At 45.8% G+C, this 70,875-nt stretch overlaps 5 protein-coding genes across 8 annotated transcripts; 3 read left to right on the top strand and 2 right to left on the bottom strand.

Annotated features, from left to right (window-relative positions):
- The first annotated feature begins 1,941 nt into the window (after positions 1-1,941).
- LOC137923178 (collagenase-like) lies at positions 1,942-3,697 on the top strand. The gene is made up of 5 exons (XM_068766352.1): positions 1,942-2,366; positions 2,439-2,706; positions 2,783-2,881; positions 2,950-3,143; positions 3,553-3,697. Exons 1-5 carry the CDS (start codon positions 2,160-2,162, stop codon positions 3,655-3,657), a joined length of 873 nt encoding a protein of 290 aa, XP_068622453.1. The 5' UTR covers positions 1,942-2,159; the 3' UTR covers positions 3,658-3,697.
- A 1,896-nt stretch (positions 3,698-5,593) lies between these two features.
- Positions 5,594-8,831, bottom strand: LOC137923520 (uncharacterized). Its single transcript, XM_068766780.1, has 4 exons — positions 8,622-8,831; positions 7,289-7,670; positions 6,246-6,424; positions 5,594-5,902 (listed from the first exon to the last, which is right to left on the bottom strand). The coding sequence occupies exons 1-4, from the start codon at positions 8,829-8,831 to the stop codon at positions 5,594-5,596; spliced, it is 1,080 nt and encodes a 359-aa protein (XP_068622881.1).
- Positions 8,832-28,157: 19,326 nt separating this feature from the next.
- On the top strand, positions 28,158-36,088 carry hfp (Poly(U)-binding-splicing factor hfp). 4 transcript variants are annotated; one of them, XM_068766667.1, is made up of 8 exons: positions 28,158-28,329; positions 29,577-29,613; positions 30,094-30,150; positions 30,347-30,566; positions 33,209-33,412; positions 33,545-33,685; positions 33,846-34,386; positions 35,487-36,088. In XM_068766667.1, exons 1-8 carry the CDS (start codon positions 28,321-28,323, stop codon positions 35,979-35,981), a joined length of 1,704 nt encoding a protein of 567 aa, XP_068622768.1. In that variant the 5' UTR covers positions 28,158-28,320; the 3' UTR covers positions 35,982-36,088. The 4 variants fall into 4 exon arrangements, with proteins under 4 accessions (XP_068622768.1, XP_068622767.1, XP_068622769.1 ...); XM_068766666.1 differs by having other exon boundaries at positions 29,571-29,613; XM_068766668.1 differs by lacking the exons at positions 28,158-28,329; positions 29,577-29,613 and adding an exon at positions 29,815-29,891.
- Positions 36,089-36,749: 661 nt separating this feature from the next.
- LOC137923519 (cytochrome P450 6g1-like) lies at positions 36,750-38,493 on the bottom strand. The gene is made up of 2 exons (XM_068766779.1): positions 37,188-38,493; positions 36,750-36,925 (listed from the first exon to the last, which is right to left on the bottom strand). The coding sequence occupies exons 1-2, from the start codon at positions 38,491-38,493 to the stop codon at positions 36,750-36,752; spliced, it is 1,482 nt and encodes a 493-aa protein (XP_068622880.1).
- A 4,455-nt stretch (positions 38,494-42,948) lies between these two features.
- Positions 42,949-45,417, top strand: LOC137923419 (cytochrome P450 6a2-like). Its single transcript, XM_068766670.1, has 2 exons — positions 42,949-44,319; positions 44,619-45,417. The coding sequence occupies exons 1-2, from the start codon at positions 42,957-42,959 to the stop codon at positions 44,801-44,803; spliced, it is 1,548 nt and encodes a 515-aa protein (XP_068622771.1). The 5' UTR covers positions 42,949-42,956; the 3' UTR covers positions 44,804-45,417.
- The last annotated feature ends 25,458 nt before the right edge of the window (positions 45,418-70,875 follow it).

The following is a 70,875-nucleotide window of genomic DNA, read 5'->3' as shown; positions in this document are numbered from 1 at the left end:
AAAAACAGAATTTGCGGCGAGTGAGCATTGATTTAACTACTCTGATAATATAATTGGCTTTTGGAAACTAGTATTGGATTAATTCTTACAATGTAATAAGATTTGTATCCACATTTAAAGTCGTTGGAAGCTGATCCAAGCGCCAGATCCAGATGTGAGAGTGAGCCAGATCGCAGGCCTTTTATTGAACGGAAGCTATTGCAGCCCGCGTGCGGTGCCGGCGCTGCGGGAGTCGATGTGCCAGCTGGTTATGAGCTCGAAAACTCACTTGCGGATCAAATATCCATGACATTAGTGAATGAACCGTTACCATCCACAGCACTCGGGCCGAGTATCTGGCAACCAGGCGTGATTTTTGCCGACCTGTCGGATCCGAGTAGTGTTTATTATATCAAAATTATAATAACAACCACTTAGAGTCGTACATATTTTCAAACATTCATTTGTACTTAATCAAAATTCTTTATAAAAAAATTACCTCGGTCATTTTCTTATTTATTTTTATGGCACCATATGTCTTGATATAGTTTTGTATATATGCGAAGTTTTATTCTAACAAAGAAACTACTACAATTTTTTTTTTGTATTTTTATTATTACCATTATTATCATGGCCTCGTCATCACCATCACAATCATAATTATTGCACACGGGTCGGGCAGCCTCGTCTCCTCCGCGTGTGTGAAGTCGCGGAGGCTTTTGCGTATCGATTTATTATTTGCTATTTGATGTATTTGATGTTGTGCTGCTAGCCGGATTAGGCTTTGTACAGCTTCATCGAAATTGAGCCCGTGGAAACAGAGGTCCACGGACAAAAAATTTTACACTGGGGACCGTACCTCAGTTACGACGAAGACGTCTACACGCGGAAAACTACAACCGTATAGGTGTATAGTGTAATGCATGGGGAGTTGAGTATGTAGCACGAAGCGAGGACTACTCGGTGGTCGGGAGAGACACGGGCCTCTCCGGACCGCTCTCGCTTGAACGCGGGTTAGGCGGACGCGGCCGCCGTGTCATGTGTAGGTGAGTAGTGCATGACATGTGCATCGAGACCGCCAGGGCTCGACGTGAGGCGTGTGTCCTGGCGTTGATACGGGGGAGCGGATATTATTTAAATTCCGCTTTAAGAGCGGCGAAGAGCCGAGTGCTCCGCAATACGGAGAAAGCGCTCCGAGGGACCGGAGGCTTTTTCGTCGAGGTCTACATTGGTTTGGTATTGTGCAGCTTTGAGTTCCTCGACAGGCGAAGGGGACCCGGTAGGGGGTTTAGAGGGTTTCGGTTGCTCGTAAGCAACCGATGGGGCGGTAGTGAGGATGGCGGGCTTGCCTCTCGGGTAGAATGGCTTCGCCCAGGCTGAAGTGGCTGGGGGCGGAGGAGGGAGAAGAGATTTCGAAGCAGGCTTCGAAATATTCTCCGCGGGAGCTGAGGAGGCTGGTCGGACGGCGACTTTGGGAGGGCGGGAGGTCGAGGGGCGGCCTGTGCGGCGTCTTTTAGGCGCCTTAAGACAGCCCCTGTAGTTGGCGGGGTGACCTTCGGTGTTACAGAGGACGCACGCGGGTGGTGTCTCTGTGACCGCGGGACGGGGACAGTCTGCAGTCCCGTGATCCCCTGGGCATTTATTATTTGCAAGAACGCGGTTATTTATGTACTGCGCTACAGTTGCACACGCGACATGTCGATTTCTCCTAACGTAACTTCAACCCTTTGGGTCGATGGCGCGTGCACAACGCGTGTATATATATGTGCGTGTGTGTGTTTGCGTGTGCGTGCGTGCGTGTGTGTGTGTGCGTGTGCGGCGCGGACAGCGGCTGAGCGTTTCCAAGCCGGCGAGCCCGCGCGGCCGATTTCTTGTGACCTCTCTGCAAGCTCAGATGACAGTTGCATTTATGCACTCTCAGGTGCAGATTAACATTTTGATATTAATTGTTTATTAGCTGTTTATGTCTCCAAGTACGCACACGTGTGTGCACGCGCACAGTGGGCCGCACCGCGTCACCAAAGCCGATAAGTGCGAACGTGTCTTCAGCAGATTAACGATTTGTTTTTGTTAATCCTTTAATTATCGCGACGGTAAATCTCTTAAGCGGCGGCTGCGATTAGATAGCGCGCAATATAAGCGGCGGCGCGGCGGCGTGCGCCAATTGTGCCGAGCTGAAGATGTTTGCGACCTGGGTGTTTCTGGTGGCGGCGTGCGCGTGCAGCGCGGGGGAGGCGCTGACCCGCTCGCCGATGCAGCTGCATTACCACAGCAGCGAGGGGATCGGCGAGGCGGCGCGCATCCGGCGCGCGGAGGCGGCGCTGGACTTCGACGGATCGCGCGTGGCGGGCGGCTCCGCCATCTCGCTGGGCGCGCACCCCTATCTGGTGCGTATCGGGCGCTCAGACCCGCCGGTCGCGCCGCTTGCGATAGGTCGCTGAGTGTGCTGCTCGCTGCAGGTGGGGTTGCTGGTGGACTTGACGACGGGGCAGCAGTCGGTGTGCGGCGCGTCGCTGGTGAGCGCCACGCGGCTGGTGACGGCGGCGCACTGCTGGTGGGACGGGCGCCACCAGGGCCGCCAGGTCACGGCCGTGCTGGGCTCTGTGCGGCTGTTCTCCGGCGGCACGCGGCTCACGTCGCGCTCCGTGCAAATGCACGGCAGCTACAACACCAACAACCTCAACAATGACATCGCCATGATCACCATCTCGCGCGTGAACTTCAACAGTGAGCGCCTCTCTTGCGTATCGCGGGCGAGTGCAGCGCGCGCGGCGCAGCACTAAACGATTCCTCTCCATTCCAGACAACATCCGCGCGATCGCGCTGCCGACCGGCGGCATGCAGATCCTGTCGTTCGTGGGCTACATGGCGCGCGTGGTCGGCTTCGGCGTGACGACTGACTGTGAGTGCTGCGTAACTCCCGCCCCGGCTGCGTAACGAACCAGTATGACCGAGCGCGTTTGTCCGCAGCGGAGAGCATCACGACGTCGCAGGCGGCGCGCGGCGTCAACGTGGAGGTGATCCACAACGAGGCGTGCGCCACCGTGTACGGGTTCAACGTGGTGGCCTCCACGCTCTGCACGAGCGGGCAGGGCGCGCGCGGGCCCTGCGGCGGCGACTCCGGCGGCCCGCTGGCCATCACCCACAACGGACAGCGCGTGCTGGTGAGTGGCCCGTGCCGGTCGCCCCGTGCCCTCTGCCCCGTGCCGGTCGAAACGCATCGGGAACTAAATACGTTTTATCTTTTAAGTACTTTTAAGTACAATATGTTATCCGCGGATAAGGTTTGAATAAATAGTTCTGTTTTAGATAGTTATCGAACACAGAACTCATTACGTTGCGATAACGCGGATCAGCTTATCTAAATCTCGTGCTTCCACATAAGACAGCGAAGCGGTCGCTCCACGTGACCCTGCCTGCGGTCCGACAGAGTGAACAGTTGAGCTTTTAATTGTTTATATTTAACGTTTGTGCCGAAGTGTCCGCTAGAAATTTAGTTCCTAATCAAGTGCGGGCAAGTTGTCCCGCGCGCGCGTGTCGCTGCGAGCAGTTGTGTAAGGAGTGTTCTTGCAGATCGGCGTGGTGTCGTTCCACTCGGCGATGGGCTGCCGTGTGGGCTTCCCCGGCGGCTACGCGCGCGTCACGTCATTTGTGCCCTGGATCCAGGCGCGGCTGTGAGCGGCAGGCGGACACTTAATAATAAAATTATAAATTAAAACGGTGATTTTATTTTCCTTCAACAAAGAATGATACCAAAGGGCTTACTACGGACGTGGTTTATATACGTTTGTTACATTCATGTAATGTGCACGTTTACATACACCCGGACACGCCCACTTCTTTAATGAGAGATTACTTATTTACGAACTGTGGCGTCCACCCCAGCACGAGAGGAAGTACCCTTGACGACTGGTAGCCCTAAGATTAAGACAAGTGATCGATTCCCCGGAATATGACCACAATATCCTATATATCCCTTCCGGTCGCGCTTTGCTAATAAAAGTATTGAAAGAAAAATAGAAACATCATCAGAAATATAAAATGTATTGGTCGCGGGGCCGCTGCACTAGGACGACAACGTCCGAGCCGTCGCCGCAGCACCGGCAGCATCGTGCAGCGCCCATTGGTACCGTTGATGCGCGCCCCTCGCATATGTTACAATTACTCGAGTCATTCCAAGTCAGGTGGCTCGTGCTTCATAGACCTCACGTCATCGACTGCGCCGCTAGTATACCGCTAATATTGCGCGTATTCTCTTTCGGAGATCAATAACAGAGGGAACATTACCTAAAATCTAAAAGTCAGCATTCATCTCGCCTGTGGTATTGAAATTCAATAAATAAATTAAAAAACCCTATCGCTTCAATTTTTCACCGAGGGTAGGGCGCAATGGGCACAGGTTGATTCGACGTATACAAATTGTAAAAAGTTTTTAATCGTATTGACCACAGTTTTTTTCTACACAAATTATTGATAGCTGGAGTTTGCCTGCACAAGTAGTTTTCGTCTCATATAAAAACCGAACCCCGACACAACACAAGCAGAAACATTACATGAATGTTCTTCTGGACGGATCAATTTCGGAGCGCCAAAGGCTCTTTACTAATCGCTGGGTGGCACTCGAGCTGTGACTTTGACTCTTTTTTATTTTAGTTTCAGTTTCTTTTATAAATTTTTGCTTAATTTTATTATATTTCTATTTTCCTGTGGATGTTACTATAAGCAATCTGTGATAATTGTTTTTTGTATGTTACTTTATTGTGACTGTAGGCTTTTTGTAATAATAAATAAATAAGATCGGGAGGAGTCGCCGGACGCGGGCAGCGCAGCACTGGTCGGCGAGAGCGACTTTGTGCCGAGGCCCCGCAGTGAGCGTCTGTTGATAAACACGAGGACATTGCAATGTGACAACAGGCCGCGGCGCGCTGCACACTCGCAGTTCGGTTGTGTAATGTGACAACAGGCCGCGGCGCGCTGCACACTCGCAGTTCGGTTGTGTAATGTGACAACAGGCCGCGGCGCGCTGCACACTCGCAGTTCGGTTGTGTAATGTGACAACAGGCCGCGGCGCGCTGCACACTCGCAGTTCGGTTGTGTAATGTGACAACAGGCCGCGGCGCGCTGCACACTCGCAGTTCGGTTGTGTAATGTGACAACAGGCCGCGGCGCGCTGCACACTCGCAGTTCGGTTGTGTAATGTTCGGACTTAAATCATTTAAAGAATTTGATATGGATATGAAATTTTATTCGTTTTATACACGTGCACAGTGCGGCCACGCAGTCCCGCGCGCCGCTTGCGCGGGTTCAGTGCGTCAATATTTGAGTGCGCGCACACGTTACGCAAGAACAATAAGCAGCACGAGAGAGAGAACGTGCGCGTCGTTTGCTTCTACTCTCAGATCGCTTCAGGCCGATATCCTCAATCCTTCTCGCACGGTCAGCGATATCTCAGCAAGAACTTGTGCTCAAGCGGCTGAGTCGGAACCGCATGAGTGAGTTCCCGGTTCAGAGAAAAACGATTTACTGGTTGAAGTTTATTTACACGTTTGTTGTTATGTTAATTATTTACATAATGTACAGCACCAAATATACAGAACAGCCAACGACGCCGGCGTCACGCGGGCGGCAGCGTGCGCGCCCACAGCGCGAGTGCGGCGAGCGCGGGGAGCGCGGGGAGCGCGGGGTGCGCGCGTCTGGCCGGTGCGCAGCTCGCCTGCGCCGCCGCCTGGTCGCGCTGCATGGCCTCCCCGTCAGGCGCGTGGGCAGGCCGCGCCGTCACGCTCAGCGCGAAGGCGACGGAACTGCCGGCGGCGGCGCAGCGCCAGGCGCCCGCGTGCCGTCGCCGCAGCGCGCCCAGCGTCAGCCGCGAGCGCGCGCCGCCCGTCCACCGCTCCGCCGACAGCGACACGCCGCTCGGCGGGCTCTGCACGAACACGCCGCAAAATAGCCTCATCATATCAAAGTTACTGGCGGCGGCAGACTGTGACTGGGCACCAGGTCGGTCGGTCAGTCGTCCGCACGGTCTGCGATCCGTATAACGTGACGCCACCGACCATCGTTCAAATAACGGATTTATACAACCACGTGTCGTCCACCAGTTCAGTGAGGCCACGTGCAGCCTCAGGGAAAACTTGCGCCTACACGGACACAACGTAACAAGACAAACTTACAAAAAATATATAAATGACAGTAAAAAAGAACAAACCAAATCGTACGTCGAAGAGTACGTATACCTAAGAAAGATTTTATCATAAATTTCTATGTACCTGCGCATTCAAGGGCTGGCCGCCATGATACCAGCGAATGCGCAGCGGCGGCAGGGAGGAGTGCGGGTCGGAGGTCGACAGGTAGCGCGCCTCGCACGCCAGCGACGCGGAGCCGCCCACCGCGCCCGAGAGCGCGCGCGCGCCCAGCGCACGCAGCTCCACCTCGGGGGGGCGCGAGTCTGCACCGAACAGCTTACTTTTAGGTTTCGCGCGAGAAATCTTGTCACATGCATAAAAAAAACTGTGTTATGTGGAACTCCTACCCACTACAACCTTCTCAGTGGTCGCCCTCCGCGACGTGTGAGAGGCCGCGGCATCTTCATATTAAAGAAAAAAAAAGGTCATTCGCACTCTCCCTCGCTTTGTTTTTTTGGACGGTCTGTCTCGATTCATGCTATCCCTGAAACCCTCACAGCGTAGTTCGAGACCACATCGATACATCGTCCTCAGAGGCGCTGAAGCTAGTGGGAATGCAGGGTCCACATCCTTAACACCAGTAACTGCAAAGACTCCGTGGTACAAAGCGATCGAAATGCCCTTGGAAGCCTCAACGACTGTCAAGAGTGAAGCCGAAGTACTTTATACTCACACATTCGCATCCCACTGCGACAAAGCTTTGTCCTGGCGAAGCAGTTCAGGATAAGTGCTTAACATCCCGAAAAGGCTGGGGCTCCAGGGCACAGCGAGTGACAAGAACTGACTAGCGGACTCCGATTAATGGAGTAGCATTACATGAAGAACATGGTTTCTTACGATAGCATACGCTTGGACCAGTAACGTATCTTCGCCTCGGTCTGCGAAGTCTTATATTAAATTAATGAAATGAACACGAATTGACTAAATTTATAATTTCGCAGATCGAATTACCGAACTGTGGAGAAAATAAACCCTGCCAACTAAGCCGGTGAATCGGGGCCATTCCGTTTAGGAGCAAAAAAGTTCGTTCCGGAAGCCGCCGTGAAGTCGGGGCCGATTGGCAACGAAGGATCTTTGACCGCATTCGTTGGCACGGCTCACGTCGACGCATTAGCACAGCCACTCACCCGTCACGGACAGCTCGAAGAACAGGCTCATCTTGGGTTCCGTGTTGATCTGGCACTCGTAGCGGCCCGCGTCGCTCGTGCGCAGGCGCTCGATGTGCAGCGTGTGCACCGTCTCGTCGGCGCGCTGCTCCACGCTCTGTCCGCCCCCTCCGCCCTGCCGGTACTGCTCGTCGGGCGGCTCGTCGGGCTGCTCATAGGGCTGCTCCTCGGGCTGCTCATGGGGCTGGTCGTCGGGCTGCTCGTCCCACGGGTCTTCCGGCTCGCCGTCCGGGAGCTCGTCATCGGCCGCCTGCCCTGTGATGGCGGACACACGCGCGTCGGCCGTGAACACGGTGCCGGCGTGCGTCAGGATCTGCAGGTCGCTGGAGCGCACCCACGACACCTGCGGAGGCGCACCCACAGCAGTCACACACCACGGCTGCACTGCGTTTGCATTGACATAATGTTAAAAGGTCAAGTTCACAGTGAATTTTCGAATGCAACGCAACGGCTAGTTAGGAAGTTATTGATTGGTGAGAGGGCGTGGCAAGATCCGCGGATTATAAAAGAGCGCGAACGGGCTGTAGTTTTTAAAAAAAATTATAAATGCTGTCGTAAAATTTCTTCTATGATATACAAATTTGTGTATTTTATAAGTTTTTTATTTCTGTAATGATAAGACGCCAGGCTCAAAATGAAACCGGAACGAAAAAGTCGCGCAAAATTTTAGTAGAGTGTTTAAAAATAAAGAGGGCGCGCGGCCGCTCGCGTGCGTCGCGACACCGCGTGGTCCCCGCGCGCGGTCATTCCTCTTTCAATTCAATCTCTGCAGCATCGTTTCGATTCGTCATCATCACTACACGCTCACTGCCGGACATAGGTTTCTTTTAAATATTTCCAATAGAATCGATTAGAAGCAATATTTCAAATGCTGGTTGCGTTTGAAAAGTAACTGCTGTTTCGTTTACCTTAGGCCATAACCCGTAAGTTCCATTTTATGTTCAGGGAAGTCAATGTGGTCTTGTGTACGCAATAAACCATTGCAAAATGAAGACGAACTTCTCATCTCGCACATTATAAATATTTTTTTGCGACTTGGCTGGCATACATTAGTTTTAGATGAATTGTATGGCTTTTTTATGCAGGTGCATTTCCTACGTCTGTTTTTAAATTGTGTTTAAATTATCGTCAACTACCCGCATTAATTACTAGGAGGTTGCGGTCCTTGTGTCGCCTCGTACGTAAAATGGAAGAAACGTTCGGTTAGCACATTGAATGCAAGCGTGCGCGCGAGTCGAGCAGTGAAGGCTGCGAGAAGCTGCGGTGATCGAGGGAGCATGCGGGGCGTGGTTACCGCGCGATCGCCCAGGCGCAGCACCCGGCAGCGCAGAGCGGCGGAGCCGCCCGGCCGCGCGCGCGCCCACGTGCGCTGCCGCGCGAACTGCACGCCCGCGCCCGCGCCCTCGGCCGCAGCGCCCGCAGCGCCCGCAGCGCCTGCAACAGCACCGCCGTTAGCAGACCCGGCGCACGCAGACATCCCGCGGAGCTGCACGCGAACACTCATGGGAAATTATCGTTCGTATTTAGCGATACATGAATATTTACACAACACGATTACATTAGTAATAGTTCAGCGGCATCATTTCTCTCAGTTGTCGTAGCGCGGCCGAAATCTGCGCGCTCAAACAATTTCTCACGCGCCGGTTTTCAGCGCGCGCGGAATGTGCTCCCCGCCCCCGCCCCGCTCCCCGCCCCGCGGCGCGCACGTGCGCCCGCGTGACGCGCGGCGCGTGCCGGCAGTCGCGTCACCGAACCGAAATTATTTGCGATCGGAGAGTGAGTTTTTTTTATTCATTGACAAACGCTGTTGGCACGTTGGCATTCCCACTCGGGCCTTTAAGGGGCCGGAACCCCGTTTGTTATAAATATACTAAAGAACTCAATCGAAAGCTACGCACTAGCAGGCTATATATATATATATATATATATATATATATATATATATATATATATATATGTATATGTATATATATATATATTAGCTATATATATATAAAATAATATATACATGTATATATTTAATATATACTTATGTATATAAATTAGATATACGAATAAATAATAACATTATGTAAACTTGTTTAACTCAACCACGAGTTCGTACATCCGCGGGGTGCAACATCGGACACGCCTAAAAAAGGTTTGAGCAACAAAAGCAAACGTAGCTTCACTGTTAGACATCGTTTATTTTCATTTTCTGGTCTATTAATTAATATTCACTACTTTAAACCTTTTACACCTGTCACCAACCACCACGTATACATTTACTTTGAATTATTTTATATCGTAAGAGATTTACATGTTTATTTATTTATTTGAATGCAACTCGAGTTCTTCCATAGCTAAAACAAATAGAGTCGGTGCAACGCAATTTGTTCAAGGCGTATCACCGTACGTGCTTTATGGTGCAATGGTGCGGTTGTTGTATATAAAAGCAGTGTTTTTTTAATATTTTCCGGTTCCGTATGAAATGTTCGAGCGTCGTTTGGTTCATCGCTTCTGCCGTCAGTCCCCACGGCGCGGCCACGAAGAGGTTCAGCGAGTTGGTTGTGCACGCGAACGCGCGGTGTTCGTGTATGCTGGCCAACAATGTCTAAAGTTTTTGTAACATCAAGGTCCTTGGTGCAACGTTCTGATCCAAGTGTATTACGGCACACTTTGTTCAGCTTGCCGCCGGTGCCGCACTCGGGCTGAACCTGCTAGTGCCGCCACACCCCCTGCTGTGAGTTAACCCGAGTTCCACTATACTCTGCGGAAGCTGAGAGCCAACCTACTCGCTAATAAACCTTTCACCGCCGATGATCATTATCATTATTTCAAATGTCGGACGTCTTGCTCTTATCTCTTAGACAGGTCTGATGAGATGTCTTCGGATTTAGATCGTCTGTTGACCTTGTGGATTGAGCTTAAGGCTCTAGCGGCCGCCTGTTTTGTGGCGTGCCCACTGCCACTTGCCTATCTGGTGGGCTATATCAGTTACTTCCTTTCGGGTACAAATGTCCGCGGCCCCGAATCAATCTTGAAGAAATATTCCGAGTATAGTCCTCCCTAATGATCAACCTTCACAAACATATTCTACGTTCATTATGTTTTAATAGAAAAGGATAAATAAGTATACTTTCAGTAAGGTTCATTTCAGTTCGCGCGGCCCCCAGGTCTGCGATGGTGTACCGCCGCGTGTTGGCCGCGCGTTGTCCTCGGCCGGGACGAGCTGCATCATCACATCAAAATTCCAAAGACACGAACCAGCTCCAAATCGCGGCTCGACCCGTACTCTTCCACTTTTTAATAAACCTTCGGAACCCATCGTACTTTAGTTCTGTTCGTTAAGCTCTTGTATAATACAACCAAAGTCCTTCTGATATATAAAAACATTTTCTCTCATGTGTAGAAGGATTTCCTAATGTAAGTAAGCTTTAAGGACTAGAAAACCTCAAGCGTTGAGACATTCCTTTTCCTAAATTAAATAAAAGACTATCGTGTGAAGTAGGCCGCATGACTGTTCCGTACGGTACGCCATTACGGAATGCTTGTATTCGTCAAAGTTATATGAGCATCTATACACGCGCGGGAATTACATCGCGGAAAATTCCCGCAGTCGCGCGGCGTCAAGTCAAAGTGCTGATGCATTTTAGCCGCTGCTTGAAGTACTTTGTAAGTCAACAAAACAATTACATTGGCGTCGGTTGTGATTCGCGGGCTAGCAGGCAACTAACAAAATATGATGGTTGAAGTGGCAACTATACTTTTTCAAGCAAGTAGATAATGTAATCTTGTAAAAAATCTAAGAGGAAATGAGAACAGTGTGCGCGGCGTGGAGTGCGTGCCCGTGTTACGTGGCGAAATGCGCGGGAAAATAGCCGCGGCGGAGCTGCCGTCACACTACACGCACACAACATCTGCTCACACGTGTTGCTGCAGATAGGGCGCGACGACAGGCGACAAGCGACAGGCGACAGGCGACAGGCGACAGGCGACAGGTGGTCGTGTTTGGGGCAAGCGACTTCTTAAGACAACTCGATCATCTAAAAGAGGCTTATTTCAATTTAACTGAACGCTTATTCGACGCGATGAACGTTCTTGTTTCCGGCGCGATACTAAAGTGCTCAACAAAGATGAGGCGCGCGCCAGAGGAGCTATGCCCGCTGCGGTCAGTGGCTTGCGCCTTGCGCCAGCTCCTCGGAGAACTATAAGCGCTGTGTGCGGGAAGTGTAACAAAAGTAAACTTTTACAAACCGACAGCGCGCCGGCGACGCATTGCGACGCGGCGCGCGCGCTGACCAACGAAACCGTGAACCTCTACCACTTATCCACTCATTTTTCTTTTTTCCTTGCTTCAGAAAATCATTTAATGGATTCAGGCGTTACATTGCGGAAGTCCATCCTAAATAAGAAAGGACCAATATCTAGCCACCTCCGCACATGCAGTGGTTGTCGTGCATGAAAGTGCACCGCCCGCCAGCCCGCTCGTAAATGCGCATGCGACAGACAATGCAAACTACACAACCGCCACCGTAAATTCACTCAACACGTGTTTCACCCCTCCACGGGGCATCTTCAGGAGTTGTTACACAGATTAGTGCTAAACACCGAGTGAGTCACTCGGTGGCGGTTGTGTAGTTTGCATTGTCTGTCGCATGCGCATTTACGAGCGGGCTGGCGGGCGGTGCACTTTCATGCACGACAACCACTGCATGTGCGGAGGTGGCTAGATATTGGTCCTTTCTTATTCAGAAAATCATGTTATCCTTCCAATTCTTCCTCTAAAACTTAACTTTCACGTTCTTCTAACTTCAGGGTTTTGTGTCACCCACCACCTCAACGGCCATTCGGCGTGCATCATGGATTGCAAGAATGTGTAAGCGTGAGGTGAACAAATGAAGCTATTTTCGAAGATTTGCAAACACAAAATAGTCTTGACCGAGAAGTCATTCGATAACTTGAGTATTTTCGCGGCTGCAGCCTGCATGGTTTTGCAATAAACTCTGCCGATAGATCGTGATTAGGAGGTCACCAGAGATATCTTCATGTATATTCCCACCATGTATACATAAGACCAAGCGCCGGGTCTCGAACGCTCACCGCGAATACTCAAGGCAGGGCGTTCAGCCGCTTAGGCCCCGCTTTTTGGAACACTTCCGGCTGTTCGGTGCCAGTGCGCAGACTTTTAAGGGTCTTTTGGTTTTAATTTTTTCTTTACAGCAGAATTATTTAACCTTCCAATTTTTTTGGTTCTGGAAGCTGAAAAAGACGACCCAACGCAGATCTAAAAGTATTGTTTATTGCACGGGATAAAACACGTTGCACGCCCACGCGTCCTCGTCGTCCGCCAAAAATAACATTCGTTTCTCGGAAGCGCCGGAAGGGGCGCCCAGCTGGATGCACTGACTTCCTGAGGCGATCGCCGGCGCTTCTCCCCAAACATTCCAACTTCATTACGCTCCTTCACACGCACGTCATTGCCCGGTAACATTGCAGTCCCGTTACGCTACATTAGTTATTAGCCGTACGTGAATGCAGAACCCCGCACCTTATTTTCGTTTTTCGGTCCGCTATTATTTTGCTTCAGAAACAATGTTGTACTTTTCCGTAGTGTGCAGAAGTAGTTTGTATGACGCTGCAAACGATATCGTCGTGAGCATGGCCGCGCAGGGCGCCGGACCCAGATGGCGCGGGCGCACGGTTCTGGCCCGAAATCTATAAAAAACTTAATGGCTCGCGGGGTGTGGCGCTACTGCCGTGAGTCAGCGGGCCGCGCGCCGCTGGCCGCGCTTCCTGTGCGACTATTTGCGAACGCGCGTCACCGCACGGACGCGTCCGGTGCGTCCGGAAGGATGAGAGGAAAACTTCTCCCGACAGCGTTCTTTGCAAGGACGAGCACACGCCGCGTCACCGAGGGTTGTCGGGCTGATGACCTCCGACGTAACGGAATTTCATTTAAAGTGTTTAAGCATCTACCTAGCGGGAAACGAGTACCCGGTCCGCGGACGAGCGCCAAGGATCCGACCGCGGGCCAACGACATACACACGCACTGCATCAACGACATTCCTCGGATCAAGGGGCAGAGCTCGCCTTAGTGCATTTACACTTCTATTTTACTTTCTTTCTTTCTCACGCGCCCGCTCCCCTCTTCCAGGATCACTCTCACGGACAGTCCAGTGCCATGGGTGATTCAGACCCGTTATCTGACGACTTTCATCGGTTGCCTCTTTTCATGACTAAACAGCGGGAGTTAAAAAAATAAAGTGACATGAAGTTGTGAGCAGTCCCGCCCTTGCATGCGCACGCCCGTGCTGCGCGCATGCATATCCACGTTATTCGACTCCAGGTCGTACAGAAAAGGTTTGTATGCTGGGACACGGGCGCGTCGTGGTAAGTAAGCGATGTGATATGTGGTCTCCCAGTTCCTAAAAAGGACATCAATTCAATAATACTCTGAATATGCTGTTCAACTCACAAAGTCAATGATTGCAGGTATCGCTTCCTACAATACAGTCGCACTCGGTACATTCAAATGTCGCACCGCGTTCTGACCGCGACACGCAAGTGAAATTCCGCACATCGCCCGACCGAGCGAGCAGTCTGCTCGGTCAGGACGCCGGATCACAGATATCACTGACGACGCCAACCACCGATCATACTAAATAGAAGCAATGCTGAAGATCCTTCCGCTACTTCTTCTACTTATAATAATATATATTTTTTGTGTAATTTTGTTGTGGAATTTCTTGCTTCTTCTCCAAAACTATAACACCTTACGAAGTAGAGACAAAAATAAAATATATTAAAAAATAACTAAATAATACGATCAATAATAATCTGTTAAAAGTTCCAATGAAGAATAAATGCATTATTAGCCAGGCAATGTGTCAGACGAGTGGCAGCCCCAGCGGCGGTCCCTTCGTAAGGGCTCTGGCGCCCGGCCACTCCAAGGAGTATCTGCCAAAGCGCTCTGAAAGCTGGGCCGCCTTCCAATTCGGGGGAGTGGAAGTCCGCGGCGGCCCGGCCCGCGGTCCAATCGGGAGCCCTCGAGCCCTCGAGCCTTAAGAGATCTTAGGCCAAGCGCCCTCTGTGCCCTGCCACCTCAAGCTCGCGGAGTATGCAAATGCCGTTTGGACAACTGTGAAATTAGGGTCCCCAAAAAACTATGAAATGTAACGCACATTGTAATTTAAAAAAAAAACTATAGTTGCCGAAGATCACTTTAAAATTCTAAAGTTTATTAGCAACGCGGATTATCTTTACTAGTGCAACGTGTGCATATCTGCGTAACGGGTGAAAGAGCGAGAGTGGTTCTACGATGAGTGAGTGAGTGAGTGAGTGAGTGAGTGAGTGAGCGAGCGAGGCGACTGACCCACGGCCGCGGTCAGCAGCAGCAGCAGCGGCAGCAGCGGCGCCGGCGCGCTGCGCATGCCGCCGCCTCACGCGCCCATGCGCGCCGACCTGCTTCCCTTTCTTTGTGCCCACTCCGCGAGCGCCTCCTGCAACACAACGATTGATTAAAAAGCGAGAACTGCGTCGGGCTGTTCAACTAGAAGGCTACGCGTTACACAACAATGTTGGAGAAGACTATTGAATTCAGAGAATCCCTTGAAAATGAGTGCAGTTATCGAAAGTATTCCGATAGAAATCCACAAACAACCTCGTGAACATCGATTCTAGAACAAAAGTGATACTCTTGGAAGCGAAACCCAGCCAAACACATTCAGCACAGCCAAAGACATCTTGTTTCGAGCCTACACTATTATTAATATATACAACAATATCCATAGCAAGGGGCATTCACAATAGATCGAGCAAGATCAGCAGACAGAACATTGCGTTTGTTTACTTGCGAGGCAAACTTTCGCATCAGTGGAGTAGCGCGCACGGCTTACAGATACTGAAGGCAGTGTACAAATATTCAACTTGCTCACCGGAAAGGTGCGCGCGCGCGCGGGGTGGAGCTGGGAGGACAAGTTACGTCTCAAGCTTCCCGCGATCTGCACACGAGAAAACGTCCTATAACCAACAAGTGTGCTTTCCCAAATAAATAAACGGAGCCTTGACGCTGAGGCACTCAAAGATCGTGAAAGAAAGGCTGGCCATTGGACGCTGTGGAACAAGGATCTCCGAAGGTCGCACGTAGCCGCTCCACTTGAGCGATCTTTCCCCTCTTCGTTAACTGAGCAGTAACAAGGCTGTAAATGACTCATCATAGATTTTTAAACAAACCAAACAAACTATGCGATGAAAGCAGGCGGACAAGAAGGTTTAGTGGACGTCACCACGTAAAAATCATTAAAAAACGCGCGCTCCGGGTCCAACTGCAACAGAGCATTTGCGTCCTGCGCCCGTAGCGCGGCCGCGGGGACTCGCCGCCCACCGGACGCCGTTCGAGTCTTTAACGCAACACATTCCGCCCACCGTAGGCTTGTCACACTGCCCCAACAAACAGAGTTAAGGACAAGGAAACCTTAGGAGCTAAGTTTTCCAACCATTGTTTAATTAAAGGACTATTGTATGAAAGAACCGCATGACTGTTGTATACGAAACGCCACCTCGGAATGCTTGTATTTGTCAAATAAAACATGGGTGTATATGCACTTGCAGGAATAACATCGTAAAGAGTCCCCCCCCCCCCGTCGCGCGGCGTGAGCTATTGTCCTGTTGCGCCTTGGGTGTTGCTCAACATCCGTCGCCTGGTTGACGATTATGTTTGACGACGATGACAATTATTTTGGCGCCGATCGGAAGCCGCGGGTTAGGAAATGGCCAGTAAAATTTGAAAGTCAAAGTTGCAGCTGCAAGAGCAAAACGTTCTCGCGCTGCGGCTCCACCGGCAGCCGATCGCGGACGTCGGTTTTAAACGTGACGGGTGCGCAGACGTCGCGAGTGCGCGCTCAGGTCACGCAACTGGACAGATGGTGCCGTCGCAAGGCCTAGCATATTGCACGTGCAGAGACTATATTCTCATTTACTCCTCCATCAACGACAAATGGCGACACATCGGAGCGTTTCTCGGCGTTCACTGAGCGCGGGCAACGGACCAAAGACCGAAGAAAGCGAGTGCTCTCCCTCGCTCTCTGTAATGAGCAGTGGACGTGGTCCTCAGACCCATCATTCGACCTAGAAACGTTAATGATATTAACAGTCAAATACTGTGTAATGGAGTGAGGTGTGTTGGCAAAGGTCGCGTGTCCGTCGCCGCGGCGCCCGTCGCCGAAGACGTTTGTCACGGCAGGTTTGTGTTTAACGGGAGTTGCGCTTGCTGCTTACTCACCCCGCCCTCGTGTCCTAAAATGTTAAACACCCACGCCGCCTTCACCGGCCGCGTACGCGATGACCATCAGCTCCGGCACAGCGGTTTGAAGCAAAGAACAGCGCGCTTTCATTTAAGTTACGTAGCGCAGCGGGCCGGGCACGTCGGCACCAGGTTTGCGGCGGTTGCGCACGCGCCGGGGCCGCTGCGCTGTCCGTCACGTCAGAGTGAAGGAAGTTCATAAATAGCTGCGGCGCGCGGCACCACCGCCTGGCAGCGCGTGCCGTCGCCTAACAATAGCGCGCCCGAATTAGCCTCCACGCGTACGCGCACTATAATTAAACGCACGACCCGCTCGTCTTGTGAAATGTCAAGCGCCGTTAATATAATAATTTGCGCACGCATAAGCAAAATTAGACAGGCAACCCCGGCGCACGCACGAGCCGCCGCAGGCACCCGCGCCCGGCCTGACCGTCACGCTGGGCACGACGCATTAACGACGCTATTGCTGCGATCGCAGAGATGGTGTGCCGGTTGAAATTAAGAAAAGTATTTATTTAATTATAAATGGGTAGTAAATGTTGGCAACAAAAAAAAGCACACAAAGAAAAATATGTATGTATTTAATTATTTAACTAAGGGTAGCGGGCAGAAGGCCTGGTCTAATTTTGCACCGCAGTTCGGTACTCCCCTGATGGTGGTGGTAGGCAGCTGCACGATCTCCCAGGATTGGTCAGGCGGCAGCAAGTCGAGAGCAGGGAGCGCCGGTAGGTTGCAGTATGTGTCGGTTCCGGTGCACGGTGATATAATTTCAACGGTGTAAAACTTGCAGTCTAAAACTCGTAGTATAAACTTTGCAGCATAAAACTTGCAATGTAAAACTCGAAGCGTAAAACTTGCAGCATAAAACTTGCAGTGTAAAATTCGCAGTCTTAAACTCGCACCTGTGAATAAATGTCACAGTTATGATATACATATATAAGTATATGTACATTTTGCTCCGCTGACAGTAAACCCGGAGATGGCTTGCGATGAAGTAAGGGCAGAAACCGAAAGCAGTTGATGTGATTGTTTACTGTCAGAACGGAGTTACAAAATGTAAAGCATGTAAAACAATAATAGGAGAGATAAACAATTAAACAAATTAAAAAGTAATAATGAATACATAATGATGGAACTATGGACACAGACAAAATGTTGAGCTCTAACTTATAGATGAACGCTACTTAATAATGATGTCTTTATAATATTTGTTCAACACTTACCCCTAGGGGTGCGAGACGATGTAAAGGTTGTGGCGTGAACTAAATGATGCCCGGAGAATAAATAGGACCAAGGCGTGAATTTATAACGTAAATTCTAATTGGCCCCGGCGCGTATGAAGACACATAGCTGGTGAACGCAACCGACACAAAGAGTGTGCGTCGGTGCGTGAGACGACACCTAGCTAGTGAACGCGACCGAGGCCTGGATCCTTCTCACGAGCACTGGTGTAAACTCTGTGTGCTGGTGCGCGGGCGCATTGGAATTTTTGTTATAAAAACAAAGATCCGTTAAACCAATAGCATGCTCCCACGACCCCACGCCACTTGAGACGTACCGTTACCCGCTAAGGGTAGAACAATTTTTTGCTGTGTTGCGATTTATGAGACGTTTCTCGTGATAATATTTTTTTTGGTTAAAATTTTAACTAAGATTTATGGGACGTTAACTTGCAACGTTACATTACCCCGCGCGTCACCGAAGGATTTTATTTCATTTAAAGGAAATAAAATCCGAACTTATTGATAACAATTTCATTTTTATCCTTTTAAACTCATTCTTTCATACTTCTCGCAAACGAACTAGCAATAGTAATCATTATAAGGATTACTAACGCGACCAAACAATTATGAAGGTTATAGATTCATTCTAATAACCCAAACGAAATATTACGCGGTTAATGGTAATGCTTCAGTTTATGTTGTGTCGCATTATGTTTGTTATTTATTCAAACCTATTATTTTTAAATCCTTTATGTGCCATGTTCCAACATTTTTACCGGCCATGTTTTCTAATACATATACTAAGAGAGAATTATTTTTAATTATACATTTTATTTAAAGAATCAAGAATAACGTATGTCTTAACAAGCACGTCTTCTACGCTATCGGAATCGTCCGAAATTTGATTGACTCTATTAGTATAAAACATCCCCAGAAGGAAAAAGAGGACCCAGTGTAGCGATTTGTTTACGTAAGTTATTAACAATAGCGCCATGTTTAATCTATTTTTATAAATTGGTAAAGAGAGAAATAAGAAGAAATTAAATGCACCACAAAAAGGAAGGTGTTGAACAAGTATTCCACTTAATCTACTCCGTTCTGTTACAAATTCACTAACGGACGTTATGGTTGCTAGTATAAGAATTAAAAAAAATAACACAAAAAAATATGAAAATGATGCGTATAACTGCAACTAATGTGTACGGTCCTATGAAAAAATAGCAGAAGCAAAAAAAGTTACAACATAAGAACAAAATGTATGTTAAACTAAACAAAAACTTTTTTAAGTGAAGGATGTACACTTCAGTTGCTGGCAGATAGAAAAGGCAAAAATAACGTTTTACAAAATTAATTAAATAAAAAACAATCACATAACTACACTACAATGCAAAATCAGACCTTTTAATACCACGTTAAGGGCGCCAGTGTGCCGTACTTGGAAAATAGTTGCTGGCAATAAAAAAAAGGGCCTGGTCTAATTTTGCACCGCAGTTCGGTACTCCCCTGATGGTGGTGGTAGGCAGCTGCACGATCTCCCAGGACTGGTCAGGCGGCAGCGAGTCGAGAGCAGGGAGCGCCGATAGGTTGCAGTGCAGGATGTGATGGTTCCGGTGCACGGTGATATAATTTCAACGGTGTAAAACTTGCAGTGTAAAACTTGCAGTGTAAAACTTGCAGTCTAAAACTCGCAATGTAAACCTTGCAATCTAAAACTCGCACCCCTTGGGGTGCGAGACGATGTAAAGGTTGTGGCGTGAACTAAATGATGCCCGGAGAATGAATAGGACCAAGGCGTGAATTTATAACGTAAATTCTAATTGGCCCCGGCGCGTATGAAGACACATAGCTGGTGAACGCAACCGACACAAAGAGTGTGCGTCGGTGCGTGAGACGACACCTAGCTAGTGAACGCGACCGAGGCCTGGATCCTTCTCACGAGCACTGGTGTAAACTCTGTGTGCTGGTGCGCGGGCGCATTGGAATTTTTGTTATAAAAACAAAGATCCGTTAAACCAATAGCATGCTCCCACGACCCCACGCCACTTGAGACGTACCGTTACCCGCTAAGGGTAGAACAATTTTTTGCTGTGTTGCGATTTATGAGACGTTTCTCGTGATAATATTTTTTTTGGTTAAAATTTTAACTAAGATTTATGGGACGTTAACTTGCAACGTTACAATGGCGGTCACTTCGGGTGCAGTCAAAGGTTTTTGGAATTGAAGCCTCGGGCACAGCCGCCGCGCTGCAGGCACAACTTCGGCGCTGCTCGATGTGGTCCGAATTGCTCCGGTTACTTGTGTAGATATTGACGTAGCAAAGAGAATTTTCTTTTCTGAATGCGATAGTAATCCTTGACTTGCACGCTGTGGCAGGGGCGCCGCTAATGAAAGAGACGAGCGCTACGACCCGCGGCCGAATAAAACCGGCACAGCCCTGCACGGACCGCTAGCGCGCAGAACTTTCGGAAATTAAAATTTATCCCAACGCCGAGGACATTATATTTATAACAGTACATTTTATGTATTATTACTAGCTCTGGTAATTCCATATATGTACATTAGATAGAAAGTATTTTACAGAACCATATTGTTTAGTTGGAAAGCCGCCGGCACGCGCGCCTGTAAACACAAATGTCCGCGCGCCGCAGTACAGCGCACCGCGCAGCCCGCGGCGCGTCATGTCGCTCCCAAGACGATTGCAATATTATTTGTCAACACAAGCGGCTCTCGCTGCGGCATGCATCTAAACAGTCGCACGCGGAAGCCTCGTACCCAGCAGGGCGCGCCGCCCGGCGGGAGCACCGGGCCTCTCCCGGAGATCTTACGAAAATGTTTCCCGCACTTTGGTCACGAGAACGAGTAAACTTCCGTCCCCGTAGGCGGGCGAGCTCGTCATCAGAATCAGGTCAGCCGCAACTGTACTTACGTGGTGAGCGCGGCGTGTCCGGCAGCTGCTCGCGCGACGTCGCTTCGCTACTTAATTGAAGTTGGAATTATTGACTGTATATAAACAAATATTTTTTCACTTTTCACAAGCTCATCTCACTCACGCCCGCGACCAGCGCGCGATAATCGACACCGGCACGTACTGCACATATACCTGCAAACCGCACGGCGCGCGGCGCAATACTGACGCGGCGACGCGCGCTCCGACACGCATGTGTTCGCACGCACACGCACACGTGCGCGCGCGCACTCCGGGCGAGCTCTGTGAGATCGCACGCAGCTTGTAGGGGTCCATTGTAAGAGGTAACAGGAAAGTGATATCTAGGCATGTCGGCGGCGGCCACCCGCGCGTCGCACTTGGACGCGGGCGTGCGGCCCGGTCCGTTGCCGTCAGTCAGCTGCAACTCCGGGACTGCGCGACCTCCGACAGGAGCCCGCGGCGTGACTGCAGAGCGCTGCGTTCAGATTTTTTTTTTACAAAATCTCATGTCGATCCTGCAGACGGCCTCGGGCGCGTAGCCCACGCGCGGTGAACATCTCCGACGGCGGGGAGGCATGAGTTCGGGGGTGCGGAGAGCGGGAGGTGCAAAGCCCGCACTCCTCTTTGTTCTACCCTTTGTATGTAAAACACATTGAAACTGTGACACGGCAGGCGCCGCCCGGGGCGCGGCTGTTTGTTTACCGAAGGCGCGCGGCAGCTGCGGGCGCGCGTCGCTGCTGTGCGGCGCAGTCCGCGACGTGTGCCGGCGCACTTGTTTTTGTGAACAACATTGATTCTACTGTAAGAGTGTACGGAATTGTATCATTTTATGGATTTTATACCACTTAGTAATTAATCGAGAATCTTCTTAAGTTATTAACATTATACGGATATTGGCGAAGATTTATCTAAACAAATACATTAGCTAAATGCCGCTTAGCCTAAAAACTCTTTTAACGGAAGGCCTCTCGGGAGCCGCGGCCAAAGCCGCTACTTACAACTATTTCACAAGATTGGGAAACCGCCAAGCTCTTAGGTCGTTTAGGCGAACGCCTCGGGCAGTGCCTGTGCTGACGGATCCCTCGAGGAGAATTCCGCTAAGCATTATCACTCATCGATAACACCTGTTTAGCGTTCCGACTCGAGGGCGCCTCCACACTCCACACCACCTCCAACTCCACACCAACAACTTACTGGTGTAGTTTGCACGATGCGGACGCGTTCCTTTCTCTTGTCACAATCATTAAAATCACGTGGAAGTGAAAAGACTCTTGTAAGCAACCGTTAGAAATGAGTGGAAGAGATAGAAAAATAGTGGGAGGGACATCGCATACAGCACCGGGCGTCAGTGTCAGAGAGACAGTCCGACAACCGCGAGGACATCGCTGTCTGTACAAGACGCCAGGAGTTACGTTGAAACATCTGACGTAGGTTTTTGTGTTCGCGGAATGCGAGCCGCGAGCCCCGAGTCCCACGAAAAATAGCAAAAAGCCAGCAAGGCTAGCAGCGCCTGGCAGACATAGAAAGGGCATTTTTAATCATTTCACGGACGAAAAGACAATGGCTTACTACTCGCAGCGCCTTCCCGCTAACCTTGAAGCTCTGTCATAAATTAGCCAATATCAAGACTGCTAGTAAACGAGTTAGCGACATAGTGGACTTGCACTTTGCCAGCGTTGGCTAATTATATAAAATGGTTATGGAGCGGTTTTAGGAGAAAATTTTATTTTTGTTTTTCTCTATATTGTAACGTTGCATGTCAGCGTCCCATATAACTTAGTTCAAATTTTAACCAAAAAAAAAAATATATAAACACGAGAAATGTCACATAAATCGCAATACAGCAAAACTTTTTTTTAACCCTTGGCGGGGTATGGTACATCTCAAGTGGCGTGGGATCGTGGAAGTATATTATCGGTTCAGTGGACCTTTGTTTTTATAACAAACATTCTAATGCGCCCGCGCACCAGCCACAGCAGTTTACATCAGTGCCCGGCAGAAGGACCCTGGCCTCGGTCGCGTTCACTAGCTAGGTGTCGTCTCACGCACCGACACACACTCTTTGTGTCGGTTGCGTACACCAGCTACGTGACGACTCACGCGCCGGGGCCAATTAGAATTTACGGAGATATTATTGGATCCATATGTACACCAGGAGAAACTAGTATTAGCAGTTTGCTGGAAAGGCACATATATACCACATCTCGAAAAACGAAAAAGGGCGGTAGTGTTCAGCGCCTCAGCGCAGGAAGCGGTGTGCAGCAATATTTAAATGACATATTGGGCGCCGGTGATGAAATGATAAATAATGTGAACAGACATCACAGCACACGAGAAACTACGATAAGTACTACATTGGAGCACGTGTGCTGCGATATCACCAAATACATTATTCAATCCTCCACAAAAGGGCTGAATAAACAAATCGATAATTGGCCTGAATAATGCAGCTAATAATAAAATACTACAATTGTTTGATTGAGTTAAAACTTTCAAAACGATGCGGAATATAAATAATTATTGCAATTTGTTCAAAAATATTAAAAAGTGTGTGGAGTTATTAGGAGCATCGCATCACATAAAGTTAAAAATAGCATTAATGTCCTGAGCTTAATATCAAATTCTGGAATCATCTCGGAGAGATGTTTTGTTAAACGAAACTAAAACTTCTCAGGCCGACCTTGGCCGACAAGTGCTTCCCACTATATATTTTTTTTGGTGAAGGGTGCCAACGCCGTAACATAAACTAATCTAAGAATAGAACTAACTTTAATGTTTGCTAACATTTGTTCCACGTATTTCATAACTTGTTTGTTATTAAAGTTCTAATTATTGTATTAAGTTTGCATGGCCGGCAATTTATACCGTATGTCCGTCATTTTGTTAAATAGTGTCGCGAACCATTTTTTACTTACTTATGAGTTTAATTTTAAAAAACAAGGTTTTATGCTACTTATGCCACTTCGATGGAATTAAATAAACTTTTGAGCCAGATGGAAGAGTTATCAAAGAAGGTTGATGCCTTCACAAGCGGTCGAGCACGCACTATTAGATGCTGTTGTTGTTCCGGGGCCCAATTCAAGACGTCCGTATGCCCGGATAGAATTAGGATGCCTTGGTACTCCAAGCGTTTTGATGAGAAAGCTAGCAAATGTGTTTAAACATGCGCCTGAAAAATAAAATACTCGCGAAAAGCTTCCCGTAATCAATAGAAGCTGCATCCGATGGCGAGTCATTGGTCATTGCAATATTGGTTCATTTAATAATATCGGTTTGTTATCAAGGTTCGGTTTTTGTTTGATACAGGTTCAGACATCTGTTGCCCCCGACATTTAGTCAATGGCCGTCCTAGCGCCTCTGACTTCGATGTTTGTGCAGCCAAAGCAGCTCTATTAAAACATATGACACTATTTGTCTTCGTTTCAGCTTATTTGTTGTTTGATTGTCACAAAGGACGCTTGATTGACGGAAAGACCAAATTGTCGAAAAGTCCTTGAGCGTCGCTATTACATCTGACAAAAAAATGTGACTGCAACAGGCGTCCGTGCGGCGAATCACGCCTTCTTAACGCTCATACTGTACCCGACCGCTATCCCGTCTGCCATATTGAGCAGTTTAGCCAATCAAAAATTACAGTCTTATCAACAAATTTCCATAGCACCTGTCGATGTTTGCAAAGCCGCAATTACAACACCTTAAGGCCTTTTCGAATTTCCGTATCGCAATCGGATTGCTAAACGCAGGTAAAACCATCCAAAGATTCATTGGCGAGGCGTTGAACGGACTGGACTTTCGTTTTCTTTAAGTGGTTTAGCTACTTGTATTCTCCAGGTCCCCCGAAGAGGACACCGACCACCTTCGCACTGTTTTTTTGCGTTTATCCGAGTATGGCGTGGTAGTAAACACGGCGAAGTATGTATTAGGTGTTGATGAAATTATATTTCTTAGTTATAGGATATCCAAGACCGATACTCTCACGCCTCCTAAGCGCATCAATGCCTTGCGAAACTACCCACTTCCCAAAAACCGTGAAGGGCCTCCGCAAACTTCTTGACATGATAAACTTTATCGCAGTTTTCTATCCGGCGCCGCACCATTACAAGCATCTTTAAATGTTACTCTTGCTACCTTGCAGTTGAAGGATCCTCAACCTTTCCCAGGGACTGATAACCTTGAAGTGCTTTTGTAGCATGCAAGGATCATCTAACTAAGGCAACAATTTTAGCGCATCCAGTTCCTGGTGTTCACGAATGCTTCTTCCTCGCACGTTGGTGTTTGTTTGTAGTAACGTATAGATAGGTAAGGATTGACAGCCGCTTGCCTTTTGCAGCACAAAGCTAAACAGCAAACAGTTCGCTTGGCCAGCTCATCATAGGGAATCGTTAGGGGTTCATAAGGCTGTGCAGCATTTCCGAGAGAAGTTTTGGAAGCATACAATGTAAAAATTCACTCCGACCGCAGACCTTTAATTTATACTTTTTTCGAGAGAAGCTGCCTCCCGCGCAAATAAACCACTTATCCTTCATTTCCCAAGTAACGACGGACATTGCCCATATACAAGGGAAGCATAATTTAGTTGCAGAGGGTGGAGGCCATCAATCTCCGGAAAGATTTCGCTGCACTTGCTGCAATGTAGAATACCTGGTACCGCTATTTCCATTTTTGCGATGTATGCGTTCCGTCTCCCTCGTACGTGTTTAAAAAAAACCATAATCTTAGTCATCCGGGAGCACGGGCAGCTGCAAAGCTGTAAATGCTTAGTAGCCCAAGGAGTCGTGTGGCCTAACATGTCCAAAGATTGGCGCACGTAAACACGATCACGCATCGTCCACCAGCACAGCAAAGGTGCAAGGCACACGGTCAATATGAGGGCAGGAAAATGCCCTGGGACCTTAGTCCGAGGGCGGATTGCAAGTTTTGGTGTTACTTCTATTGTTACGATGGAACTGGGTAGGCCGCTGGATGCCGGACCCCACAAGGTCATTTCGAAGAATGATAAAATCAGTACTATCGCCGTCAATGACAGGACTGTGCAGGTGCGTTTGGACAGGGTTCGGCCAGCGTTCATTTACAGCAACTCGTCGCTGTCAACTCCTCGGGCGCCGCAGCTCTGACGTCGCCTCCCACAGCAGCGATTAGTCCCCCAGCTTCAGTCGTGCGCGAGCCCGTTGCAACCAGTAAACCTTACCAAACAAGGTCTGGTGGAACGGTCCGATTCGCGACCCGATTAAAAGTGTAGTTATTTCCAATTTAAATTATTCCATTATGACCTGTATTATGTTAGGATCTTAGAATTTAATATATTTTTTCATAAAGTGTCCTAAAATCTAACGTATGAAGTTAACGTAAAGAATTTTTTTCTAGTATTATATCAGAATTTTCATCTGACTGTTTAATAAACTAAGAATTTTATTAATTATTACATTTCAACATCATAAACAATTTTATTGAATTAAGATAGATTCTGATAAGTTTTATTTGTTAGTTCTTTTAGTTAATTTTTTTTACCAAATTGTAATTTAATTATCCCCCGTAAATATTCAACGCGGCCAAACGCGAAACTAAACGTCCCTGACTTGACTCTCGCGCGCACCACGCGCAGACACACGGCCCGCAATGGTAATATCTCCCTGTTCGATGCTATTGCGGATCTATGTAACATTATACAAGTCGACATTAAATATTCTATTTTAATTGCACCAAAGCAAAAGACTATCCCATATACCATTATCGCACACCATTCATAGAAATGTATCAAAATACTCATATATTCAAGTAAGAAAATAACTAATATATAGCTACTTCCGCTATGTAGCATTAATCGTGCAATAAAGTGCACCGCCCGCCAACCTGCTGATAAATGCGCATGCGGCAAACAATACGAATTACACAACTGCCACCGTCAAATCACACAACACGTGTTTCACCCCTCCACGGGGCACCCTCAGGAAAAAGCGGTGGCGCGACTACTGCTACATCATACAATCTGTTAGATATCATATATTCAACTTATAGCAAATTAACGCGTATTACAATAAAAAATAAACAATAACTTAAAATCCATCCAAACAACAAATTAAGGTTAGAACAAAATACGGAAAAAAAATGTATTGTTTTTAGAAGTACAGTTGCGCCAATAATCCGCCCAATGATTTGATGGAATGTAATGCTGCTATAGTATTTGAAAAAAAATAATTAAAAAAACATATGTACATGCTTCAGTTCATAGAGTATCTATCCATCCAGTTTTAAAAACAACCCAGTTTTAATACAATGTAATATAGTACAATGTCTCTTTTTAAATATCTGTGTGTAAGTTTTATGGGAATAAATTCTTTATACCCAACATTAAGTGCTGTTTTTACTGTGAAAGTGCGGAAGCACGCCTGGAGATGGCGACTGAGCGGAGTCGTTTCTTTGAGCAACAATAGATGGCGGTAATAAAAATTTGTCAGGAGGCATTCATTACTATTTAAATAAAAAAAAATTCAATCGCACGGAGTTTTAACTTTGTGCCATGTCTTTTTTTCGACGTGAATAATCTAACCGGACAATGCTGCTGCCACTCATAATTAGCAGCTTTTATTGCACCTGTAGTAACGCTTTTATATGTTATTTAAATAATGTGTCGATTCCTTAAGAAAGTAACCCATTAGTTTCCGGAATATATATTATATGTATTATTATATTTAACAAAGGTTCTTCATTCATTAAATTTTTACTTGCGTTTGCAAGGGAATATTCTTTGTCACTGGCCACTACGGTCAAATACTTTTTTGAATTAAAATATTTTTGCACTTATGAAATTTCCAGGCGTGTTCGAATTCATATTGAGTTCGTACGCTAGGAGTATGGTTGACGCTACTGATGAGTTTGGAACAAAAAGAACAAATACGTGCACGGGTAGTTTGTCATCGTCACCTACATATCTGTATTTAAATGCATTTTGATGCCATCTGTCTTCGTATCGTGCTACTATGTTGTAATTAGAAATCTAAGTTCGTTTTCGAACGTAATTTGCTAACTATAGATAATAAATAATGAACAAAAATATTTTTATGTTCATTTGCCATACTTTTCTCTTAAAAAATATTAAGAATTAATTATTTTTCTTAAAATTATTAATATTGTTTGTAATAGTTATATCAGTAGGTCCATTTATACTAAACGAAATAAAAATATCGGGATATTTTTACTTCGTATAATTATAGTAATGTACAACTTTCAAATTAAATTAGGATTTAACCTAATGTTCATTTTGAATCAAGATTATATTAATTTATTTCGATTCCCAAATAAAATAAATAAATAGTAAACCGTTATGGACAGTTTTGTTAGCGAAAAGGCTTGACACCTTCGCATTGATCAATAAAACGAATAGCGTTTGACGTTTGTGAAGTCCATGCCTGCGATTGGGACGCAACGCCGCGCTGAGTAGAACGAACGATATATGAAGTATTCATGCGACTAACTCTGGTTAAGTTCTGTTTCAGTTTCTTTATGTAAGCCGTTAGCTTCTGCGCGACATATTTCGATTACCGCTCAACGCGCGCGAGACAGATGGAACTGGTGAGTAGTGGACGCGTGTGTTACTTCTACACGTCACGCGTCATGTGTGACCGGGTTCTTGCAATATAGGAAAACCATTGCACTGTCCTTCTCGTTCAATCGGTGTTTTATATGAACATATTCATAAATGAATACAGATGGCTAAATATTAAAGGGTGAGGCAGGTGATCAATTATTATTGTTTGTTTCTTAAAGGGTGTGCAATAAGCGCCGTTAGAATGAATGCTAAAATGGCTCTCATGTAAATTGTTTACCTAGCCCATAAACTAAATTTGGCACATTGGGATGTTCATTACACAGTTTTTACTTAAGCTTGTAGGAGTAGAGCAGATGAAATAACTTGATTGCTAAAAAGTTTTCTGTTAATTGTTCAGTTCAAATGCATTGAATAAAACATCACTTTTGGTATGGGCGCTGTTAAGATGATGCTTAGATTATCAAACGATCTTGTTTTTGTTAATTATAAGCTTTTAATATGGGAAACTATTGTTGAGCTTTGGTGTTTGTCTCTGGCTGCAAATGTTGTTTGCAGTAAGCTGTTTAGGACTGTTGGTGGTGATTTGATACCATGCTAGCATTAACACTTTAATATGAATGTGTTAGTGATTTAAACTTTTGTACTGCAGAGTACTATTTGTCACATTAATGGAGATTTTTGTCTGAATCTTAAATAGTTTACACTGTACTTTTCCATTTTTAACTGTTTTTGAAAAAAAATTGTTATGTATATTTAAAACATTCTTTATTAATTAGTGTTGTCTTGTTGCTACAGGCTGGTTTCTGCAGCTAAGCGGCACTGTCCTCATTTTACACCGGGAAATGATCAATTTTGAACTAGTGCATATCACTTGGTCTCTATAAAGCAAACAATTGCTCTAGTTTTTCGATGTGCATTAATATTTATGGCATGCTATTGCCTTCTTGAACTAATGTCACATTAAAAAGTGCATACAGCCAGCGGTCTGTGACACATATTGCGGTAGATTTATTAGTAACTACTACTGCCACACATCACCAGTAAGTTTATTAACTACTGAACTTTCAAGAGATTCTTTTATAAACTATGCTCATGTTTTCCAACGCTGTGGCAACCATGTGTTGCAAGACAGCCATGCAAATATATGGCATGCACACGGTCGACCTGAGTTACGGGTCCGCGCCGTGTCCCACGTTGCCACGCGCAGCAGCACCGCTTGTGCGGTGGGGAGTGTAGAGGGGAGAAGTGACGCGTGCCGTGTCAGTTGCAGGCGGGCGAGGCGGGCGCGGTGGCAGCGGCGTGCGCGGGTGAGTGTGGGCGGGCGGGCGGTCGGGCGCGTGTTGCCGCTCTAACGCCGCGTGTGCTCGCTGTTGCAGGGCGGCGGCCGGGCGCGGGCGGCGGCGGCGATGCAGCTCCACGGACGCTAGCGCTCTCAGTGATCTGTGTTCTGCTTTCTGTTCCAGGCTAGATATAAGTTAGGTTTTGGTACGCTATAGCGTACGGCGCGGCGCTGCGCGGCGCGGGTCAGCTCTCCGCCCGCACAATGTACCTACTTCATTATTCCACACGTCCCGGCGTGCCCGAGGTATGGCAGGGCCCCGCCCCCGTGCCGTAGGAACGCGGCTGTGCCCGTGCGCGTGTGCGAGGCGGTGTGTGAGGTGTGTGCGAGGCGCGTGGGCCCGGGGGCGGGCACAGCGCGAGTGATCGAATACGAGAGCCGAATGCCAGCGTCCACTGCAGTGCGGTCTTCGCCGTCGGCACTCGCTTACTTTTCCTCTGCTTCGCAGGTGGCTTCCTGGCCGCGCCGGTCTACGACCTGCACCAAGTCGGAGATGTGTACACAGGTGCGTGAGAGTTATTTTTCCTCAGAGTTCCCAAGTATAAATGCCATCCCTTGCAATATGCAAATGAACAGAAAAACAAATGTTGATCAACAGTGTCTGCGTGGGCACAAGAGCGAAACTTTATTTAACCATATGACCTTACCAACACTTCTATTAGTATTCATATAAAGTGTAACAAAGCATCACCTGCCCACAGGTCCCGGCGCGAAATGTTCGACACTGCCCGCGATCCTGGGCGGCTCCCTGCCGCGTCTCAACTCGGAGCAGAGCGAGGCAGTGTCACGCGCCAAGAAGTACGCCATGGAGCAAAGCATCAAAATGGTGCTCATGAAGCAGACACTCGCACATCAGCAGCAGCAGATGGCCTCGCAGCGCACGCAAGTGCAGCGGCAACAGGCACTGGCCCTCATGTGCAGGTCGTACAGGATTGGCCACCTTTTAATATTTATGGGCTATTTGATAATTTTGCCTTTTGACCTTGCAGTAACTTTATAATTAAGCCTGCAGTTGTCAACTACCGTTTATGCCTATTAAGGCAACAGTCAAGTTTTGGCCAAGTTGTCTAATTTATTTGTCGACATTAAAAGCAGATAAACTCATCAATGTTAACAAAAAAAGAAAAATCTCTGTGATTAGACAAAAAGCTTGTTCTCTTTAAAACTGTACCTGTGAGTAGATGTCACAGTTATAATATACATATATAAATATATGTGCCATTTGCTCCTCTGACATGGCTTTTGATGAAGGAAGGGAAGAAGCCGAAGGCAGTTGATGTGATTGTTTGCTGTCAAAACGGAGTTACAAAATTTAAAACCTTATAAAACAAAAATAGAAGAGGTAAACAAATAAACAAGTTGAAAACTAATAAGGAATACATAATGATGGAACTATGAACGCAGACAAAATGTTGAGCTTTGATTTATAGCTAGATGTTACTTAATATTGTTTTTATAATATTTGCTCAACACTTATCTCGTTGGGGTGCAAGGCGATATATAGATTGTGACGTGATTTTAAAGATGCTTCGAGAATGAGGTTGAAGAACGAAGACGAGGATTTATACCGTAAATTGGAATTAATCCCTGCGCGTGAGACGTGACATAGCTGGTGAACACCACCGACACAAAGAGTGTGCGTCGGTGCGTGAGACGTCACCGAGCTAGTGAACGCGACCGAGGCCAGGGTCCTTCTCCCGGGCAATAGATCTAAACTACCGGGGTTGGCGTGCGGGCGCATTGGAATGTTTGTCATAAAAACAAAGGTCTGCTGAACCGATAAAATACTTCCACGATCCCACGCCACTTGAGATGTACCGTACCCCACCAAGGGTTAAAAAAAAAGTTTTGCTGTATTGCGATTTATGTGACATATCTCGTGTTTATATATTTTGGTTAAAATTATATTTTAAGACATATGAGACATTAACTTAAAACGTTACAAGTGTCTAATGCTCCATTGCTGCTAAAATGTTGGAATTACAAGAGCATTTAAAGATCAACAAGGTACAACAGGAGATGAAAACAAAGTTACTACCAAGAAATATACAAAGCAAGATTAGAAAGTCAACCTAATCAACTGACTGTTCAGCTCCCATCGTGCAGACAGTGCGCCAGCTAATGGAAAAACAAATTTTGGACATTGACTGATTATTCAATAAAGAGATATTCTCTTCAAGCGGACATGCACCAAAGAAAGCCAAAGTGGGTTCGTCAGCGAATGAGGTCATGGCCACAGTTTTATGAGATACATGCAGTGACATTCACATAGATTACCTGAAGGTGGACAGAACAATCATCTGTCAAGATTATTGAGAACTTGGAAATAGATTCTATATTAAATAAAGCATCAATGGCAAAATTTGGTAGAAAAACAATGCTGTTCTATCCAGACAATGCACCAAGTACATATGTGTGTAGTCACTATGACAGCAAATATATATTTATTCTACAGCAACCATATTCTCCAGATTTAGTCCTCTAAAACTATCTTCTCTTTCCTAATTTTAAGAAATGGCTGGCTAGTAAGAGATTTGGGTTGAATGGAGAAGTATTGACTGATACAAATGCCAATTATAAGGGCCTTGAGAAAATTTGTTATTTGGGAGGATAAAAAAAATGTAAAAGGGCAGGGCAAAATAGATTGAGTTAACAGGAGATTATGGTCCATTCCATTTGGTTGTTTGCCGCCACTGTGTGACCCTCTCTCATGCACTCCGCCTCCTGTTGCAGCTGCTTGTTACGTTTAGACAGTCAACCTGCTTGCCAGTACACAATAAGCGCACAGTACAAACTACCCTGCTACAGAGACATCATGAAATCTAATTGGATGAATCATACCGCACAGATATGAGTGGAATGAGTTTGAATGAATCTGTGCGGGAGCTGCATTATCACCTACTTATGTTACTCTGCATGCACGGCTCTCCAAGTCCAACCAGCACGGCTTTGATCTCCGACCTGAGCTTCAAGCATTTCAATACAAGATGTTCAGCATGATGTATCATAGTTTCTGAGACAAGATGAAAAATTTTCAAAGTTGTCTTTGAAATCCAAAGACATTGTAACTCCAATTAATGTTTAAGTGGCAGATATAAAGACTGAAATTATAAGTTGGTTGCTAGTTGAATTTCAATTGCGTATTTCATAATTCAATTTTTTCTATGTAAAGAAATTTAAATATAATGTTTAATATATCTGAAATCTCTGCATCCTGTCATCGGCTATTGTCCTTAAGAATCTGTTTTTCTCATTAAAGATCTTGGCATTATCTTTGATGCATGTCTTCACTTTGCTGCACATGTTTTTTTATCTGAGTAGATAAATAAAATGTTAGACATAAAAAGCTTATTATACTTACTTTTTTATTCAAACAATCACAGTTTTTTATCAGTCCTGTGTCTGTGGTGGCGCTGTGATGAGAGCGATGTCGCGAGGCTCCCGCCGCGGCAGGTCGAGCCCGTGAGCACGGAATTAGCTGAAAAGATCTGAGCGCACGTCGGCAGGACCCGCCGCGCCCCGCGCCGCAGCCCGCGCTGACGCCGCTTTGTGTGTGCTTGCAGGGTGTACGTAGGCTCCATCTCCTTTGAGCTTAAGGAAGACACGATCAGACAGGCGTTCCTGCCGTTCGGTCCCATCAAATCCATCAACATGTCCTGGGATCCGGTTACCCAGAAGCACAAGGGCTTCGCTTTCGTCGAGTACGAGATACCGGAGGCTGCGCAGCTCAGCCTCGAGCAGATGAACGGAGTGATGCTGGGCGGCAGGTGAGTCGCCACATCCACTCCACCCGACTCCTGACAGTCGGTTCCAGTTATTGCAGTTGATGCGATTATGCTTACATCGACAACTAACGCTGTAACGAACGCTGATTGTATTTGTCTGGCGACTTGTTACAGGAACATTAAAGTTGTGGGTCGTCCGTCGAATATGCCGCAAGCGCAGGCCGTCATAGACGAAATCCAGGAGGAGGCCAAGCAGTACAACCGCATCTACGTGGCCTCAATACATCCCGAGCTCACAGAGGACGACATTAAGAAGTAAGTGAGCTTGCTTAAATTTTTTTTAATGTTATCAACTGTAACCGAATCGAAAGCTACCCTCGGCTCTACCCCGGCTGGTCACCTGAAATTGTAACTTTAAGTCTGATACCCTGGACTTGAGTTCCAATTTTAGTGCAATGAAATTGTTTGTACGCAGTGTGTTCGAGGCGTTCGGGCCGATCACGTACTGCAAGCTGGCGCAGGGCACGTCCGCGCACAAGCACAAGGGCTACGGGTTCATCGAGTACTCCACGCTGTCCGCCGCGCTGGAGGCCATCGCGTCCATGAACTTGTTCGACCTGGGCGGGCAGTACCTGCGCGTGGGGCGCGCCATTACGCCGCCCGCCGCGCTGGCCGGGCCGCCGCACGCCGCGCCCATGCCCACCGCCGCCGCCGTGGCCGCCGCAGCCGCCACCGCCAAAATACAGGCCATGGACGCCGTGGCCAGCAACGCGGTGGCGTTGGGCCTCACCAAGCTGAACGCGCTGGGCGTGCCGCCCGCCGCCGCGCTGCCGACGCTCGCGGCCGCGCTGCCCGCCGCGCTGCCCGTCGCGCTGCCGGTCACTCTGCCGGTCGCGCTGCCCGCGACGCTGCCGGCGGCGCTGCCGGTGCCGCTGCCCGCCGCTCTGCCCGCAGTCATCCCGCCGCCCGGCGTCGTCATCCCGGCCGCCCCGGTCTCCGTGCGGAACAGTGCACAGGTATCTCTTCTTTGACCGCCCTTATTGTGATCACCAGAACGTGACACAATGAGACTTAAAAACTTAAAAGAATTTTATACTTATAACTGTATTGATATCAATCAGCTTCTTAAACCCCAAAACAGGATTGATTACATGTAAAGGCTACCTTTATCCACCAAGCTGACATAAGTGGTGTGTTGTCATAAAGGAAATGTACCAACCTTGTTCACAATCATTCACTCACTAGTATTTTCAGACCGGAAACAGTGTTGCCGCTACAACATGAGTGTTTATCCAATATTTTAATAAAAAAAAATTGATGTGGTCTCTATTACCCAAGAAGATTAACAAACAATCGAAAATGTTTGGCTAACAAGTTACATAATTAGGAAACTAAATTTAATAGCTTGCCATCTTATTACAAATTGTTACACAAGGCATAGTACAATGAGCAAAAGATTAAGCCAGAGTAAATCTCTTGACGACTGACTGTCATCTTTGATTTTAATATTTAAAGGCCTCTTCTAAGGTAGCGAAGCTCGAAGACTCGGAGGAGCCTCGGCTCGGGCTGCTGCGTACTACTATTTTATCATATCGTGAGGCCATCGCGGAGTTTCTACGGTCAAAGGCCCCTACGACCTTGGATTTTATATTCGAGAGAGAGCCTATCTGCATGGTCGCTCGCTATTGCCCGGCTACTATCACAACTACTACTTCGGAAAGCGTTAGTGTTGGGAGAAGTGGCTGAAAAAACTTCTGCGACTGTTCTATCTGCTATGATTCGGGGTTGGCATCTCTTGTGATACTAGATCCGGGCTCGTTTCGGACGAGAGCGGTTTGTTATCGTGTTTCTAGATTGTAAAGCGAATGGGCAATGGGGTCGATTCTGCCACTGTTCGTGCCGCGAGTGACGGTCAGATGATTAGTGTCGTTGAGACAGTTGCTGCTTATTTAGGCGAGCGAAGGCATGTAACACGTTTGTTTCAAGGGTTTCCGCTAACTTAAAGATGGACTACTGGGCATCTGATTTGGGAACAGGTGTTTCTTCACTCCGGGAAGAGACATTTTATGCATCTAGTGTCAGCACAGCAGTTCTTTGACGAATAGCGCATTCGCAGGCGCAGCAGGGCGAGGCGGCGGCGGCGGCGGCGGCGGCGGCGGCGGCAGGCGACGGCGGCGGGCAGCAGGCGGCGCTGCAGCGCAAGCTGCTGGACAGCTCGCCCGACACGCTGCAGCAGCAGGAGTCGTTGTCTATCTCGGGGCAGTCGGCGCGCCACCTGGTGATGCAACGACTGATGCGGCGCCGCGCGTCGCGCACCGTGCTGCTGTGCAACATGGTGTCGGCCGACGAGGTGGACGAGGCGCTGCACCACGAGATCCAGGAGGAGTGCTCCAAGTGGGGCCGCGTGGAGCGGCTCGTGATATACAACGAGCGGCAGAGCGACGACGAGGACCCGGCGGCGGCGCGCGTCAAGGTGTTCGTGCAGTTCGCGGCGGCGGAGCAGGCGGCGGCGGCGGCGGCGGCGCTGGCGGGCCGCTACTTCGGCGGGCGCACCGTGCGCGCCGCGCTCTACGACCAGGACCTCTTCGATCACGGCGACCTGTCCGCCTAGCGCGCCGCTTGTCGATGTGTTTTGACTTACGATTGTGATATTATTCCGTTTTGACGACCATTTTCTATTCATTATTTTATATTAATTATTAAAATGATTCCACGCAACTTGTTTTTGACTATCACTCATTAGGATCAGATCGCCCCAAAGAACGCACTTTTATGACGTCACCTACGCATGATAGATCTGTTATGGTTTAAATTCTTTATTGATTTGTATGTACAAGCGTAAGTTGTCATCTGTCTCGCGTACGTTTTTTTGTTAAAATTTTAATTTACATATGGAGCGCTAACATATAACGGTACAGATTTGATACACTGGAGAATGTTCGGCTCTGAAAAGAAAATTGATGGTAACGCTGTCTGTGGTATTTTTCCATGAGAGTGGTTTTTGTTGTGGATAGAGTAGAGCTCACACATCGCTCGACCACCCATCGGTTCAGCCACAGCAAGGTTTTTGTACTTAAAGAAAACGTAAATTTGTAACTAAAACATTATTATTTTGTTTGTGGTTTAAAATGCAGCGATTCGGATTGCGCGCTCGGACAGTAAGTCTCTAAGTAAGTTCGCTTGCATGCGATCGTGCTATACCTAGAGTAGGCGTTGTGGAGCTATAATCTGTTTGGCTGATATATGCACATATGTTTGCTGGGAAGTGTTGCAACACAAAGATTCGGTGTCACCGTGGCGTTTTGGGATTGAGCAGGAATTCATTGGCAAGTGTTCGAATGGATATATCTTTATTATTTATTTGAGGTACAGCTTGGCACTAGACATCGCCCCGCTTGTGGAGCAGCAGTGGCACGGGCCCGGCCAGGTTCTGCACGACGGTGGAGGTGGGGTGTGCGCCCAGCACGCGCGGGGCTCCCGGCGCGGGCCGCACGCTGCTGCGCGACAGCACGGCCGCCAGCCCCACCAGCGACTGCATCATGCCCAGCCTCGCACCTGCAATGCACGGGGCGCAGTCACCACGGGTGCTGCAGACTCTGTGGCGCCCGGGGGAGAATGGTCACATGGACTGTACGTGGATATCGCATGACATCCTTTTAGGCGACGATAGTCCGCCTCTAAACATTCAAGCGGGTATCGTAGCTTCAGCGGCACAGAGGCAGACGATGAATGTTATGTTATCTCGAACTATCGTGATAGCACAAAATGAATTTCAACAAAAAGTTCTCTGTCGAGTTGTGGGTTGGGTCAAACTCACCGATGCAGTATCGCGGCCCTGCGCCGAATGGCAAGTAGGCGCGCTTGTTCCGCGCGGCCACGCGCGCCGGCCTGAACCGCTCCGGCATGAACTCGTGCGGCTCCTCGAAGTATTGCGGATCGTTGTGTATGGCTTCCAGAGGAATCAGGATCTTGACGCCGCTGTCGAGCGTGACGTCGGTGCCGGGCAGCGTGTAGCGGCGCGTGCACTTGCGCAGCAGCAGGCCCGGCGGGAACATGCGCAGCGCCTCCATCAGCGTCCACTCCAGGTAAGTCATTTCGTTCACAGCCTCGTAGCAGAGCTTCCCGCCGTACTTTTGCAGTACGCTGTCCACTTCTTTCTGCGCTTTGTCTTGCGCGCGGGGGTGGTGCGCCAGCTGGTGCAGCGTAAAGCTGGTGGCCGTCGTTGACGTCTCGAAACCAGCCGCAAAGAACACGAAGCACTGCGCCGCCACCAACTCATCGTCGACGGTGATCTCGCCTTCGCGCGGGTGTCGCGCCAGGCGCAGCATCAGATCCACGAAGTCATTTCGGTCCGACGGCTCGTTGTTCCTTTCCTTTATTATCGCTCGTACTAAAGAAACCACCTCATCCTCCAGCTCCTGTCCTAGAAATTTAAATGATTTAAATACTCGGGGGAAAACGCATTTCAGCAAGATAGTGAGGCACCGCTGAGGCGTCATTCGATAGATTTTCCTGCCAAGTTTCTTGAAGGCAGAGTTGTCGTCGTCGAGGCAGTCGGCTTCAATGCCGAAACCGCAGGAGGCGATGACATCCGTGTTGTAACGCGCCATGAGGTCGCGCACATCCAGAGGCCGCGCGCGCCCCGCTGCGTCGCTGGCGCGCACCGCTAGCCGCTCGGCCACCGCCGCCACCAGCGGGAACATGGCTTTGAGGCGCGCGATCGTGAAGGCGGGCGCGAGGCGGCGGCGCAGCGCGCGCCACAGCTCGCCCTCCGCGAAGAACAGGTTGCGCAGCAGTGGCTCCACGCTGTCCTCGCACGGGTGCAGCCCGCGCGAGTGGAAGGAGTTAAAGTCTGCGACCAGGAGCTGGTACGCGAGATCGGGGTCGCGCACCACCAGTTGCGGTTTGTTGCCGCGGTACGTGCCCACGTAGCGCTGGGTGGGGTGCCGCCAGTATACGTCAGAGGCGGCTTGCGACACACTGCGCCGCGCCAGGAACACGCGCGCCTCCGTGCCCACGAAGGGCAGTGGCCACTCGTAAGGCACTCGCCGCCGCCGCCAGTAGTCGTGGCGCCGCGCACCCCACCACCAAACCGCCGCCAACACCAGGAGAAGCAGTATCATGTTCGCGCCGCGGAGAACTGCGGCAAGCCCGGCGAGCAGTCGCGCTCGCTGTCGCCTGCTCGCGGGCGACGGCTTTATGCAACATGGCGCCAGGCACGCGCAGACTAAATCTAAACGCGACGATGAAATTCTGTAAAAAATACTGTAACGCGATTAACGCTTTTTTGCCTTTGACGGGAACTGTGGGGGTGGCTGTCGATTGTAAACTGCTACCATGGAGGCTCTTGGTCAAGTTGAGGTTGGGCAGGTCGGAGCAAAGAGCGAGGCCAGAAATTTGTTTTACTTCATGACGAATAGTTTTGCCGTTGTGAATATAGCCGTGAGTTCAAAAGCGAAATTCTAACTTCTCGCTGAAATAATTTGTCTCTACATAAAACATTATCTTGTGTTTATTATGGTCAATTATTTGTAATATGGTTAGTTTGTTAGCGTCTAGGCTTTGTCCAGAGACGGCTTGCCAACAATGCGGGTGCTGTTAATCAGGTTGTCGTGAAAGGAGTATCGATTTCCCCGCGGCCGCCCGGCGCGTGCCAGTGATCTGGACTCAACCATTAGTGATGCAACAGCAAGGCGATGCTTAAATTAATTTCAAATCATTTCTTTAGGAGATTTTTGAGAAGATACAGGCGGGGCGGTGGCAAGGTTTGGGGACGTGCGAGCGATGCGAGTTGGTCAAAAGAATTTTTACAAAGTATTTTCAGTGCGTGCTGCACTGTGGCGTAAAGGTGTGGGAGGCGTGGGGCGCGGGGTGCCGGGCGGAGTGTGCACCTGTGCAAACAGTGCTCTGCAAGGTGACCGCGTCGGAGTGCGTGCGGTCGTTGGCTGCCGACAGGTCAACGCGTCGCCGTCGCGGCTGACGCACGCGGGCCTACATATGTTATCTTCCGATTGGTAGCGCGGGAGTCCAGACCGACGCTGCAGTTCAAACGAAGAGAGTGTTATTGACAGCCGACAACTGAGTCACGCCCGAGGTGCGACAGGACACGCGTCGACAAACGCCGCCACGAGCAGCCGCTCGCACGGCACGCCACCACCTTTTATGATACAATTTTCGCATGTGTGTAAATAGCTATATAACATTTTCGCTGCAAGCATTGCGGAACTGTATTGCGTATGGAACAGTCATGCGATTTACTTCACACAACAGTGTTTTTTTTTATGATCGATAATTTCTTTCTACGTTTGAAGAGTTTTATACTTAAACCCTAGGCAAGAGATCAATTCTGCGGTCCGATTCCCTGCCACCCCGGCAGCCCACTCGCTCTTGTTTAAGCACTATGAACACCCCGCGACCACGAGCGAGTACAAAGTTTACATTAAATGGCGTCCGTCGCCGCGCGGCAACGTGAGCAAACACCGACTCGCTATTATAACAAATGAATTAAATAAAATCTAAAGTCGCTGTTTCAGACTGCGACAGCGACTGAGAGCAATTAATGTGTTTAAGTATTTTGGCATCCTTTGTTTGCACTAACACGAATGTGCCCTAGTTCCGCACGCGTGGCGCGCTCTGGCCAGAGGCGAAGCTAAAACAATAAGAAGAAGTAGAAACCGCAGACAGGCCCGAAAGCGTCTTCCTCCTTTTTAGAAACGGGGTATACAGGTAGAATACTTTATAAAAATATGGAGAAAACGGGCTCCCTTTCACTACAGAACAGAAATTTCGGCGAACACCATCCAGGATCCGCGAGCCAATATAGATACAATAAGTTTGTAAGAAGATGGCGTTTTACCTGTGTTAGCTAATATAAGTTTTTATTATATACAGTATTTCTTGTGAACGAGGTGAGTTGCTGTGGTCAAAGAGGACGTCTGACGCAACCGTCAAAGGGTGGGACCGGCGCTGGCAACAATAATGCGAACTGCTCCTGGTGCTCCGACAGGCGCTGCGCGTGCGCGCGACACGTTCACGGAAACGTACATTACAGTAACAGTAACTGTGGGTAAATTGATAACCTTTATTTATTTATTTTATACGAGTTTTATTGTTATTGTTGTTGTTCGTCTCTAAAGTAACGACACGTTACGACTCTCGAGCGCCTGCGATAAAATATAGCGGGCAGTGGTGTGAGCGCGGTCGGCTGCGGTTCTCTTGGTACAGGTTTTATTGGTTTATTTGATCACATACACCATTACAGGTCTTACGTACAATGTGGTTACCTTCACAATTCCATCTAAGAAATTAAAATTAGATAAATATGTGTAGAATAATACTGTGGACTGTTTGACTACTGTCGAGAACCTCTATAGTTACCTTTATGAATCCCGCCGGCGAGCTGCTGCAAAGCTGTACGTTCCGACCTCATGAGTTATATTTATGGCTCTCTTAACTGCAGCGCAGCGGCGCGAGCGCAAAGGGCTCTGTGCTGCTGTCACACCTGAAGCTCCACGCAGCCGCACCGCACCACCGCAATCAGCTCGCGAGCCCTTGTGGGCCAAGCTTCCGAGTTGGTCCTGCCGAAAGTCTCCAAGCGGAAGAGGACGGAATTGCTCTGGTGGTCCGAACAGCTCTCCTCAAGGCAGATGTCTTGAGGAAGAAGAGAAGGATCAGAGCCGCGAGGCCGGCTCGTAAGGAGCTGGTCTGGCGCGAGTACTGCGACGCGAAGGAGACTTACCGCCTCGAGACTATGTGGGACGGGATCCACCGTGTGATGCGTCGCACGGAGGTGAGGCGTGAGGACGTCCCCCTCGTCCAGTCAGGTAAAGTGCTGGACGCAGCGGGATCAGCCAGGTTGCTGGAGGAGGTTTTCTTCCCGGAGGACGACCCCGGGAAGGACAATGCGGACCACAGAACTGTAAGAGCTAAAGCCGATGAAGTCAATTCGGGGGACCATGATGGAACATGCGACCCTCCGTTTACGATGGAGGAGCTCCGATGGCCCGTATCGACCTTCAATGCCAAGAAGGCATCTGGCTCTGACGGACTCACCGCGAACATTTGCCGTGCGGCCGTCGCCGTGAACTCGTTCTGTTCTTGACGCTCTCCAACCGTTGTCTCGCGCTTTGCCACTTCCCCACGAGTTGGAAGGAGGCAGTGGTCGTAGCGTTGCGGAAGCCAGATAAGGAAGACTACGCGCACTCGAAATCCTACAGGCCCATTGGACTTTTGCCGATCCTTGGCAAAGTCACCCAAGAGTAAAAAAGATGAGGAAAGGAAGACGATGAAAGCAAGAAGGGATGAAAGAACAAAAATGTGTCGAATAAAGATAACTCTGAAAAATTTATGTGTAAATAAAATCCCTGTCCCAAACTAGATAGGGGGTACGAGAGGCTCCTAATAGCGGGGGCCATAAAGCCAAAAAAAAATACCGTGCGGGCTACTTCACCCGATGTAACGTTGCATGTTCCGTCCCATATATCTTAGTTAAAATTTTAAAGCTGCCGCCTGACCAGTCCTGGGAGATCGTGCGGCTGCTTACCACTACCACCAGAGGAGTACCGAGCTGCGGTGTAAAATTAGACCTGGCCTTCTGCCCTCTACAATTTTGATTTAAATATATTTTTCTTCTGTTGCCGAGTTGCTGTTTTCTTTTCTTACCACCTACAGCTTTATACGCTACACCTGCAGTGTTTCATTTCGGTTTGGACAGAGAACCTCCTTACTCAAAAATGCTTGTGCGCCTGCATGTATAGTCAACACGGTAGAGTTGCTTTTCAAATCTTTACGACTGGTGCGGGTGGCGTTGCGCAGTTTTGTTTCTGCTGCGCGCAATTTGCTTATTTGTGATAACGCTGTAAACACTTTCCATGACGTGTCGCGTCACGTCGAGTTGGATTCTAACCGCATGCGGCTGCGCGCTGGTCAAAGCGCCGATTGGAACTTTAAGTACAAAAGATTCGCCGACGCGGCCTTGTTTGTCTATCGACATTTTAGAGAGATTAACCCTCCGTGATAATCTGCAAGCGGCTCGGTAGTATGATAATTTACGTCCTCCGCTCTGCGCGATACAACATATAACAATATTTATGTTTGTTGAGTTCATGTTCCGGTAGTTCAATGACAATAACTTATGAACTGCCTTACGTTCAATTCGCACTCTGCTGTTTATATATACGTACTATACTATGTATACGATTGGTCCAGCTCGCTCGCCGCCGTGAAACCCACCGATATATATTTGTTTGTTTTTTGTACGGTGAACTCCGCGTCCGCGGGTTCTGCTACTGAACTAATTTTTAATGGTTCCTTGAGAACGGTTCGGCGCGGGCCCGCGTGAGAACCGCTTTTGCGAGCCGGTACCTACCTCTGATATGATAAGGTCCACGATGTTATTGAAGTTTAATTAATGGTTAACGCCCCAGCACCGCGCCGCGCACTACTTGTTTCTGTACGCGTTACGCACAGGTCGCCTGCAGCGGCACGCGCGGTGCCGCGTACTGCAGCCCGCAGCCCGCAGCTCGCGTATATAAGGCGGGCGCGCGCGGCGCGGCGGCACTAGCGCGGTGGCTGCACGCGGAACAGCATGCTGCTGACCGTGGTCGCGCTGCTGGCGCTGCTCGCGCTCTACCGCGCCGCCACGCGCTCGCACAGCTACTGGGCGGCGCGCCGTGTGCCGCACGCGCGTCCTCTGCCGCTCGTCGGTAACAACCTGCCCAACTTCCTCATGAGGAAGAGCATCACGGAAGTGCTGGTTGACGTGTACCGCGCCTACCCTGGAGAGAAAGTGGTCGGCTTTTATAGGGCGTTGCGGCCCGAGCTCATCGTACGCGACCCGGAGATCGCTAAGCGCATTTTGACCACCGACTTTGCTCATTTCTACCCGCGCGGCCTGAACTCGCACAAGAAAGTGGTGGAGCCGATGTTCCGTGGGCTGTTCTTTGCGGACGGCGACCTGTGGCGCCTGCTGCGACAGCGCATGACGCCGGCGTTCACAAGCAGCAAGCTGCGCGCCATGTTCCCGCTGGTGGTGGCGCGCGCCGCGGCACTGGGGGCCCGCGTGCGCGCGGCTGCGGCGGACGGAGTCGAGATGGACGCGCGCGAGCTGATGGCGCGCTTTACCACCGACTTCATCGGCGCTTGCGGATTCGGCCTGGAGGCGGATTCCTTGAACGACGAAAATTCCGCTTTCAGAAAACTTGGAAAAAAAATATTTACTATCTCCAACAGGCATTTTGTAATGGGCATCCTGAAGCACATCTTCCCGGAGCTGCTGAAAAACGTTAAGCTGCTCGAAGACGTGGAGCGGGACGTGATCGCTCTGGTGCGGGAGATACTGCGCCAGAGGGATTACCGGCCGTCGGGTAGAAACGACTTCATTGATCTGCTGTTAGAGTGCAGGGCGAAAGGCCTCATGGTGGGAGAGTCAATAGAGCGGAGGAAGGCCGACGGCACGCCCGAGCTGGCCGAGCTGGAGCTGGACGACGTGCTGATGGCCGCGCAGGTGTTCATTTTCTTCGCGGCCGGCTTCGAGACCTCGTCGTCGGCGACGAGCTTTACACTGCATCAGCTAGCGCACCACCCGCACGTGCAAGAAAAGGTGCAGGAGGAAGTAGACCGGGTCCTTGCCAAGTATGACAACGAACTGAGCTACGACGCCGTGAAAGAAATGACTTATCTGGAATGCGCTTTCAAGGAGGGCATGCGCCTGTTCCCGTCCCTCGGGTTCTTGGTGCGGCAGTGTGTGGGACAGTACACGTTTCCGGAGCTGGCGCTGACCATCGACGAGGGCGTGCAGGTGTTCGTGCCGCTGCAGGCGCTGCACACCGACCCGCTGTACTTCGCGCAGCCCCTCGAGTTCCGTCCAGAGCGCTTCCTGCCCGGCGGCGAAGCCTCCAGCGGCAAATACGTGTACTTGCCCTTCGGCGCCGGGCCGCGCGCCTGCATTGGTAAGTAGCTCTTTTATTTGAACGTTATGGTCGTCTGCACGGCAAAGTTCGTTCCGGGCATGCGCCGCGGGGCGCAGGGTTGCACCGGTAGTAACAACACAACGTATACCAATCTCCCCTTCATCGCTGTTTCAAAGAGGCAGTCCTTACTGCTTGATGAAGCTAAGCCGCGGCCATGGCTTAATACTGGAAAGCAAGGATTACATACCCATGTGGTTACTAGAACGAGCTCTGAAAGAAGGCTGCGAATAAACTATTAACGTGTCGTTATATGATTTGTGTTCGGTTTCGTTCGGCAGGCGAGCGGCTGGGCATGATGCAGTCGCTGGCGGGGCTGGCGGCCGTGCTGTCGCGCAGCAGCGTGCGGCCCGCGGCGGGCGCCCCGCGGCAGCCGCGCGTGGACCCGCGGCTCGGCATCGTGCAGGGCGTGCAGGGCGGACTGCCGCTGCGCTTTGTCCCACGGAGCCGCTCCTCGAGCAGCTAGCGCGCGGCGGTGCGCGCCACCAGAGCCTCGGTGCTCGATTGTGATATGTTGCCTCAGTATTTGTTACATCTGATTACGGTCGGTCAGTCAGGTGTCACCGCCAAACACAGCAGGTCGATGAACCCTCCCACTGACATTTTCCGGTGCGAACTCCTATATCATGAATTAAACAGCTACCATAGAGTTGGGATTTTTATCAAATATATATTATTTTGTATTATTACGTTAAGGTGATGGTGCAAAACAAGCTGCTGTTTAAACACTATCAACACGCGGTTTGAAGAACTGCTTGGCGCCGTGGACCGGTCAACCTTGCAGCTAATAATTAATAATATTTTTGATAATAACATTCGTTAATATTCGCGCTTCCATTAGAACAACGCTCGTCGCCGTCGGCCGCGTCGTCCGCCCAGCGCGTCATCTCATTTGCAATAATGTTCTTGTTTTAAAAAGAATAATTAAAAGATTTAAATAGACCTTAAATATTACATGTTGTATAACATTGCATTATGTTTTTCTTAATATTTTCTTATTCATACATCTGTACACTACAATACTTGTAATAAATTTAAATAGTTTACAAACAATTAACAAAATAAAACAGGTTCGTACAATTTAAATTGTTTTATTTTTTCTCGTCGAAGCCGGAGAACGGTTTTTCCGTTCTCCGGCTTAAAGGTTCCGTTAAAAGGTTCGAGTTCCAAGTATTCCGTACTATTCTAGGTGACCAGAGGCGCCTCGGTGATCGTGTCCATTGACCGCAGTACTTGCGGTGAACGCATGTCGCTGTGAAGTGATACATACTCGTATACACGGTGGTATATTTTATAATAAAACATATTAATGTGTGTAGACGAAAGTTCCCAGTGAAGAAACGAGGCGGGAGCTCGCGAGCCCTTCTCAATACAGACACAGGCCACATCAGTTCCCTGCGGCGGTCCTGATCTTCGGCTCCGCAGCAAACACAAATCGACTGCAGGGATCGCTATCTCCTTTCAGCCCCATTTCTTTTCGTTTTCTATCGAAAGCCATCATCATCAATTCAGCCATAAAGTATCCACAGCTGGACATAGACTTTCCCTAGAGATTTACATTAAGACCGTCCAATAAGATCGTGGTCACCACTCTAGAGTCTTAATGCCCCAACGCCTATCTGTCCTGCGCGCATGCGGCCGCTCGCTGCCGCTTCAGCGGGCCTGGGCCACGTCGGTCACTTTGCTGCGTCCACAAAGTTCTTCGTTTCGGAATCAATGTCGTAGAGCAATTCCGAGCCTCTCCATGGCTCGGTTTGCGACTGTGCGCTTGTGGATAAAACCACAGTTGGTGACCACAACTTGGTACATCACCGGTAACACACGTTGCTTGTAGACTGGTCTTAGGCGCTGATAGATGTTGGACGCGACGATGTTTTGTAATTAGAAATCCTCGATAATTAGGAATTCCGTAAATGGAATAAGACGCCGGCGGCGCGGCATATTCGTTACTTTTTGACTCGACGTCAGCCGGGGTTCGACAATACATTTTGAAGCGACAAATAAATAAAATTTTCGAGAAATGGCGGAATTGCCTCCCGCGATCGACAAGATTTTCCACCAGCAATTAGCACGCGCCGCACCACTTGACAAACGCACGCAGCTGCGGCAAACAAAGCAATTCTAGATAAGAAACTAAAAGATAAGCAACTAAGCCGACCTGTATACATCCTTACGAGCAAATAAACTCCGTTCTCTCGGTGGTTATACTTTTAGATTTTTAGGAGTAGAGAGAGGTCTTCTATCTTAAACGAAATAAGAGACTGGAGTGTGAAATAAACCGCACGATTACTCCGTACGGAATTCTTGCAATATGACGGCGCGCAAGTTATCAATAGTCTTGTTGCACTTCAGCCGAGCAGCCGATAAAATAAGGTTTAAGTGGCAGCTATTGTTTTAAGTTGGGATTAGCCCAAGAATTTGCAGGGGCAGCGGTCGAACCGGTCCCGTCCTGCCATCCGAACTAAAAGTTCTGAGCTAAGTTTTTTTATCCGTTGATGGGAATGACAAAAGAAAGTAATCTGACAAGTTATTACGATCGTTACGGAACTGTTCGCTTGTCTGCGCGTCATCAAGTAGCGCACACCCGCTGTTTGCGCTGCAGTCAATTGCAGGTCGTGTACATTCATTTATACCGCATTTGCCACGCGACAACACTCGCACGTCAAATGTTTATCTCTCTATTTATATAAAGATCAATATATTTTTACACTTTGCCGGGACACAAAGTGACTGACAGACACTGGATTTAATCATTAGATTATGAACAATCGCAACTATTCGTATTGTAGCCACATGTATGTTTTAATAAATTCAAAACTTATAGTGTGTTATACATCGAGCAGTGGCAGGCCAGCGGCAGGGGTCTGAAACTTGCAGCAGGTCGCGGCTTCAATTCCCCGGGATGCAATCACATATAATTCCCAATGCGTGTTTTGATTATATATGAAAGTATATAAATTATTATGTACATTAATAAAATCTTACATTTGACTCTGCTTATATGCTTGTTTCGAAAGTTTGATATCAGTAATCAGTACAGCTCAGTAATGTTAACATAACTACAATTACAAAAACGATTTTCAGAAATTACTTACAAGTCAAGATGGCATTTTAAAAGCGATTAACTTCGTGTGAACTCTTGACTGTGATGACGTCATCTGTTATGAGATTTTAATGCAACGGTAGCCGGACGTCAGTAGCCCCGCGCGCGGCCCGCGTCGTGCAGCGCCGCCCTGACCCTTGTACCCTCTGCAATTTATTCCTGCGAGTGGACGAATAAGCACTGGATTTCGTAAGAGCAAGCATTTATAGTTCACGGACCCCTCCGTTCCGTGAACTCATTACCGATGAAGCTGTAAAAGCCGCAAGGCTAACAGCACAAACTTCACACGAGACTATAGACTATATATAGAGCAAGCATTCTGACCGGATCAGCCATTCGGTTCTCTTCTTCTTCCTTTCAGCCAATGAGCGGCCGCCGCGCGGCACGGGCTCTCACAAAGATCACCACGAAGACCGGTGCTGCAATTGCCGCGTCCAGCGACTTGGCAATTTGATTGGTGAGGGAATTAATTCAAAGGCGGACTTGAGTTTAATCATTTCGGATTATAATTCACGACAGTCTCAGTAGAGGGACGTTCGAGATACACGTGTGGAGCTGGACTCTCGCTTCGCGCAAGCTCGATGTGGAAGCCGTTGTTGGGAGGCCTGCTCTTCGTCTGACAGCGCGACGGCTGCTCAATTATCGCGACTCGACGAACGCTTTGACAGGACGCGCAGCCGAAGATTAGATACAAAGGTCATCGAAGTTTTAAGTTCAGTAAGGGTTCATAAGGTAAGGGCGTTTAAATTCAGTAGACGTCAAGTATATAAAACAAATATATTTTTTTTAATTTATACGCTCTCTTGGAGTAAATGAAGACGGCTAGCCGCTGGAATAGATAGTAGTTAAGTATTTTATTAAAATTTATCTATGAAGTACAGATAACGCGCATGGAGCAGTAACAATGACGCTGTTGCATGTAATTAGATACGGGCTGTACATATTGATTGCATCGTCCGATATGACCAATGTGTACAGTCGGTGTCGCACTACATGTGATGCGATGTTAGATCAAGACCTCGAGTACAAATCAACGCGATCGTTGTGCGCTGTTTTCACTTCGCGAACTAGCCGCAGTATCACACGATGTTACTTTTACATTTAAACAAACAAAGCGGACTGCACAAACCATGTACTTACATTATTTTAACAATGTGAACCATCTTGTATTAGCGAAATCGCAGTTACATTAAAATAAAAATATAAAACAAATTACCTAAACCTGTGCGACAATTAGCTCGCAGGTACTTCAACATTAAACTCAAACAAGGACTCATTGGAAAACATATTTACTACATCAATGTATTTATTGCACGTAATATTGCAATAAGTGGATTCCTAAAACATTTATTACAGTTTATAATTGCGTTATTATTACGTTTGTTACAGTTGTAATTATTTTAATCTATGTTATTGTAATAACAATTATATAAGTGTGTAAATATTATATATTTTTTGGTTTTCGCTTTAGTTTGATTTTGTGAAAATAACTTGCGGCGGAATATGTTGTTATGTTTTTAAATTGTTTGTAACATATAATAATTATAACATCCTATATCCATATTTGAAGTAAATAAATTTTATTTTTGTTAAATATATTATTCTCGTACCCTAAAAGACATTATGCTTGTGTATTATTGAATCAAATAAAACTTGGGCAGGTGTTATTCGCGGGCCACTCCGAGCGGTCGGAAGACAGCTTGTATTCCTATAATCCTAAGTATATTTTGAATGTGATAATAGTTCCAAAGGAAATGCTTTTAACTAAAATCCAACGGATTAATGACTGACTGACAAAAATGATGTCGTTATAAATAAAATAATAAGTTGAGGACAACGACCAAATTAACCTTGACTGGGCTGCATTACTTTGCACATAAATAACAATTGAACTTCACCCGAACTGTCATTCATTTCACGACGTCGCTTGGTCTCGTTTGTTTTTAAGAGAAGTCGAGATCTTTAGTAGCGTACTCCTTCTCTCTTATTCATTTATTTTTTACTTTATTGGAGATAAATAGTAACAAAAGGCAGTAAGATAGTACAAACTTAGAAATATATAATTAGTTACAATTGTTACCTTATAACTGTTTCACTAAGAACATTTAATAAATCAAAGTGAAACAGTATCAAAACAAAGAAAAACATTACTAAACAGGGATTAAAGATCCAGCGCATTCTGCAAAATACACAGTAATAATAACGAGTTAAAATTAATTGTTAAAATTGTATTGTGTGTATCCGATAATTTCGAATGAAATTGTCTTTTAAAAGATACGAGAGAGCACGAGAACATATCAATATCAGTAATATATTAATTATGGAGGTCACATATCCTGTATAAGGGTTCACGTTTACCTATATCTGTCTTAGCAGCTGATAAAAAGAAGAGATATCTAGAACGCGTTCTTGCTGCAGGAATTCGAAAGTTTACCTCGGTCAACAGTTCCGAACAGTTAACATGGCCAGGACAAATATTTTTAAGTGTAGTGGCGTCCATCAGATAACGTCGATCCTTCAATGATGACATACGATATTTGTTAACATGTTTTTATAAAAATCCCGAGAGAAATTCATTTGGTAGTTCAGAATACGAAGGAATTTTTTTTGTACTCTTACAATTTTATTTTCGTAGACTGTATACAGTGGATTCCAAATGGGGTAAGCTTCTTAGCTGTAATGATACTATTAACTGTTCCACAGGGAATGCTTGTATTAATAAAATCACGCTGATTATACACACGCGACGCGGCGGCACTCCGAAGGCCAGCCGCGTGTCAGCAGGACGATTGTTTTGTTTTCGCTCAGGGCTTGCCATCGGCCAGTTAGAGAATAGATGTTCGTTAAGCGAGCTGCACCGGCGTCAAACCTTTTGGAACTAATCAGTCGAGCGCGGCGGATGACAATGCTTTAGAAGTAAGTGACCACGGGGCTCGCCTGACGTTCCACCCTCGCAAGCCTAGCCCTTAAGTTTTTCACAATTAGCTTCGAACCTCAACTACTTAAGCCATTAGGCGTTTGGAGTTGATCTGAATATTTTTAAACGCTTTCTTGTCGGCATTCGACCACCAACTCGCTTGCTGGAAAGCGACGATGTGGTGGAAGATGAAGAATTCAGATCTATTCGCTCTGACCTTCAAAGGACACATCCTGGGTACATCATGTGCACATCCGTGTGCAACATTTACACTAGGTACATAAAATGATTAAGTACAGCGCCCGTCATGGTGACCGTGCAGATCCGGGGGCGCGGCGGGGCGCGGCGGGGCGCGGCGGGGCGCGGCGGGGCGCGGCGGGGCGCGGCGGGGCGCGGCGGGGCGCGGCGGGGCGCGGCGGGGCGCGGCGGGGCGCGGCGGGGCGCGGCGGGGCGCGGCGGGGCGCGGCGGGGCGCGGCGGGGCGCGGGGGAGGCCACAGTTGCGCGCCGCACAGTCGCAGTTCTGTTGCACAACGTCGCTCTGCACGGATCTGTAGCCGCGTCATTAAAACATCATCATAATTATCATAATTAACATTGAAATAGACAATTGTTCATGAATCAACCAATTTTATTTTTAGTAACAAATAGCACACTCGCATTTGATCGCAAACTTAAATTCTCTGCGAACTAATGTTCTGATTGACGATGATGTTTGCTAATCAATAATTGCATCAATGATCCCTGTTGAGGTCACTGCCGGCCGAGGTCTGCGTTCAGCAGGGGAAGCGCTGCGGCCGTGATGATGATGATGACGAATGCACAAGCCGGCGCGCTCAACTAACCGCAACTCGAAACTAATTTAGAAACAGCGGAGAGATGCAGTCTCGCTCCGTGCGACGGCACGGCTTCTATTAAAAACTCCATTTAATGTTGGGCTATAATGGTTAGTTACAGGTGTTTTTGCAGACAAATTCACATCTTTATTGAAAACAAAAACGGGTTCAAAGTTTTAATCCGCACAACACATAAAGTTTGATTACCAATCGTACAGAAGGTCTAGGTCGGGAAATTAAAACAAGAGTTACTACCGTCAACTAAATTCAAAAAGGCAGCCGGGCTGACCGGGCGATAAAATCCGGAACGATTGCGCGTGGCGGCTGAGTTACGGCCCCGTGGGACTGCGCCCCGGGGAGCGCTTCACCTTCACATACGCGACGATTGATGGAGGAACAGCTCCGGACATGTCCGGGAACTAGATCTCTCTTCTTTTTTTAAAAGTGACATCTCTTCATACGAGATAACGAAATACGTTCCATGATCCCCACGTATGGACCCCGGTCGTCCTGCTCGGATTCTGCTTCATCGCGGGGCGCGTTGCTCCTCGAGCGTCTCCTCTCAGTAAAACTTGCAGTAAATTTGTTGCGCCTTGCATACGACTGTCAATAATAATTAGAGGAAACAACATAAACCTGTATTTAATTAAAAACGAACAAAACAAAATAGTAATGAAAATATTAGGTATGTTTGCAACAGTTTGAGCTAATTTAGTTTTTTTCCTTATTGTCAGATATTAGTCAAGATTAAATTTAGCAACGTTTATTGTAAAATTGTACGCGGCTCGCACACCAGCTCCTCCTTCACGTGGAGACTTCGCACCGCCTTGGCGCTCCAGTGGTCACCTCCTCGTATGCGGGGTCACGGCGCCGCCAATGTCTTCACTTCAATGTGACCGAAGACTGCCGCGACCTGTTGCCGTCTGTTGCCCCTTGATTCTTAATTAAAGGTTTGTTTGTATTAGCCTATAGCCCCAGTACAGGCGACAAACTGAGGCCAAACGCCGGCGCCGCGTACTTTCTTTTTATTAGTCTCAAAGTCAACTATTCTTTTATCTGCTATAATAAATAACGGAGGGCAAATTCCTTCAAAGCGTACTTTATACATAACATACATTTAAATCTAAAACAATTGCAAGGGGAGGCGTACATGCGATCAGCGCAGCGTCAATGACATGTAACAATTGAATTGAAATATCTTCCTGTTCTTCTGCATATGCAAGTTTTAACTTGCTTACCACAAATAAAGGAGGTTACAACATTTCCTTCAAGGTAATCGGTCAAGTTACGTCACCAGACCGGGCGCTGATGGGCGCTGAGGATGCGTTGTTATTGTTCTGCCGTCAATTACAGAGAGTGATCTGTGCTCGATGCAGTCGTTGCTTGCGCGATGTTACACGCGTGGCCTGTCCGCAGTCCCGCGCTGACCAAGTCCGTTTTCACACAGACACACAAATGGACATTACTTTCTTCGAGACAACTAAGAAATGTTTTATTAAATTCCCTATTTCTTTTAAACAGTGTGTACATAATTTGTTGCAAGTTTTTGCTCACTATGATTAGTTAAATAATTATAGCTGTACACTTTAAGTCCAATGTACTTAGTTAAATAGTATTTTAGTGTATTTTATTTTGTTTTATATTTTAACCTTTTTGTACCTTTTGGGAGTAATTAACATATTAATAACATAACACACACATACACAGCTGCTGCTGCACCAGCCGTGTCTAACACCAGCCCTTGGAGTGACTGACCAACCTTATTTGTACGTTCATTCACACGAAATTACTAACGACATTTGCAAACATCATTGCTGGAAATTTAATTTTATATGATTTAGAAATAAATGGCTTCATCTATCTATTCTTCTAATTTACGAAATTCCTTTTATTTTATTTACAATATACTGTAAATGAAATGAAATGGAAGGAATCTCGTAACAACATTGTCGTGTTAATCACGTACTAAATGCAATACCTGTGCGGCGTCCCCGCGGGCGCGCCGCTAATAAGGTTCCCGCTGCCGCCGCCCGCGACGCCGGGGAATAACCGGGAAGTTCCCGCGAGGCGAACGCAGACGTCGCCGCGGGTCGCGCTTGCCTACGTGCTCGCCGGAGTGCATAGAATATATAAACATAACGCTAGTCGAGTTTATGTCACACTACAAAGTGTTAAGTTGTGTTCTATGATACATATAAGAAAAAAACAACGAACATATGACTTAAATGTTGAGCATATTTACACCTTCATCTGATAAGCCACGAGGTTTCAGTTCTAGGGATCCCAGAGGATAAATTATTCTCCGAAACCGATAGGAGCCGAGGAAGAATCCAGATTAGTAAGGAAAGCTAAATGTTAAAAACTTGTAAACTGTGTGACGAGTTCTCCACCATATAATGATTCATACTCCGACCAAGGAAAATGAATTGGGAGACGGCCACTACACCAGAATGACGGTGGACAGCGCTGATAGGGTGAGCAGGTCGCCTATAAAGAGTGAAGAAAGCCAATAAGATAAGCCATGTACTGCGTAGGGGCGAGCGAGGCTGCGAGAGAGGACAAGAGAGACTGAGTAGAGTTAAGTTCTGCTTTGGCAACTCGAGGAACTTAAAAACGGGGATAAAAGGTTAAGTAACTTGGGGCGAAAGACTATCATTTACTCAAGGAAGCCAAGACTGAAAGGATGAAATCGGGGGCTGCCGAGCAAGCAGAGTCGTGCACTGGGGGAAAGTAGAGAGGAGAGGTTCCTCCTGTGACCATTCTGCAGTTGGTGCCACCAAAGACGCTCCTTAGAAAGATGGAGTAGCATAGGAAGCTGTTTGAGGTCAACACCAGGAAAGAGGGCCTCAGAGTGGTACCCTATACAGGGCACGCCTATAGGTAGGTCCAAATAGACATACACGAGCGTTACTGCCGGGCCGGCAAGAGGACCGCCGTTTGGGAGGAGCTCATGTACTCAGCGGCGGCGTCCGGAACCGTAACGGACGAGCAAGTTTCGGAAAAAATTGATAAGGAGCTGTACGCGACCGAAACTGGCAAAATGATTAACAGGGTGAGGAAAAGTGCGGGATGGCAGAGTGATCATAGGTTCCTGCATAGAAGCGCATCTAGCTCGCAGTTCGATTCCGTGACGTGGCCTCCGGTCCTCAGGCCCGCGAGAGTTTGAGCGCAGGTAAGGATCTGAACTTCGAGGCAGCTAAGAATCAGGATCCCATGGCCATCCTCAGGAATATAATGGCGTACACAGGACAGTACTTAATAATAATTAATAATTGATTTGAACTCTATGCGATTATAAACTTGGAATGACGGAACAGTATCGTTCTGTAGGTAAGTTCTAGTTCCTAATAATATAATACGCAACAGTACAATAATCAATAGTTGTTGTTTGTGAGAAGTTCAACAGTTCCGATAGTGCTGGTGCTCCGCGCTGCACAAGTTCGCGCCAACAACTTCGGCGAGGCATCAGGACCGCGGCTCCGTATTGCACTTTTTGTATTAATTATACATTCTCGCAGACTAAGTCTGAGAGAAGATTTTAATTTCATTATTAAAGCTAATTGGAACAAAAATTTTCGTCCTTGGATACGTTGTTCCTCACGAGAGTCACATAATTCAAATTATTGTTGTTTAACGCCACCTAAAACAATCGAATGTGATTATTTTATGAAAATCTTTATAATGTAAGTTCAATAAAGATAACAAAAAAAATATTCGCTCCATCGTCATTCGCACTACAAGACTTGTTTACTCGGGCATAGGGCACGAGCTTCAATCCGAGGTCCCTAAGGTCGCGAAGGTTTTCCAGTAACGTGATACTCTCGGTGTTATATCGACCTCATTTAGCTTAAATAAATCGTTTTCTATGAAAGAAACTGTCAGAACTGTCTGAAAACTGAGAATGGCTACTATCGGAATGTACTCTTTGGTGAATATCTCCAAATACATGCATAGCTTCCCCAACACTAGCTTACCTTTTAATCAGTTCTTTCATGGGGTCGGCAGAGACATTTCCCTCACGATAGAAAACGCACACGCGAACAACACTTTGCAACTCTTACTCAGAACCCAAGTGAAGCAACATACGGCTAGGAAAAACATTTGTTGTTGCTCCCTCGCGATTAATTTAATATTTAGTTTCACATCAACAACTGTTGCACAGCTCGAATGTCCGTGGATACAGTAAAACAGCCTTATAGCCTCACTACGAGGCGGACAATGTCACGGTTTTCGTTCTATAAATAAATTGAATGCAGGAGTGTTTCCTTGCTTGGACGACATGTCCGAGTGACGCGTGCGCTGCTGCAGGGAGTCGTCGTTGTTAACATGAGTAGTTACCAATACAGGCAGATATGAGATGTCGAACGGCAGTTCTATTATCAAAGCCGCGGGATATTTCCCGGCGGGGAATCCCGCTCGCGGCGTCAATAAAACGTACAATTATCTCCGCACGAGACATAGCGGCGCAGTCCATAGACCGCTAGTTGGCGATGTGATTGCCGGCGGCTCCCGCGGGCCGTCTGTCTAATTATAGCCGATCAGGCGCAGACGCGCGGACTTACACCTATACAAGGGACATGCGTTTGTATTGAAATATACTGGGTGATAAGTCATAGGTATAAAAGCTTTATGTTCACCCTGTATAAAGGGATTACTTTAAAACATGCCACATTAATTTCTTATGTTTGTTTTTAAGGCGAGTACGTGGCGTGCTATGTAGATACAAGGTAGTTACTGCTATCAACAAACAGAAAGGTCCAATTGGTAAAAGAAAATTTGGTTGGCGATACAAAAGATGCAAATATGATATTTTGGAAATCGGAAGAAGGGACTGGGTGAACAAAGCGAAAGACAGGGATTCATAGAATACTCTAGATGAGCCCCACTACCAGAGGTTCAAAATTAAAAAAAGTCTAACACTACTAACAACTAATATTAAGGAAACACTCGACATTACTAATACGTAACAATGCATGTAGAAATTTCCCGTAAATTTACACCTTTAAAGCTTTTGCATCTATTTTCAATCTCTCTGTATATAAACTAAATTTAAATTATTTATTACTTAAAATTAATAAGTCAGTTATACAATAGCATGGATGAGACCACAGAGGTTAATACTAGCGATGAAAACAGCTTCAATATAACCTTAAATATTCAGTGCAGGTGATTGTATATGTTTCAACAGTCATCGCATTTCTTAAGAATATATTTTTTTTCAGTTTATGCATCTATGATTGAAATTTACAATTTACTAGCGGAAGATAAAAGTCAATGGAAAATAATTGCAACGTTGTTTACAAAGATATTGTGAATTATAAAGGTAACGCTTTGGAATAAAGATTCACTTAAAGCAGACAGAATACGTGTTTCTGTTTACAGAACAACTGTTCTGTTTGTTATGTGTATTTACATAGTTTCGAAAATTTCGAAGCAAATTATCGAGAGTCAACCTGGTTGACAACGCCATCTATCGGATAATTACTGCGCTGTTCAGCAAATTGCGCTCCGATTTCGCAGTTTTTGTTATTGAATGATGTTTTTTATTTTTATAAATTGTAGCACATATTGCAGTAAACAACGGAACACTGTGATTTTTAAAGATCCTGATAAAACTGATTATATTTTATAAATCTATCAATGGGTGTGCAGCGCGGGGAGCGGTTGCCCGGGCGGCCCCCTCAGGCGCAGCAGCGCTCCGACGACCAGCTCCGTTTGAGCCTTGCGCTGCCCACGTCGCTATGGCTCCGCGCGACTTGGGGCGTCTTTACAAAGGTCCCTGCATTCGCTGGATTCGCGAGCAATACGAGTTGGCATTGGCTTTATTGGTAGGCGTCGACGGCAGTCCCCGGTGATCGGCGCGATATGGATAAGTTTGTACGCCGCCCCGGATCGCCCCGCACCGCCCCAAGCCGAGATCTTCGCGGTTAATCATTTAGTCGCCCCACACGACACCTCGCCTCGTGCCTACATACGATTTGTAATAAAATTTGTGTCGGGGAAAAAAAACGTAGCATCTATTATACATATTGCTATTTCTTACAAACAAGCGTTTGTGCCGGTCACACCACTCATACGCTTTTAAGATATTTGTATCACTTTTACAATATTAATATTTCTATAGAATTTTTTATATGAATTAATGGTCATAGTGATGTGGGATTCAAGTATTTAAATCGAGATTTGTATGACTGGAGGCGCGTCTGCAAGTCGCGCGACTATTCATGTGCAGGTCGGCGTCCGAACGCGGCGGGCGTTATGATCAATAAATTACTTCCTCATAGACTTGTGATTGGTAACATTGATAATCATAATTAACGCTATTAAATTTGTCCAGGACAAATCGGTTTGAGACGAGTTAGTTCCGCAAGCGTCGAGTTTCGTCATTAATTAGGGAGCCGCGGTACCCGCGCGGGACAAGGGGGGAGGGGAGACTAGTAACCCTACGCCAATTACTGGCGCTCGCCGCCGCCGCTGGACGGCCGCGTCAGCAGTCACATAAATCGCGCGGGCATATGGTGTTAGTCGCGTTTGGTACAAATGGTCTTTTAGCCTACGCACCCGCCGCCGATCTGGAATATAGATCTCTCGTAAGGCCCCAATCAAGTACATTGTTTCAAAGATCAAGTAACGTATCTCTGAAATCGTTCGTTCCCTAATTCTGTTGAGTGTAGAGTGAATGGCAGAAGATGGTGTGGTTATCAGGCTAGTGTTTGACTAATTAAAAAAGCCTCTGGGCTAATTATGTGCGAAGTAAATAGTGCCGGGAGCCTGCGAGGTCAGGCGTGTGACGACCTCCATCACAAAAACCACTCTGCTAAAAAGAATACGACTAAGAACAAAAATATTTCCTGTCTGCCGTTAAGGAAATTTGGTTTCTTAATATTTAGACGAGTAGAATTTATCGTTCACTAAATAAACGTTTCTTCGTTTCGTGGAACAAGGCGAAGTGGCTTTGCGTTACTGTCATTAGTTCCCAAATAGAAATCCGAGCGCTTGTCCGAGACTCGTCAAAGATAACCGATGAGGTTTATGTGGGTTGACCTTTTACAATATTGTTTGTTCCCAGAGGGTACGGGTGTAATGTGATGTGAACAGAAGATAACTTCCGAAATCAAAAAGTGCCCCTAGCGAAGTACAGGTCATTAACAACCGAAGCTGATTTCGCAGAGCTACACTAGTAATGGACTCCGCTGAAAAAGGTTGCGTGCTTCATATAATTGAAAAACAAGTTGCAGTGTGAGTTGTCAAAAATTCTGTTTGATAATACTAATTGTATATCTGGTATAACTTGTCGGCATTTCTTAAGTAAAAAAATAAATAATGAAAAAGTTGTAAGATTGAACGTAAAGTGTATTATCATCAGGCAAACCCACGCGCATTTGGCACAGCGGGTAGACGCAAGAGACGATGCCGGGTGTTAACCTCATTATTTGTTAAATGATGCTTATTTTTTTGCGTTGGCGCGGTGCGTTGCACGAACGCTGAACGTCGTTCGTATTCTGAACTACCGAATGTATTGCCCCCGGGATTCTTATAAAATGTTTTTAAACAGACACCGAATGTTATCATTGAAGGATCGACGTCGTCTAATGGACGCCACTACACTTAAAAATATTTGTGGTGGCAATGTTAACTGTTCGGAACTGTTGTCAGAGGTAAACTTTCGAATTCCTGCAGCAAGAACGCGTTCTAGATCTCTCTTTTTTATCAACGTCTAGGACAAATATCGGTAAACGTGCACCCTTATATAGAATGTGTGACCTCCACAATTCATATGTTAGTGATATTGATATATTCTCGTGCTCTCTCGTATCTTTTACAATACAATTTCGTTCCAAATTACTGAGTACATACAAGGCAATTTAAACCATAATATAAATATATAAACAAACATAATATAGATGTATAAACCGTAGTCTTTGATACCTGTCTAGTAATGTTTTTATTTTTAATTGGTGTTTCATTGTTTGACTATAAATCATTATGTGTTCTCAGTGAGATAGTTATAAGGTAACAACTGTAACTAATTTTATATTTCTAAGCTTCTAAGTTTGTACTTTCTTACTGCCTTTTGTTACTGTCTATCTCCTATAAAGTAAATAAAATAAATTCACCATCAAAAAAAAAAAAAAACAACGAACGTATTGTCAGTTTCACAAAACCAAACGCCTTCGACATGAGCGTTAAGATACGACATAAGTATGATTTTTTTAGCTCGCAACGATGATTTATTCCGCGGGGGCCGAGCTCTGTTATTACCAAAGCAAGGTCACTTAAAATCACGCATTTGCCATTTTTTGTTAAGGGAGCCAAATTCGTTCCGATACTCAAGCACTCAATCAAGTACGATACCAAAGAATACAATTACTTCGATGAACGATGGTACGAGTGCTGCCTTGGACATCGACTACGAGAATTCACGTGAAAAATCCCAAATAAACAATGAGGACGGTAACAAAATTGTAAAAAATAAAAATTGTATAAACAAAAAGCAAGATGTATTTTACAAGCAATTCTCACTTACACATGTTTCAGGAGCTATCATCAGGAGTAACCATCACGATTCACAAGGTGTATGTACAGATATTTTTTCTAATCCATTACAGTAAGTATGCGCGTCAGCAAGGAGATAACTGAAGCGTTGTGTTACACTCCCCACCGCATCACAATATTATTTCTAGTGCTCATCAACCACTCTCAGCCGCCACTACTATTGAATTTTTATCACTATATGTAACTAATATATATGTTTATGTAGCCACTGTCATGCTTCAATAGTTTCCATTCGTTCAATAAGACTGCATGATGCACGTGGCAGTGAATGTGATGCAATGCAATCCGTAGCTGCACGTACTTATTTATTTATCCGTAACATAAAAATGGTACAATTAAGAATTACAATAATTATAATTCGGATACATTTTTCATTTAAGACGTGTAAAATGTGACGTTTCTTCTTGGAAGTTTCATAGCGATGTTCCAAACATGTAACTGTGGAAGAAGTGGTACGTGAAAGGTTTTTTTGTACAGGATGTCTAAGCCATGCCCACTTGCGAACATCACTGAGGTATTCGCTCATCAAACGCGATCCCTTTACCTTCTAGACTCTGCAGCAGGCGTGACCGCCGCCGGTGCCGAGGGCGCTCACTGCATCGGGCAGCAGGTTGCGAGTGACTTTCTCATCGTCAAGGCTCGAGGTCGGCTCGCGTCAATTTTCGTTGGCGCTCGGTTGGACTATTTCGTTAACTTTCACTGCAACTCTTACACGACGGCAGTTTTATTTCTAATAAGGATACACAGTTTTGTAAAGTAATATACGCATATTTTCGCAGGAAGTCGTTTACGACAAGATTGTTATTTCTTTCTCCAGGCTCAATTAAATTTTTACACCATTTATAAGAAACCGTGTACACTTTAAATTTACAAATTGGTACAAAATTCTTTTTTACAGTGTAAATCATGTTCAAGTGACAATAAACTTTAAATTTCAATATCTACTACTGAGTTAAGGATCACAATAAAAACCCATTGAGCTGGTTGAGAATTGTTCTCAGATCAGGGAACGTTTGAAACTATGATGCCGAAGGATGCCAATACAGGGAGATTAATTAGATTCTATTTTGTTTTTGATTCGAGCTTTTCTTGCATTCTTTTTCATTACGTATAAAAGTTATCTCTGTAAAACGAAATTGTACAGTAAAGAAATGACCAGATTGTAGTTTACAAAAAAAACTTTAATAAAACTATTAATTTTTTTGTACACATGTAAATAATTAATTTATGAATAACAATTACATTTTATTCAATCCATACAACTGTTATACAACAATAAAGTTAAAAGCAGAAATGTTAATTATAAATGAATTTCGCAATGAATGTGAACTCTTTTTGTGCGAGTCACATTGCGGTATTAATATTATTGATCGTACCTAAAAATACAAATAATGTAAGTATAAATGACAAGAATGTTTGCACTACAATTTGGTTACATTTTTTCCCGCTGATTCCATCGAACCGTGAACCATTTCGTACGTCTATTGTCAAATACCCGTTTGAGAGCGAGACGCAAAAAGTGTGAGGTAATAATATAAACAGAATCATAAGCGTTGATTAATTTAAGGGAAAAGTTATACGCGATTAGAAGCCGAAGGAAAGTCGCCGCCCAGCGTGTTGGCGAGGAAGACGATAGCTAAGGTTGATCGAGATATTGTATTCACATAAGTTTAAAGAGTATTTATAGTTAACACGGCGCTAACGCAACGGCAGCGACCACGTCACTGATGGCGTCCGAATTAAAATCGGTATTCGAATTTGAATTCAGCCGCGCAAGAATGTTTTTCCATAGAAGTATTACGGCCGTAGTGATCAGCAATACGAAGCGTGAACTGTACAAATGTTTTACTTGTTCATGGCCAAAGAGAAATGAAAGCAACCGACAAAGCAAAGCAAATTGGAAGTTAAAGTTGCAGCGGGAGAGTGCAGAGCGCGCAGTGCAGGTGGCCGCTGGTTCCTTAAGGTTCTGGAGTGCAGATCGCGGTTCGGCAAGTGTGCAGTACGTCCGCCTACAACTTGGACAAATGACCGTGTTGCGATCGGTTTTGTCCAGCGGTGGGTGTCCTCATGTTGAAATTGTAATATTGAGGTGTTTCAAGGAAGGACACTAGATTTCATTTAATAATATTGAAAAATGCTCGTTCAGAATGTAGTTTAAAACGATTTCCCGCTCCGTGTGGCCTGGATTCGGAGCTAATAGGTACTTTGAATTGGCCAGTTCAAACGTTCTCTCTGAACGCAAAACAGAAGTTTATCGTTCCGTTGCTTTGTATACGGGATGAAGTTTCTTTTGTGGCGACAGGAAACTAACGTAACACGCAATATTGGTGTGTAGAGGCGAGGAGGGGAAAGAAATATAGGCGCTCCGTAAATCAGAGGCGCGGGTTGCGGCCATTTATCTTTGCGCTCGCACCCGAACTGCAACGCCGCGCTCACTCCGCGCGCGGGTTCAATGTCAACAGATATCGCGAGCTTGCGCGCCGGCCCGCGGCGCATTACGAGTGTAGCGTGGCTGCTGTCGACGGGGTTCTACTAATTGGATCTTAAAAACTAAACACATTATTACACCACCACACAAACACACAATTCACCGTGCGAGTAACGCACTGTAAGGAGACAGGATACGGTAATCGGGGACGACCGTGTTGTTTAGGAAGGCGTTCTTGTAATGCTTTTACGTTCACTATCTTTAACCATACTTCTGTTCGATGGGCGGTTAGATACCAAACCAAATGTAAGGAGATATTTAAGAAATAAAGAGAGTGATCGTTTAGATATATGTACTCGTATATACGAGTATATATATATTTTTCTATCGAACTGCAATAGGCCATATTTTTAATGTAAGGAAGTTGCAGGAGCAGTTAGTAAAAAAAATTCTTACAAAGGAAAGGGTTATCAAAGTATAAACAACGTTTAACGTTTATTGTTTTATTATTTATAGCTATTGTTTTATTATTCATAAGTATAGTTTATTGTTTATAGTTTCTTCACAATATCTCTGTGAATGTATTGCGCTACTGAGAGCTTAAATTCAATGTTAAGTGTAATTATTTTGATCAAGTGTGTATCTTATTAGACTACGCACTCTAAATTGAATGTACTCGTAGCCTTACTTTGTGCTTTGCCGCGCAATCTGATCTGTGAGTATTACTCGGTGTTTGGCACTGGTTGGTGTAACATAACTCCTGAAGATGACCCGTGGGGGGGTGAAACACGTGTTGAGTGAATTAACGGTGGTAGTTGTGTAATTCGCATTGTTTGCCGCACGCGCATTTATCAGCGGGCTGTCGGGCGGTGCACTTCATTGCACAACTACTGCTGCATAGCGGAAGTAGCTATATATTAGTCCCTTTCTTATATATTTTAAATGTACAAGTATTCTTCAGATCACTATTTCTGGTATGCATTTCTGTACTTTGATAAGTAAATCTATTATTAATATTATTTTATAGGCTCTCGATTCCACATTCTCAATTATTTTTAATCAAGTTTTGCACTCCGTCATCAATCCATATCTGTAACCAAAAAGTGTACTCACAGATATGAAATATTCAAAAGAAACCTATTACACATATTTCTATCGCGACGCGTAATCTGGTCAATTTGTGCTCTGGTCTGTATAAAGACAGTCTATGAATAAATAAACGGACAGCCGGTGACGCCAAGTCTCGAAGACGGCCCGTAACGCTTGTTACTGAGTATAATTCGTTTGCGTTAAGAATGCTGCAATCAATGTCCGGCGGCTCAGTCACGGCTCGTAAATAATGGAGTCGACGGATGTTATGGCGTTAATATGTATACGCCTTTCCTTGAACAAGGAATGAAATTCCCAATAAGGTACAATTCAATTTGTCGACAAGGCTAGCAAATAATGGTGATTACATTATTAACGCGAAAGAACTATAGGTTTGTGCGGTATAAGGCTGCGTGCACATAAAAGGTGCGCGCGTCACCCGGACGCCGTGTGTTGCAGTCGTGAGCTGCGGCGATAAAAATGATAAATGTAAAGTTATATTGAAGCTCGCGCGCTGCGCGCACCGCTAGAGAAACATCTTGAACGGCCGGTACACATTTTGAAGTTTTCGTTCCACACCCAGGCCTTTTGTCTGTACGCGATTTATTTGGTGAACGAAATGTAATGACGATACATAAACAATATACACATATGTTAGAGAAATAATCTCGTTTTTACGCAAATATGTACGCCTTTATAATAAAATTACATGTATAGTAATATCTCAAAATTATCACGTAGAAAATCATGTAAAAAGTAAATCATACAAAAACTTAAAGCAATCCTGTCACAGCGTCAACGTGTCTTGAATGAATTAACCGACAATGCACTTCGGTGATGAATCGCTTCTAAAACTGTAACATGGACATTTATAAAAGTGGCCATGGAAAAAATCTTGTAAACTTTTCTCTGCTCGGGGCGTTTTTGAAGCTATCGTAGCTTCGTTTGCAATTGAATGATACACAGGATGTAAAGTTGCATGTTATTGTTCAATATATATATAGCTCAATATATACACAAATAATTATGTATTACCCTTACCCTTTTATCTTAAATATATTTTCTCTTGTTGCTGAGTTCGATGAGTTTTTTAACTCATCACACCGTGGTCAGCGAATCGGTACAAGGGAAATTCAATTTGATTATAGTTTCTATCAAACTGAGCTCTTTCGCTTTCATTTTATAATAGGAGTCGTCGCTTCAACCCATAGATGCCCACTGCAGGCACAGGTTTCTTCCAAAGATATTTATGGGCGATGCACCGCAATGGCCACGATCGGCTGGCAGGCTCGCAGTGTGGTGTCATGCAGAGGACTGTGCTGCCCATCCTCTAGAAACTTGACAATGGAAACTTTTATAATATGAATTTACTAAATGATATCACTCGTGTTATACAACAGTGATGGTCAGACAAGAAACTAAAGGACTGTTTGGAACCACGTTTTAAAGAAGCATAAAGCGTATAAGATACCGAACGTTCGTAGCGGTACATTTTGTTGTTATATTGTGCTTACTGATTATAGATAAGTAAGAAAATGTGTACAAACAGTAATAAGCTAAGCTACTATTAGTAACGAAGTGCCAAATAGTAAAATAACAGAAGAAATGTAAATAAATATCAAGATAATGTGATAATTAATGTAAAAAACTGTGATCTAGGTGTGAAAGTGAAGAAAGGAAGGAGATCCAAAAAAGAAGATTTATGAGAGAAAAATGACAGATCAAGTGAAGCGTAAAAGGAATGAATAATAGATAATGTAGAGGACGAAAGTGACGGGAGAGGGGAAGATTAGCCCCCCAAAAATGGGAGTCATTAAAAACGACCAAGCTACAAACTTCGCTGTGTACTACTCTGCTCTGTTCACATTCTTTAAATTCATGTTTTATTATGTTTTTGTTTGATTGCGTGATGAGATCGCGCAAAGCGCGTCTCCCGCTGACACGATCCGTCCGCCACAGACTGGAATCGATTTTAACTTGATTTAAATTTTGTACGATTTTTCAGAAATCCTCAATGAAAAACTTAATAAAGTAACAACATATTTTCGAATTTCAAAATATTTTCGCTAATTTGTTCGGTTACGAAATTAGCAGTGAAAATTGTGAAGATTTTATGACATTTATAATACAATCGAATATTCGAGAGATTTAATGACTGGATGATCGAAAGAACGAATGATCTAATGATACAATAATCAAATAAACGAATCAAGGCAACAGGTGCTACGTAACAAATAGACATGTTCTGGTAATGACCTGCCTGAAACATTACAAGATCTTTGTAAAATTGATGCGCAAGCAAGCGTTTTTATACTATAACTATAACATATATTACTGTGGCGGTAGACTGATGATCTCGGCAATGCCGTTGGTACACCAGTTCGAAGTTCAAACCGGTCCTATAGGAAATCTATGGGAGTCTCACGTAATTAAAATTAAGATCTACGCCATTGACATAAGTCACGAAATGAATGTACCTCACAAGCAACAAGAATAAACTGGAGAATAAGAGCGCAGGTGAAGACTTATGAAGCAAACATTTTTTTTCACGCCTGGTCTGAGTGTTTCCAAGTATTTTTTGCACCCATAGCGATTGCCTAACGTACATTACGTGTAATTTGGCGTAACTTCGTAGACGGTTAACGTGTTCGCCAACAAATCATCTCAGTGAGCATCTTTTTACGCAAACTGTGGTTTTGATAGTTAACTCAGAGTGTTTAGAACAATTCAAGCAACAATTTCTTTGGATTTATTACAAGAGCTGTGCAATTACTACCATGTTGTTACGAGAACATGTCCAAGTTTGTTTTGGACTCTTCTCTCTTCGGAGTAGGAAGTCGTTGCCATCATCATCATTACGATTATTTCATTACACAAGCCTGCCCATAGAAAAATAAATCTCTCTTTGTATTTCCTCATGTAAAGGGTATCGCAGTTTAATTTCAAATGTGTTCGACGACTGCTGCCATTATAGAGGAGGACAATTTAATTTTCGTTTTTATAGAAATTAGTTCTTCTGGTAACATTCTTGTGGCGTACACGAGTAATTAAAATGGAAAATAATAAGGATCAGTTAGTAAGTTTAAAAAACATTTTTTTTTTCATTTCACGTGTTCCGCTGCACCATTCAGTCACATAGCTATTAAGAATCTACGGACGTAGTAGTACAGTCAAAACTAACCGTCAGTAGTCAGCGGGAGGAATATTTAAGTAAGAAAAGGACCAATATTTAGCCACTTCCGCACATGCAGTGGTAGTCGTGCAATGAAATGCATCGCCCTCCAGCCCGCTGATAAATGCGTATGCGGCAAACAATGCGAATCACACAATCGCCACCGCCAAATTACTCAACACGTGTTTCACCCCTCCACGGGGCATCTTCAGGAGTTTCCCATCAACTCCAACTGCGGAAGTGGCTAAATATTGGTCCTTTTCTTACTTAGGATGGACTTCCGCAAGGTAACGCCTGACTCCATTAAATCTTCCAAATAAAGTGTCAATGTTCAACAGAGGAGCGATTTAGTTATTAAGGTAGATAACATTTGAAAATAAACAAACACAAGGATAGGCAAAATAAGGTTCTTGGGGTTGACGACTGGCGTAGGTGTAAGGAGACCTTGCAATGCAATTGCGTTCACTGTCATTGACCAAACTTCTCTGCCTTCCTTAATAAACTTTAAACAATCCTACCGACTTCCGCGAGATAACGCCTGATTCCATTAAAAGGAATACTTAATTGACTTATATTAATAGACGCGATGTGATGATATTTATTAAGTGCAGGCGAGGTTTATATATTTACCTCAATTCTCATACAAATCGTTATTGAAATAGGAGGTCTACGTGATGTATTTGATAAGCTAACCTAAACTATAAAGAAGATATTCGACAAAGTGTTAAGGTATGCTCTGAACTATATTTATTCTATGTAAAAGGCGGATTTATTCAAGCATTACGTATAATTACCCTTATTGGAACCTAATGCTTAATATGAATAAATAAACTTGCGCACTAAAAGCATTACGCGATGTATTATTTTTAATACAACTTAAGTCATAGAAGTTTTTCAATATAAAAGCCAAAAGCCCAACGATCGGCGACTACTTCACTTCGAAGATTAGTTGTCGAGGGCAGAATGTAGTGCTAAACACCTAGTGGTTGCTGTGCATTGCGACAAATGGATTTGTTGAGGCTCCTCATGGGGTCGCTTTTAGTGTCATTTAATAATTTTTTCATTTTATCCTCTTTGGATTATGCACAGTATCTATGGCGTATGTCACAACGAAGAAAACCTTCTAGCATTCTTCCTCAGATGAGTGAATCAAATGAGTTCACCTGTAATGGTATCTTTTTATGGTCGTTTCGTTGCTCGAGGTGCGTGCCTTAGACAGGGAAAGTCGGTCGGGGATGTGACGAGGGCCGCACTTTTACCACGACCGCTCTTTAGAATTCTAAGAAAAAGAAAAATAATAGCAGTTCATTTCCCAGCCTGTCGTTTTGTGGTCTATTTTAAAACCTAATACTGCAGTCAGCTAATTTCGCCGAGATGCAAGTATTGCATTATGCATAAAGCCTCTTAAAAACTTCATTATAAACGGAGTTTAAAAAAAATCGTCGAACTGTTTCAATTTAGCATAATTCGACACGAGGACTTTATTAACTTTGAACTTAGCGCAAATAAGTTTGACTCGAAAAGTTTTAAAGCTCCGATGTTAAATCCTAATTGGACTTTCATCGAAACTACTTCAGAGGACTTTCGGATCGGCTAATGAAATATTTCCATCGCCGTCATTTTATTGCAAAAATAATGAAAGCAAACTAATGATTGCTGAAGCGGTGGCGGCGCGCTCCAAAACTGCAAAATCAAAAACAAAATATTGCAAAATTGTGGAAAATCTATATTGATTCCTCGGTTTTTGTCCACTGAGACCGTGTAAGCTTTTTATTGGGTCATGTGCAGGAAATATTCTCAATCTGCACAAGACATGTCGTTCTCAGGGGACAAAGTAAACGTAAGACCTTAAAAGATATCACCAAAACCGCTTGTTCAGACACTGTTAGTGCTTTACGAGAACTAGAATAATTTACGTTGCGCTTATTAGTGTTTAAGACATTACAGGAGGATGGCAGACATCCCCTAGCATGAAGGCTGCGCCGCCGCAGTGAGATATCACTTCGTTTTATTATCTACGTTCTGGTTCGATTGAAACACAGGCCGCTATTTTAAACGCTACGTTTGTTTGCCTACTACTCCAGATACGAGATACGTTAGCCTTGTTCCGAAGTTACCGGACTAGAGTTTTGTAGCTGTTGTAATTGTGATTGTAATTGAGATCAAGAAAAGAAGCCAGTGGACGAGGGGATTTCGTGCGTTGAACAACTAGATCTGAGAATGAAGTGTAACGAATGATTGTGAACGAACGAATGAAATGATTGATAAATCAACTTTAAACAGGTACGTACACATGATTGAGGGTAATTAATTGAATTAAATTAATGTAATTCTCTTTATTGTACACGCTAGATAATATATACATAGTTGCATGATAGTAAAGAAAACGAATAATGGGCGGTCTTACACGAGGCAATTTCTTACAGACAATCATAGCATGGAAATAGTAGATGTGTAAATAACGGATACTCAACGCGTACAAAACGTATATACATATGTATATAGTCTATATATACTCATAATAAATACGGTATAATACATTTTAAAATTACAATATTAGATTAAATACATGAAACAATAATTAATAATTAGCGCAACTTAAAACATGTATACAGTTTTACTAAGCGAATATGTCTGCATTTCATCCGCTCTCTAAAAATATTTTCACCAGAGTTATCGCTGAGATGCAGTGCAGGGTAGTGTGAAGCGAGTTTTAGTGAAAACCTGTTAACGCAGTTCTTGTATGCACTACACTACACATACACTGTAAGTACAAGACATAGTTTGCGTCACGGATTCTCCGGCAGATTACGAGCTGCTGCTTAATATAACGGGCTTTGAAAATAAAACATGACATCCGCCCAAACGCAAGGTATGCGCCGCCCGTGGCCTTGCGGACTTCTCGTAACAAATTTAGATGTTTTTGATATATTATACAGTAGGTTACTTACTGTCATGTGTGTGTAAATGAGCATGGAGAATTTTTATAATAACAATTGTGTTTCACTTATTCCCGTTATGTGATATTCAGAGGCATTGCTGTGTACATAAACTATTATTGAACTGAGCTGTAATGTGCGTGTGTGTGTGTGTGTGTGTGCGCGTGTGTGTCTTTCTCTCTGTTGTTCTTTGGTGGGGTCATCGGCACTTACTTTGCTTAATACTGCTATTACGATTAGATGTATGCGTTCTACTTGTCCCTTACTCCTTGGTTGTCCTGTTGTGATAATGTACAACACAGTATTCTTATTATTACAACATACTTGGAAATCATTTGAAGTGAACGCAGCGTTGCGATCTGTAATTATCTTCTCCGGTGCACCGACAACTTGTTATAGTTTTAATTTCTCTAATGTCTCTCCAGTAGTCAAGGTCTTTACCGGGTAGATCCACGTGAATTTGGTGTAAGCATCGACGACATCCAGGATGTATTTGTAGTTCTTGTCAGTCCAAATGGTCTACGTGATATATTGATAAGATAAGGATGTAGAAATCCTTCATTCTTTCCTCTTTTATGGGATATTAGGATATATTCGATGCAATTGTATATAACTTTTCTTATCTTATCTGTCATGTTTTCGATGAAATACTACTTTTAATACTAAATACTACTATCTTTTGGTTAATTCCTCTGTTTTAATAATTCAAAACTGACCTCTCATGAATTTTCCGTATTATTTCATATAGCATTTTCTTCGGCACAACGATCAGTTTGCTTCCATTTTTCATCCTATATAAAATTTCATTCTGCGTCATATAATCTTGGTAGTTTTGAGTTTCTAAGATTTTCTTTAACAGTTTTATGTGGTCGTCTTCGTTCTGTGCTTTCTTTATTTGTGTTGAAGCTTCTGTGAGGCAAATAGAGTTTCTGCTTAGCGCATCCGCGTGCTTCATCCGTGGTCCTGGTCGGTGTTCTATCGTATAATCTTATTCTTCAAGGAGCAGAGTCCGACGTGCGACTCCAGGTGGCAAATCCCTTTTTTGCAGCGTCATAGTCAAGGCAGAGCAGTCTGTGATTATTTTAAAGTAATGTTTGTAAACTCATGTAATGATGTAAATAAACGCTAAACTTCTTTATTGCAGCAACGATAGCTAGAATTTTCAAATAGTAGCTATGATATTTTTTCTCAGCCTCGGTAGTCTTTTTACTCATATAGTGGACAGAATGGAATTGATTGTCCTCAGGGCTTTTCTGTAAAAGAACCACACTATACCCGTCAACGCGTGTGTCTCTATCCAGCTCTATATATCTAAATCAGGGTTGTATATTCGCAGGCTTTCTAAAAAAAGGTTCCTCGCAATCTTCGTCGAAATTAAATACGGCTTCCTTTTACACCAGCTCTGTCAGAGGTTTGGCAGTAAGAGAATAATTCCGAATGAATTTCCTGAAGTAGCGGTGAGGTCAAGAAATGACTGCACAGCTTTTACATTGTTCGCTT

Source organism: Battus philenor, unplaced genomic scaffold, assembly GCF_028537555.1.
Source record: "Battus philenor isolate CCGP_79_NKW_IND1 unplaced genomic scaffold, ilBatPhil1.0.hap1 SCAF_21, whole genome shotgun sequence".
NCBI lineage: Eukaryota > Metazoa > Arthropoda > Insecta > Lepidoptera > Papilionidae > Battus > Battus philenor.
Note: the sequence above shows the minus strand (reverse complement) of the source record. Positions and strands in the feature narration are given on the sequence as shown.

Excerpts from the sequence above, each read along its gene's own strand:
- LOC137923419 (XM_068766670.1), top strand. The coding sequence starts at position 42,957 with ATGCTGCTGACCGTGGTCGCGCTGCTGGCGCTGCTCGCGCTCTACCGC. Across the intron at positions 44,320-44,618 it reads CGGGCCGCGCGCCTGCATTG|GCGAGCGGCTGGGCATGATG; the intron begins GTAAGTAGCTCT and ends TTCGTTCGGCAG.
- LOC137923178 (XM_068766352.1), top strand. The coding sequence starts at position 2,160 with ATGTTTGCGACCTGGGTGTTTCTGGTGGCGGCGTGCGCGTGCAGCGCG. Across the intron at positions 2,707-2,782 it reads CTCGCGCGTGAACTTCAACA|ACAACATCCGCGCGATCGCG; the intron begins GTGAGCGCCTCT and ends TCTCCATTCCAG. Across the intron at positions 2,882-2,949 it reads CTTCGGCGTGACGACTGACT|CGGAGAGCATCACGACGTCG; the intron begins GTGAGTGCTGCG and ends GTTTGTCCGCAG.
- hfp (XM_068766666.1), top strand. Across the intron at positions 30,567-33,208 it reads GCACTGGCCCTCATGTGCAG|GGTGTACGTAGGCTCCATCT; the intron begins GTCGTACAGGAT and ends GTGTGCTTGCAG. Across the intron at positions 33,413-33,544 it reads GGAGTGATGCTGGGCGGCAG|GAACATTAAAGTTGTGGGTC; the intron begins GTGAGTCGCCAC and ends GACTTGTTACAG.
- LOC137923520 (XM_068766780.1), bottom strand. The coding sequence starts at position 8,831 with ATGAGTGTTCGCGTGCAGCTCCGCGGGATGTCTGCGTGCGCCGGGTCT. Across the intron at positions 6,425-7,288 it reads CTTCGAGCTGTCCGTGACGG|ACTCGCGCCCCCCCGAGGTG; the intron begins GTGAGTGGCTGT and ends TGTTCGGTGCAG. Across the intron at positions 5,903-6,245 it reads GCCAGCCCTTGAATGCGCAG|AGCCCGCCGAGCGGCGTGTC; the intron begins GTACATAGAAAT and ends GTGTTCGTGCAG.
- LOC137923519 (XM_068766779.1), bottom strand. The coding sequence starts at position 38,493 with ATGATACTGCTTCTCCTGGTGTTGGCGGCGGTTTGGTGGTGGGGTGCG. Across the intron at positions 36,926-37,187 it reads AGGGCCGCGATACTGCATCG|GTGCGAGGCTGGGCATGATG; the intron begins GTGAGTTTGACC and ends CGTGCATTGCAG.